General features: G+C 45.3%; 2 protein-coding genes and 1 non-coding gene across 5 annotated transcripts; 2 read left to right on the plus strand and 1 right to left on the minus strand.

The window, feature by feature from the left end:
• Positions 1-5147: 5147 nt before the first annotated feature.
• On the minus strand, positions 5148-5220 carry TRNAG-CCC (transfer RNA glycine (anticodon CCC)). The gene has a single exon. It is a non-coding gene; the product is annotated as a tRNA-Gly (tRNA).
• An 11354-nt stretch (positions 5221-16574) lies between these two features.
• AMMECR1L (AMMECR1 like) lies at positions 16575-34292 on the plus strand. Of its 3 annotated transcripts, XR_009700184.1 has the most exons (9): positions 16575-16876; positions 18397-18506; positions 25970-26414; positions 28467-28577; positions 28880-28994; positions 29665-29755; positions 31272-31368; positions 32434-32570; positions 33051-33135. XR_009700184.1 is itself a non-coding variant. In XM_061183010.1 (8 exons), exons 3-8 carry the CDS (start codon positions 26008-26010, stop codon positions 33160-33162), a joined length of 933 nt encoding a protein of 310 aa, XP_061038993.1. In that variant the 5' UTR covers positions 16575-16876; positions 18397-18506; positions 25970-26007; the 3' UTR covers positions 33163-34292. The 3 variants fall into 3 exon arrangements, 2 of the variants coding, with proteins under 2 accessions (XP_061038993.1, XP_061038992.1); XM_061183010.1 differs by lacking the exon at positions 32434-32570 and having other exon boundaries at positions 33051-34292; XM_061183009.1 differs by lacking the exons at positions 16575-16876; positions 18397-18506; positions 32434-32570 and having other exon boundaries at positions 25957-26414; positions 33051-34292.
• Positions 34293-39747: 5455 nt separating this feature from the next.
• On the plus strand, positions 39748-48659 carry POLR2D (RNA polymerase II subunit D). Its single transcript, XM_061199065.1, has 4 exons — positions 39748-39844; positions 41940-42120; positions 47012-47107; positions 48229-48659. The coding sequence occupies exons 1-4, from the start codon at positions 39772-39774 to the stop codon at positions 48305-48307; spliced, it is 429 nt and encodes a 142-aa protein (XP_061055048.1). The 5' UTR covers positions 39748-39771; the 3' UTR covers positions 48308-48659.
• The last annotated feature ends 22109 nt before the right edge of the window (positions 48660-70768 follow it).

Genomic DNA, 70768 nt, shown 5'->3' on the forward strand with positions numbered 1-70768 from the left:
CCTTATTTTAATAAAAATTAACATCAATTCCAGACATTTTATTAAACTTTGACGTGTTGATTTATAGTAGTAATACTTTATCCTTGTTAAGGGGGTAAAAACTTTCAATGCAGAATTGGCTAGCAGGTCCGGTGAGAGTGGGCCCCCGCCACTGCTGTGAGAAATCCACGTTGGTTCGTTTGTCCCCTCTGCTTTCGGGCAGAGTCACAGAAAGGAAAGAAAACAAGAGCCCGTTCACTTCTCCCCCTGCCCTTCCACATCTGCCTTTCTTCTCCAGGGGAACCACTGTTAACAGTTGTGTCTATGCCTCCTGTCTTTTTTTCCATAGAGTCACATGCAGATAGATAAACATGTACAGAGACACATCACAGCGATTTGACAGTGATGAAATGGGACCAAGTAGGTCGCTGGCTTTTTCCCTTCACAGTTTCTTAGAGAGTGATCTTTGCTGGTGTGGAGTTCCACCAGGCTCTTTTTCCCAACCACGTGGTTTTCCTTATATGAATGCACCACAGTGCACTCTGGACTCAGTTTCTCTAGTGATGAAATTAGGTGGTAAAAAATTCTTTTTTGCGTCGTAAACAATGCTGCACGACCTTGTATTCACGTTTTTGTGCACATGTGCGTGATACCTAGAAATGGAGTGGTGACAAAACGTAGTTCTCCAGAGGAAACTGCTAACAGTTGCCATACATCCTTCCATTTTTTTTTCCAATCTGTGGCATGCAAATATATATGCATACAGAGAAATACATGTATGTATAGAAATATATCACAGTGTCTGTAGGCTAATGAAAACAGGACTAAGGTTGGATTTTGGTAGGTGCTGCTGAGGTAGGAGATCGATGGGCCCCAGGCTGAGCGACTGCAACCCGTCTCCTGCTGACGCTTCAAGATAAGATACTAGCAGGAGCATTGGGCCCTGATTGAGTGGAAGACAAAGCGACCACATTTTCCTCATTCTCGCGGTCAAGGGGATTTCCCAGCCCGACACATGCACAGAGAATGTCCTCAGTCTCGGGAGGGACCAAAGGAGGGAGGAGCCACCAGCCCATAATATGTCCTGCCAACCCCTAGAAACCTTCGTGCTGGAATCCATCGTGGCTGAGAGGTGCGTGCACCTGCCAGGAAGGACCCTGAGTCAGGCCAAATATGGGCACACGCAAGATGATTGGCCAGAGACAACCAGGAAAGCTGCCCCCATGTAAGAGATCAAAGCACCCCTACTGCCTGCAACTCACCCCTGAGTTTGCCGGTGTGCTTTTCCACACATACTCAGACTATGATCTGTTTCACAATCTCTGTCTCTCTGCTGAATTCCTTCCTCAAAGAAGACAAGGACCGAGGCCCTTCTTCCAGCCACCTCCTCCCCCCCACCCCCCCCCCCCACCCCGCCGAGATCACCGCCAAGTCACTTTCCCACAGGGCTGCATCACCACTCCCCACCTGTCCACACTCCCTGACACTGGCAAGTGTCAGTAGTATTACATTGTACCAGTCGACGGTGGGAAGATATTCTAATTTACACTTCCCTAACTGCCAGGAGGATCAATCATTTTTACTTACGTTTATTAGCCATTTGCATTGTTTATGTTATTCATTGCCTATTCATATTATGGCCAATTTTTCTTTTGGGTTTTGTGTGTGTGTGTGTGTCTTTTTCTTATTGATTTGTGATTAGTCTATAATTGTGCCTTGATGTTACCATCTCATTTCAAGAAAAAACAAAACAAACAAAAGCTAAGCTCCTCATTTGCCCTCTTTTTTTACACTAAGTTCTCTTATGCCGGGGTATGAAACATTCATGCAAGTTAACATGGGCCTTGAAGTTAACCAAACAAGTCTTTTCCCCCAGAACATTCAGGAACATTTTTTCTGAATTTCCCATTTGCACAGCAGCAAGATGACACGTCTTCTGAGCACCTTTCTTTCCCCCTTTCTGCTCAGGTCACAGGTCCACAGGCCCCACTCCTTTGAAAGAGCAGGTCTGCAAAGACAGGATGCAGGCGCCCATGGGCAGCACTCAAATGACACTCCCTCCGCAGCACAATTGTCTGGCTCTTAGCCTTAGACACATCTACTCATTCTTTTTTTTTTTTTAATTTTTGGCTACGTTGAGTCTTCGTTGCTGCGCGCGGGCCTTCTCTAGTTGTGGTGACTGGGGCCTACTCATTGCGGTGGCTTCTCTTGTTGCGAGCATGGGCTCTAGACACGCGGGCTTCAGTAGTTACAGTACACGGGACCTAGAGTGCGCGGGCTCTGTAGTTGTGGTTCTCGGGCTCTAGAGTACAGGCTCAGTAGTTGTGGCGCACGAGCTTAGTTGCTCCTTGGCTTGTGGGATCTTTGGGCCAGGGATCAAACCCGTGTCCCCTGCATTGGTAGGCGGATTCTTAAGCACTATGCCACCAGGGAAGCCCCATCTACTCATTCTTTTTTTTATATATATATATAAATTTATTTATTTCTTTCTTTACTTATGGCTGCATTGGGTCTTCGTTGCTGCGCGTGGGCTTTCTCTAGTTGCAGCGAGCCGGGGCTACTCTTCGTTGTGGTGCGCGGGCTTCTCGTTGCGGTGGCTTCTCTTGTTGCAGAGCATGGGCTCTAGGCTCATGGGCTTCAGTAGTTGCGGCACATGGGCTCAGTAGTTGTGGCTTGCAGGCTCTAGAGCGCAGGCTCAGTAGTTGTGGCACACGGGCTTAGTTGCTCCGCGGCATGTGGGATCTTCCCAGACCAGGGCTCGAACCCGTGTCCCCTGCATTGGCAGGTGGATTCCCAACCACTGCACCACCAGAGAAGCCAATCCCATCTACTCATTCTTGATCTTTGATGTACAGATACTATGAGAGTATAATGTGGACCTCGTATACCTAGAACACGATGATGTATGGCCTTTTAGTCATTGCAGGGCCAAAGTGACATGGGAGAGCATAGGGGCTGTAGGAGATGAGACTCCTCCTCACCTTGGTGGTTAAGTAAATCCTGGAATTTGCTCTTACGGGAGTGATGTGTGGACATGTCTACCATCATGTGTCGCATAGCGGGGCCTGAGTAAGTGGTGGCAATTAACACTGTGCATGTTTTTCTTTTTTCCAAATGTTTATTTAGTTTTTGGCCGCAGCATGTGGCATGTGGGATCTTAGTTCCCCGACCAGGGATTGAACCCGTGCCCCTGCAGTGGAAGCACAGAGTCCTAACCACCGGACCGCCAGGGGAGTCCTAACCACTGGACCGCCAGGGAAGTCCTTGTGCGTGTTAATATACATATCATATTTCCACAGGCTTTAGTTGGATGACTTTACCTCCTAAGATTCACAGGATACCCAAGAGCCATTTTAATCTGCCCTGATGTAATTTCCTGCTGAGTTTCCTAAAATGTCCAGGCTGAGATGCAGGCCAGAGAGGCCAGGATTGGCTCTTGTTGGCAGTGAATAGACAGGAAAAGCTTCCATAAAACATAAAACTGCCATTAGCTTACATTTTCTAAGGTCACTGTGTTTGGCACGATGGTCTTGTCACAGCCATTACCAGCAATGAGCTTAATGCGTGGACGAAGCAGCTGCACCTGCAGATGATTTCCTTGAAGGTAGATTGTGAACAGCGTTTCTTGGAAAGCTTCACTTTCTAGAGCAACGTTGAAAGCTTCAGCCAATAAAAGCTTAGGGGTTCATGGCCATTGGAGAATCTGTATCTCAAGCTGCCTGCACGTCCATGGTGCAGACTGCAGTAGTGTGAGGGCTTTGCATGCAAGGTTTCCCAGTCATCATGTAACAGGGAAGAATCAGGGGCTTCCCTGGTGGCACAGTGGTTAAGAATCCGCCTGCCCAGGCAGGGGACATGAGTTCAAGCCCTGGTCCAGGAAGATCCCACATGCCGCGGAGCAACTAAGCCCGTGCACCACAACAACTACTGAGCCTGCGCTCTAGAGCCCGTGAGCCGCAACTACTGAGCCTGCGTGCCACAACTACTGAAGCCCGTGTGCCTAGAGCCTGTGTTCCGCAACAAGAGAAGCCACTGTAAGGAGAAGCCCGTGCACCACAACAAAGAGTAGCCCCCGCTCGCCACAACTAGAGAAAGCCTGTGCACAGCAGCAAAGACCCAACACAGCCAGATAAAATAAATAAATAAATAAATAAATAAATTTATTTTTTTAAAAAAAACATTGTATTCTATCACAAGTTAATCACTAAAGGGGTGTGGCCTAAAAGCTTAAATTATACATAATGGCCCATCTCTGGGAACCTTGCCTCCCAGGTAATGAGCGTTAATCTAAAATATCTTTATTTAGATATTAAATAAAGGAAACATCCCAACAAGGTCCACCTGTGAATGACTGCGGGAAAGAAGAAACACATCCCCTCTGGAGACTGACCAGAACCAGGAAATGTTTGACTTTACTCCCTCCCATTTTAGTATAAAACAAGCCTGAATTCTAACTTAGTCAAGATGGTTCTTTGGGACATGAGTCCATCATCTTCTTGGTCTGCTGGCTTTCCAAATAAAGTCACCATTCCCTGCCCCAATGACTTGAATCTCGATTTATTTTCCTGTTGTACAGCAAGCGTATGAGCTTGGACTTGATAACAATCACCGTCATGCTTACTGCTCACTGAGCGCAACTGTGTGTGCACAGGTAGAGTGCCAGGACAGGGCCTTTACGTATGTCATTTAACTGTGGCAACTCACCTGTTGGGCAGTTATCAATCAGAGGAGAAAGCTAAGGCTCAGAGAGGTCAAGTGACCTGCTTGGTAGGTGGAGGAGCTAAATGCAAACCACAAATCTGTGCACTTTGCTCTGTGAACATCCTACTCTTTGCCACGGACTGGTGATCCATTCCTCACCCACTTTGGTCATTTGCATATTCACCTGGCCTTTCATCTAAGGAGCAGAGCTGGCACATAAACTCTAACGAGTGTGTCCTGTGTGCTAAAAACTGTCAGGTGCCTTACATATGTGATCTCTTAATTCTCACAGTTCTAAGAGGATTTGAACTTTTTATTTGAAGAGTGTCAATTTTTAAAAATTATTTATTTTTTTATTTTGGCTGTGCCAGGTCTTAGTTGTGGCACATGGGACCTTTGGTGCGGCATGGGGGATCTTTAGTTGGGGCATGCGGACTTCTTAGTTGTGGCATGCGTGAGGGATTTAGTTCCCCGACCAGGGCTCGAACCTGGGCCCCCTGCATTGGGAGTACAGAGTCTTACCCACTGGACCACCAGGGAAGTCCCTGTCATTTGTTTTTAAACTGTATTTTTTTAATGAATTTATTTATTTTATTTATTTATTTTTGGCTGCACTGGGTCTTCGTTGCTGCACGTGGGCTTTCTCTAGTTGCAGCGAGAGGGCGCTACTCTTCGTTGCAGTGCTTGTGCTTCTCCTTGCGGTGGCTTCTCTTCTTGCGGAGCATGGGCTCTAGGCGCGCGGGCTTCAGTAGTTGTGGCACGTGGGCTCAGTAGTTGCGGCATGCAGGCTCTAGAGCGCAGGCTCAGTAGTTGTGGCACATGGGCTTAGTTGCTCCGCGGCACGCGGGATCTTCCCGGACCAAGGCTTGAACCCGTGTCCCCTCCCTGGGCAGGCGGATTCTTAACCACTGCGCCACCAGGGAAGTCCCTCATTTATTTTTTAAGTAGCAAGTCCATACAGAAAAGTACATAAATCCTAAGTAAACAGCCCAGTGGACTGTCACAAAATGAACACACCTGTGTGGTCACAGCTGATCAAGAAACAAAACAGTGTGTCTTCCCTTCCTCCCTCCTGCCCATCCACCCTCTCTCTGGTTAACACGTGTATCTCTATGAAGCTCACATGAGGATTTTTTAAAAATAAATTATTTATTTATTCATTTTTCACTGCATTGGGTCTTCATTGCTGCACATGGGTTTCCTCTAGTTGTGGCGAGCAGGGGCTACTCTTCGTTGTGCTGCATGGGCTTCTCATTGTGGTGGCTTCTCTTGTTGCAGAGCACGGGCTCTAGGCGTGTGGGCCCCAGCAGTTGTGGCACGTGGACTCAATAGTTGTGGCACATGGACTTAGTTGCTCCACGGCATGTGGGATCTTCCCGGACCAGGGCTCGAACCCGTGTCCCCTGCAATGGCAGGCGGATTCTTAACCACTGTGCCACCAGGGAAGCCCGATGACATTTTGTTTTCTTTGGCCATGCTGTGCGGCTTGCGGGATCTTAGTTCCCAACCAGGGACTGAACCCGGGTGCCCAGCAGCAGAAGCTCAGAGCCCTAACCACTGGACCTCCAGGGAATTCCCTCACATGAAGATTTTTGTGTCTGATTTGGAGAAGGTTGCAAATAACTAAAGAAACAGCATTTTTTTAAAATACAGGTTTTATATTCTATAAACTCAGAATGAAATTGATAAGCCAGGCCTCGCCTGTCACATGGGACTAAGTTCAAAGTGAAAGGCACAGATCATAATTTCAAATCAGAACCTTTGGTAAATGTCCTACAACTTTTTTTTCATAAATTAATTAATGTATTTGGCTGTGTGGGGTCTTAGTTGAGGCACACAGGATCTTTCGTTGTGACACGTGGGCTCCCTAGTTGTGGCACATGGGCTCTAGAGTGCACAGGCTCAGTAGTTGCGGTGCTCGGGCCTAGTTGTCCTGCGGCACGTGGGATCCCAGTTCCCAGACCAGGGATCAAACCCGCATCTCCCGCATTGGCAGGCGGATTCTCAACCACTGGACCACCAGAGAAGTCCCCTACAACTTTTACTAGAATATGCTGAATGTTCCACATTGCAAGGCATTTCAGCAATACTTATTTTAAATCAACATTTCTTCTACAGGTACCAAGCATCTGATATGTACTAGATACACGAGTAGGCCTGTCCACCCAGGCTCCTTCCCCACAGATGTCTCCTTTTGGAGCCAGAGAAAAGGCCACCTGTACCTGTGGTTCTGAAACCAACCCTCAGACACTCTCTGACACCAACTAGATGTCCAACAATTCAAGTCAATCCAGTTCTGACCCTAACTACCCAGGTTAGCGGCAGACCCCGCTGGTGTAAGAAGTCAGTTCCACAAGACCTAACCCAGCCCCCGTTCCAGATGCCAATTGCAGGTCCTGGGGGGCCACCCCTACTTCTGACAGACCAGCTACAGATCAGGGGTTCCCGCAGCCCCTCTTCAGTTTCAATACTCACTAGAATGACTCACAGAACTCAGGAAAACACTTTACTCATGTTTACTGGCTTATTATAAAGGATACATCTCAGTAACAGCCAAATGGAAGAGTTGCAGAGGGCAAGGCGTGGGAGACGGGATGCGGAGCTTCCACGAACAGATTTTGGAGGGGCACAAACATTCAGTCTATGGCACCTCTTCTATTGTAATTTATTTTTAAACATCACTTCCTTCACAATTATTTGAAAAGGTGTTTAGTTCAGATATCTTGAGGCAGTTCCTGCTTCCTGCCAAGGTTCCTGAAATATCTCACAAAAAGTGTCACTTTGTGATGAGAATTTGGGAGTAATTTTCTGCCAAAATTGTTGAAGTCTCTGGGTCCTAATGATAAAGTTGGCTAATACAGCTTGTTATAATACCGTAGTGTGAAATTTGGGACCAGTACGAAGTTTCCTGTAGGGGAGGTGGATTGATTTTGAGCTCAGAGGATTGGTGGGTTACTTGTGCCTTACCTGGGCCCCATCTCCTCAATGTCTCACTCTTCTTGCTAAAAATCAGGATCAGCTCAGGAATTCCCTGGTGGTCCAGAGGTTAGGACTCTGCGTTTTCACTGCCGAGGGCGCGGGTTCGATCCCTGGTCTGGGAATTAACATCCCGCAAGCCTCGCAGCGCGTCCAAAAAATAAACAAATAAAATTGAAAATTAAAAAAAAAAAATCAGGGGGCCGTTGCACCCTCCCGTGGACCTGTCCCAGGGAGGGTGCAATGGCCAGCCCCTCGCATAGACAGGAGCAATAACCAGGCCTCTGGAGCCTGCCGTTTCCTCGGCACCGGCTGAGAGAAGTGAAGGCTAACAAAGAAGGACCAGTTTCCTTGAAGCTGCTAAAACCACATTCGTGTCGCTTCTCCGGTGAAGTCTGGAGTGTGAGAAACTGTGGCCTCTCCTGGGTCAGCATCACCCCACATACACACCCCAGTCCTGGCTCTCGGGGACGGAGGAAGCATTACACCTTGCCTGTTTGTTACCCGTCTTTTAAGTCTTTACTCTTTAGAGCCAATCCTGGCTCCACTGATGGAACTGGAAATTTATTCCTTAATGAGACTGATACAAAACAGGGTCAGAAAATGGAGTGACAGCTCCTGCAAAAATCTTCTGATTTCTTTAGGCTCTTCCATTTTTGTGAGGATGGAAGATGGAGCTCAGGGGACGCACAATAATTCTTCCCTAACGTACTTTTCTTTCCTGCAGACTTGAGGATTTCAGCTACCCTCGCATTCAGGCAGAGGCATTTTTGTTGTCTCATGCCATGTGACCTGTTCCAGGGACACTTTATATTTTGCCTATTCTTTTAATAGAAGACGTCATTTATTGGCGCACATAAGTGATGAGTCTGGGAGCAGCTTTACCTCCAGGGATGGACTGTTTCAGAGGCTCAGATGATACAATCAGCCTGGTTTCTTCCCAGCTCCTCCAGGTCATGAGCTACAAGGTGGCAAGACCCCAGCCGGCAGTGCCAGGAGAAAGGCAAGCCGCCACTCTTGCTCGGCAACTGTCTTTGGCCTGAATTAGATCATGGCGTCAGGCCCGACCACTCACTGGGACGAGGAGGATGAGATGCCAGGCCTAGTTCCATCCTGACCTTGCAGTGAAGCTGGAAGCTGAGCCGGCCTGAAGGCTGGGCTGAAGCATGGTAAAGGTGTGCTCCTTGGGGTCTCAGAGCCCACGGCCCCCAGGTCCTGAGCCTCAAGCTCCCTCCGGGCAGGACTGGTCAGCCAGAGTTTGTTCATTTTTATGACTGAGCAGTATTCTAGATTTAGGCTAGTACAAATAAAGCTGCTATGACAATAGTAGAAGGGTTTTTGTGAGGACATAACTTTTTACATCTCTAGGATAAATGTCTACTGCTGCCAATTGTCAGATCATATGGTAAGTATATGTTTAGCTTTTAAGAAACTGCCGAACTATTTCCAAAGTGGTCGTACCATTTTACATTGCCATCCTCACCAGCATTTTGTATAAGCACTACTTTTTATTTCAGCTCTTCTGATAGGTGTGTAAGCACATCCCAGTGTGGGGACTTTGCTGGCGGTCCAGTGGTTAAGATGCTTCCACCGCAGGGGGCAAGGGTTAGATCCCTGTCTGGGGACTGAGATCCCACATGCCGTGGCTAGTGTGGTCTTAATTCGCCCAGTGGCCAGTGATATTGAACATCTTTTCATGTGCTTATTTTCCTTCCGTATATCCTCTTCAGTGAAAAGTTTATTCATACATTTTGCCCATTTCCTAATTGGAGTGTATGTTTTTTACAGTGAAGTTTTGAGAGTTCTTTATATATTCTAGGTATGAGTCCTTTATTGGATATGTGATCTGCAAATATTTTCTCCCATTCTGTAGCTTGTCTTTTTGTCCTCTTAGAGAGGGTTTTTCACGGAGAAAATGTTTCTATGAAACCAACTTATCATTGTTTTCTTTTATGGATGATGCTTCTGGTTTTCATGTCTGAGAACTGTTCACCAAGCCTTAGATCTTGAAGATTTTCTGCTGTTTGCTTCTTCTAAAAGTTTTAGCATTTTACACTTTGAAGTCTGTGATCCATTTTGAGTTCATATCAGGTAAAAAAGCCTTAATATCAGGTACAAGTTGCGATGTTAAGCCAAGATTCTTTTTTCTTTTTCTTTTCATATTTTTTGTTTTGTTTTGTTTGCCTAAGGATATCTAATTACTCCGGCACCATTTGTTGAAAAGACTCTCTTTTCCTCCACTGAACTGCTTTCTCACTTTTTTGTCAGAAGCCAGTTGGCCATACTGGATAACCAGTAGGCTATCTCTGCCTTCTCTATTCTGTAATCTATGTGTTGGTCCCTCAGCCAATACCACAGTCTCTCTTCTTTTTTTTCTTCCAGTTTTATTGACAAATAATGGACATACATCACTGTATTAGTTTAAGGTGTACTGCATGATGGTTTGATTTACATATATTGTGAAATGATGACCACAATAGGTTCAGCTAATATCCATCATCTCATATAGATACAATAAAAGAAAAGAAAAAAGAAAAAAAGTTCTCTTTGTGATGAGAACTCTTAGGACTTACTCTTAACAACGTTCCTTTATATCATACATACATATAGTGTTAACTATAGTCATCACGTTGTACATTATATCCCCAATACTATGTATCTTATAGTTGGAAGTTTGTGCTTTTTGACCACATTCTTCCAATTCCCCCTCCTCCCACACTCCTGCCTCTGGTAACCACAAGTCTGATCTATTTTTCTATGAGCTTTTTTGTTTGTTTGTTTGTTTTTAGAGTCCACATGTAGGGGAAAACTCAGTTCTGATAGGGGGGGTTTGAAGCCCTCTCTCTGAGTAGGCAAGAGATAGGAATATTTAGAGGAGATCTTGTATCTAAATCGGGCTGCTGGCAGAAGCTGCGCTATTGTTGTCCTGTCAAGGTGCGGAGTCAAAAATACGCCTGTGTTTAGAGGCTGGAAATACCATATTCACTCCAACCAACACGGAGAATAGGTGGGCCCGGGGTGTGCCCACTTGTGCACACGTCTGTCCTCTCCTGCCTCCCTGAGCAGAGATGCTCTGTTCCCCTCTCCATCCTTGGCCTCCTTTGCTGTTCTCCATGCATCCTCCTTCCTACAGCTTTGTGTAATTTGGAAGAAAAATAATCATGCATTGAGATGTCTGGGCTCTCTCTTTCTCTGGAGAAACATGTGCCAGGGTCCTGAGGCTCTAAAGCTTAGGAACTGTTTCTTCATCAGTTAAGATCCCTGCCCTGAGAAGTAAGAAAATATTTATGGCCTTTGAAATTCACTCACATATCCACTCTTTTGGATGGACACATTTGTGCCCAGTGCTGTAGCAATGTGGTACTTCATGCTTTGACATGTTCAACACACCAGCTGTGTGGCTTCAGCTGGAAAGGCTGCATGAATTCTGCTGGGCAGCGAGGGACAGGGGTCAGTGAGCAAGGGTTCGTGATGCTTTCAGGCATACTGAGCTGCTTTTACTCTGCCTTGGTGTGCACCCTCAGTGACTGAATGTTTTCTATCCCTCTGTGTCTGTTCAGTGATTTCTGTTCAACGTGGTTACTTCCGTTTTCCCTGAGCAAACCCCAAGCTAATTGCAATCTTCCTGAGCACGAATCAGTCTCTGGGCTTGTGGCTTCTCACCAGCTCCTTCCTTCTGGGTCCCCGTCTCCTACCTTTACTTTTGTATTGGTTAGATGTTAACTGTTTATTCAGTCTCATTTTCCCCCATCATGTCTGCACGTAAAGATCTCCTAACAGAACAGTGAAGGAAAAACAGATGGTAGTCTTCAATTGCTCTCATTTGTTTCCATCTCTGAGAAACACAAAGTAATTATATTAAGAGACTCCTTGTAACATTTGTAAGGCACTGACTTTTGGAATGTGTCCCACTGACCTCAGGGCGAAGAAGGGAAAGTATATCTGACCTCTGGCCCTTTCCTTCCCCTCCTGTGTACCTAAGCACTGCAGCTTTAGGAGCTAGAAGTTCAGGAAAGTCAGCAAGCCCTAAGATGCTAGACAGTTCAGGACGGTGCCAGCTTTCAGCATTATTGGGATCAGGCCCCAAACGTCTAAGGTTTCAACACAAACCTGAAGGAACTGCTACGGGCATATTCTCAGAAAAACCAGAGGGCAGTCTTATTTTGGTGGAAACTTGAAGCGATGGCTGTACTATTATTTACCTACCATTGCTTAGGCCAAGCCTGCCTTTCTCTATTCTGTTCTGCGATGATAGGACTGGAGTCTATAAACTACATTTCCCAGACGCCCTTGCCATCTGATTTCTTTTCAGGTTCTGCCAATGGGAGGCGCTGGTGGGAGACCGGAAGGTGGCAGGGGAGATGAGCATCCCTTCTCATCTTCAGCTACTGTCAAAGGCCCGAGCACCAGCTGCAAACGTCTCTCATCCAGCACCAGCTGGTGGTGGCCCATCCCTTTGGTTTGAAACACCTATAGCATTTCAAAGGAAAGTTTCTATTTCCTGGATCTTAACTGATAGGATACTCATTACCAGGATTAGGGGTTACTTCCCACCTCCTGGAGCACATGTGAGTTTCTGATGCATCTGAGGTACTTGTCACTTCCTGCTCCTCAGCCTGTGCAGCAAGATGTCATGAATGTAACGGATCAGTGTGGTGTTCTGCGGAATGTCAGGAAGATTAAGTTCTCTGCTGGCATGATGATGACAGTGAGAAGGAGAGGTGACATAACCCCGAGGCTAGACAAGTGAAGATGTATTGCTGACTTACCTCCTTCCCGACTGGGTCCTGATGGATACAATAGCCATTTTTAGGATTTGCCATTTGAGGATGAACTACACGGAGGTTGCCAAAAAAAAAAAAAAAAAAAAAACCCCAGGAGATTTTGTAAAAAATCTCAGAACGCTAGACTTGGAGAAGGGGACAAGATTGTTTTAAAATAATGTGGAGAGACAAATTCTGGCATATTCATTCAATATGTATTGAATGGCATAGTAGTCTATGCAGCAAAGAAAAATAGTGAACTATAGCTGCAGAGAACCAAAGTGATGAATTCCTAGCACATAATGTTGAGCAAAAGAAACTAGACACAAAAGAATCCATCCTGTACGAGGCCATTTCTCTGACATTCAGGAGCAAGCAAAACTATTCCATGATGGTAGCAGTCAGAATAATGGTTATCTTTTGAAGGGAGATTAATACCTGGGTGGAGGCTCATGGAAGCATTCTGGGCTGCTGGAAATTTCTACATCTTAATTTGTATGGCGGTTACACATATGTATACTAATGCAAGAATTCGCCGAGCTGTACACTTAAGAGTCGTGCATTCTACATGTGTATCTCTCAATAAAAACCAGTACAAAATTCTCAGTACAGACTAGACATTAAAAGTATTTATAAGATAAATGGATGTGTGACTTGACCTTTCCAACTTGGTTTCATTTATTCCACCAATAATGCTAGTAGAAGCTTAGAAACTTTTTGATGAATTGTGTACCCAAGTGACATACAAAGTCTAAAAACACATCTTCTCAGAGTAATATGGTTTAACTCTACCACAAACAAAATACTGAGTCTTATCAGTTTATTTAAACTACACATTTCTGAAATACTCACGTAGACATTTGTATATACAGATAAAGATTTATTTTAATCAGGTAAGTATTCATCATCTCTTTTAAGTGTCCAAACGGACTTATCCTGTGGAGGATACACAGGAGACAGGCACTTTTGTGGAGGCCAGAGCACAGAGGCAGACTTTGTATCTCCTACCAAGACCAGACTCGTGTCAGTCTGGAAAATGGGACAAATGAAATCTATAACACCTATCAATATATCCTGTGAAATCTAATTTCATTGCCACAGGCTGGTAAATGCCCTTGGTGCATGAATGCATTGCCCATCCAAGGTGCACATCCAAAAGAATGTATATGTTTGGTGTGCAGGCTTATTTCATGCTTATTCAACACCTTACTAATGAGGCTCACAGTTATGCAGCATTTTTTGACATGCTAACCTTATCATAGCTTTATATGTATAAACTTATTTAAATCTCATAACGACTCTGAGTTAGGGACTGCTACAATCCCCATTTTACTGACATACGAACTTGCCCTCGGGTCACAGGTATTCATGGCAGGGCTGGAATTTGAACCATGCAGTCTGATTCCATTCTCTCTCTTTTTTTTTTTTAATAAGTTTATTTATTTATTTATTTTTGGCTGCATTGGGTCTTCGTTGTTGCATCTTCGTTGCTGCACGTGGGCTTTCTCTAGTTGTGGCGAGCGGGGGCTACTCTTCGTTGTGGTGCGTGGGCTTCTCATTGCAGTGGCTTCTCTTGTTGCAGAGCTCGGGCTCTAGGCACGCAGGCTTCAGTAGTTGTGGCACACAGGCTCAGTAGTTGTGGCGCACGGGCTTAGTTGCTCCGCGGCATGTGGGCTCTTCCTGGACCAGGGCTCGAACCCGTGTCCCCTGCATTGGCAGGCGGATTCTTAACCACTGCGCCACCAGGGAAGCCCTTCCATTACCATATATTCTTAAGCATTCAAGGTAAGAAATGATGGAAAGCTATGCTTCAGGGAGGCAGATGATTTGTTTTGGGGTATCTTGATAGAGTGGCACAGCTATATCACAGCAGATTGGGGTGACATTTCAGGACCATGCAGAGCGCTTGAGCCACTTAGCTTTCCTGCAGTTCCCCTTTCCCAGTTGTATTATTTTCCCACTGCTTGCTGTCTTTCTTCTTCACTTAATCATTCAGGCTACACATAATTATTGTATGTCTACTATGTACCAGGCTTCTGTATTATGTGCAGAAAATGAGAAAATAAGACCCAGCCCCTTCCATATTTATGGCATAAATTGCCCTCATTTCTTTCTCTTGTTCCTAAGTTCACTCTGTCTATTTTTTGCACCAGTTCACTGTTGCTTGCTGATGTGAGGTGACCCCAAAGTGACTTTTTAAAGTCCTGACCCTTTGCCTTTTGGCGTCAGTAAACAACAGCAGCAGTGTCTGGGTCCTACTTCTCAGTAAAATGTCGTTTCACAGCTCAAGGCAAGGTTTGTTTTTGTTTTGAGAGTGTTTCAAATCCAACTTGGTGCCATCATTTACCTCCTGGCAGCCTGATAACCAGGGAGCAATAACTCCCTTATCTGTGGGCTGTTTAATGACAACATAGTACCACCCTGGGAGCAATAGCCTAAGGCCCTTTTCCAGATGCCATGTTTTAAGACTTTCAGCTGGAAAGACCTTCACTACGTGAAATTTATTCTGATTATTTAAAGTCAGGATTTGGTCTTCTAATTCAGAAACAAACATGAACTCTGGCTTGCTGCCTCCTGCATTTCTGGCTCTAGGCCATGTGATCATCTAATTTGTAGTTTTTGAGGCCGGCAGAGGTTAGAAACTGGCCAATGTGGGCCTCAACAGCAGATAAGCTCATCAAGACTGTGACAGGAATTATGAAGACTGCTATAGATGGCTTTAAAAAAAATTGACCTCCTGTTCTGGAAGGCATCATTGTCTCTTTCTTCCACTGCTGTGCTTTGCCAGGTTCTCTATGAGTCCCAGGTCCAAGAGGCACCAAGCACTCTCGGTGTTTGCTGCCTACAGGTAATTATGCTAAAAGTTTTGTAGTAGTAGATCTTATTATGCTTTAGTACATTATGCATTCCAGAGCAGCAGAATTTAGTACATTATGCATTCCATTAGTACATTATGCTGGAAAGCTTCACTGTTAGATATGATTTGCATTTTTTACTAGGTACTTTTCTTTGCTCCTTGAAGACAAACACGTTAAGGATTCCTTTGTGCATAAACAAAACTGTGGGGTTGCGTGTGTGTTCTTAACAAGACTGGCAATACTTTAAAATAGGGCATGCCTTTACTGCAGGGCCTAAACGGTTTGTTTGGAGTGGTTAGGGTGAGGGAGCAGGGCAGAAATAAAAGACTTTTAGGGCAAATCCATCTGTAATTAAAATAAAAACGCTAAGTCGTCAAATCAAATAGCAAGTATTTGAAAGTAAAATGATTTACTCCTAATTTTTAAAAACTGGGTTTTTTTTGTAGTGCTCTGTTTGAGGCTCTTGCTCTGCTATAGTGCTGAGAAATGTGTTTAGTCGACCTATTGAATTAAGCCTGTACTGTGGGTAATTCCACCTGAGTCGTCTCCAGGCTGGGGACGCACGGGGTCAAGTCAGAGACGTGGGCTCCTGGCACCACCCGTCCACGAGGAGGCTGGCCTGGAGGCCGAGCCTGGAACACCTCCCCGCGGGCCGGGCCGGAGCCAGTGGGTCAGCTGCATTTAAAGCTGGTCCGAGCTGCGCCTTCCTGGCTGCTTTCGAAGGCTGCGGCCCGGTCGGGGGAAGCGACGCGAGCGTGGGCGCTCGGGAAGAAAAGCCGTGAGCAGGTGAGTGTTGGGTCCTAGCGCGGGAGAGGGCGGAGCAGCGAGGCCGGGACACCCGGCTGGCGTCCCCAGCCGGCACCTGGGCCGCGTCGCGGACAATGCCGCCCTGCCGGCCGCACTACAACTCCCGGCGCGCTCTGCGCTCGCTCGCAGAAGCCAAGGCGGTCCGGCGTGCACTGCGCCGGCCGGCCTGACAGCTGGGCGCTCCGCTCGGCCCGCTCAGCGACCTGGGGGTGGGGTGGGGGGGAAAACCAGCCGGCCGGCCTCCTCTCGGTGCCTCACTGCCCGCCCCTCTTTATTCCAACTGCCGAGGACTCGGCCCGAAGACTGGGAAGCAGCCTCCTAAATACAATCCCGTAGAGTCGGCGCCAGCCAATAAAGTGCGCCGAGTCAGGCCACGTGACAGTAGCGGGGTGGTGCTCCGGTGGCTCCCTAATCTCTATGGTTTTGGCGACTCGCTAGAGGGCGTGTGGACCACTGGAGGACTCCCTACATTCTTCCTCCATTACCTCACTGCCTCCGGTGGCTGCTGGGATACCGGAAGACTCGGGTCCCGGCTCGGCTCAGTCCTCCAGCTGCCCCGGGGAATACCTTTAGCAGTTCTTTCCTACCGCTATCGCTGCCCCGCGGCTTCCTCCTCCGCCCGCCCCCCGCCGGCCTTCTTGGCCCCGCCCCGTCCGCGCCGCGCGTCTGGCCCGCCCGCGGCCCGCTTCTCTCGGGAGCCCCCACCCAGGTGCATGGCTCCATGAAGCAGGAGGAGGAGGCAGAGCGCGAGAGGTCCCGTCTGCCCCGGCTGCGTCTGGGCCAGGAGGAAAGGTGGGAAACTCGGTCCGCGCCGCTCCCTCCTCCCCCGTGCCCGCCGGGCCGGCCTCCCTCCAGCTGCCGCCGTGCGCGCCGGGCCTCCTCACCCCGGAGCGACCGGAGGGGCCGGGGAGCGGGTCCCCCCGGGTTCGGGGAGAGGGTCCCGGGACAGCGTTGGGGGGAGCTCCCGGGCGGCGGTGAAAGAAGGCGGCAGGCGGGGCCTGCGGGCCGCGTGTGCCCGCCGGGAGCAGGGGGGGTCAGGAGGCGTGCTGGGGAGGGGGGTGGGCGGGCGCCCCTGCCTCCGGGCCGCTAGGCGAGGCCGGGCGAGGCTCCAGCTCCTTTCTGCACTCCCTCCAGGAAGCAGTCTCGGGTCGTGTAAAGTTTGGTGGTCTCCGGCGCCGCCTGGCGGCCCTCGCCCCCAGTCCCACCGCCCCCTCCCCCGCCCGACGTCTGGATTCCACCCCCGCGGCTCGGCCCTCGCTGCCCTACCAGTCGCTGGGTCGTCCCACCACTACTCCCGGCGCCCCGCGCTCTCCTTCCACCCCCTTTTCCTTACCATTCACCTTTCTCTCTGCCTGTTTGGTCCCTCCCCGCTCTGGCCTCTCCTCTCCCCCCTGTATCTCGCTCTTTCCTTGCTGAACTCTCTTTTCACACGCATGCTTTCGCCTCTTCTTCTTCTCTTTCTTCCCAACCCCACCCTCATTCTGTCCTTCCTTATCCACCCAGAGCCCCCGTCTCCATCATCCCTCCACCTGACACTCTTGTGGGTTTTATGCCTCCCTCCTTCCCAGGCTGTGAGCTTTGCCCTTCATTCCTCGCCCTCCTGCATCCCCTGTCCTGATCTGAACTCCTCACTTTGCCACACTCCCTCACCCTTATCCCTCTGGGCCTATCCTCTTTCACTGCCCTCTCCTAGGATAGAGTGGGTGGGGCCTGGAGGCTCCTGTTTACATCTTTGGGAATAACTCACATCTCTACTTCTGGGGGGGGTGGGGAGAGTTGGTAAAGAAATTACGAAGAGATTTACGCCAGCCGAAGAGTACGATGGGTGACTCTTACCTACAGTTATCATCTCCACCTGGGATAACAAGATGGCCTGGCCTCAGGACCCTGGCATGCTGTCCAGTAATCCTTCAGCACCATCTTTGCAGAGGATTTGGGAATCTGTTTGTATTCTGAAACCAGTGGAGAACGTTGAAATGGTGTATCTTGGCCTGAGAACAAGTTTTGGTCTAAATTAGTGGTGGAGGAAGTTTTAATGTGTGTTTTATGTTCAGATTCAATAAAACCTTTGATCCTCCTCGTTCTCCCTTCTTGGTGACGGCACCAGGGATGAGGTGATTTTGTGCATGGGGCTGCCCTTGCTGCCTTGTATTTAGATTTTGAAATGTTTTGAATTAAAGAAAGCCTGTTCCTTCACTTTTTTTTTTTCTTTCTAGAAATTGCTCTGTTGAGTTGTAGTTTTTCAGAAACCATCTTTTACCTCGGCACTGCCTTGATTTTGTTCATTCACTGCACCTGCATTTCCATCTTAGGTACAGGAAGAAGGAATGGAATCGGAAGGAAGAAAATTCATTTCAGAGACAAAATAGCTCCCCTCCTCTGTTATAGCTGTTCCCCTGGCAATACAAACTTTCTGCTTTCAGTGAGTATTACCTTGGACATACTTAGACTAGAATTTTGTTGCTTTTGCTCCCTTTTTTCGTTTTAGGCCTGTGCTAGGACTTTAGGATGTAGGTTTACTTTGTTCACTTCTGTTATTCTGCTTCCATGAGGGTGTCCTAAAGCTGATGAACCCTTCCACTTGCTCTCTTTATATGTAAAGACAAGGTTATTTTCCATAATCCCATTAGAGTGACCTAGATGGTGGTGTAGTATTACACTTACCCTTTGTGTACATAAGGTCCACCTCCCACCCCTTCCCAAATTATGCATTTTTTAAAGACAAAGATCATAACTTGTAGGTTAATGCAGTTCCTGTCAAGGTCAGTTATTGGGTGTCTTCCACATGGGTATAATCTTCAGAGATTTTTGGAACATTTTGCCCTGAATCTGCTAGGGTGATACTGTTTTCTTAAAAATAATTAAAAGTCTACACGTAAACCAAGTTCTGGAAAAATTTTTATTACTGCTGCGTTCCCCTCACGTTTGTTAATAATGGTATGCAAACACTTGTAAGAGAGTTTTCCAGAGTGCTTCGCATCTTACTGGAGGCTCACAGCCACTCTGTGAGGAAAGCAGAGGACAAATATTTTCATTTTACAAATGAAAGAACCGAGGCCCAGAAGGATCTGGCACCCTGCCATAGCTCACATAGTAAAGGGAGGGGATCTAAAAAGAAAACAAAGCATTTGACTCCTTGTACTCAATGTTTTTCCTTAAGCTAAGTTGACATGAAGGTGTATGGTATTGTGTATTTTTCTAAATCTGTAAATTTTAAAAGCAATTGTATAGGTAGATTCGTTTTTCTCAGGGAAAATGTTCACACAGCAAATGTTTTGGATGTGTATGTGTGTATGATGGGCTTTCGTGTAGAAATGATTATTTGAAATGATGACCAGAATGTTTGCGGGTCTTGCATCTGACTGTTTCTTGGAATAGTTCCATAATAAGTAGGCCAGAATTATAGCTCAGGTGCCGTTTCACTGCTCAAATAATTATTAAATTGAATTTCAGTTCAACTCTGTGTCACAAAGGAAGCAGCAGCCTGTTCCCTTCTGCGTAAAGCTTGGTTTGAATAGACATCCGGACAGTAAATAATAACAGAAGAAAATGCAGAGACCCCTTTTTTCTTTGCTTTTTGCCTACCTTCCAAATCTATTTCCTTTGTTATAAGGTCATGCCCCCGCATAGGCTGTTCTGAGGCTTCAAAAGGTGACTATATTTTTTTTCCACCTCCAGGCTTTTCTAGATGTTTTAATCTGGTTATTGTTGGAAATCTAACTACTTTGACTCAGTAGTTCTGTTAGTACTCAATATATATCAAGATTTCTGTAATAACAGCATATTTAGCAAATTTAGTTTCTTTTTGGTGTATGGCTGCAAGCTTAAAAGAGGACCCTTGTAGAACAGAACTGTGCACAACTCTCAGCCCAATATTCCTTATATTTTTTGGCATCTCACAATGAAAAAAACAGTGGATGACTTATTAGAAGCACGGCTCTCCAAAGAGGAAAAGCATCAAGGTCATTAGAGTAATAACCCCATGTTAATAGTATGATCTTTTAATGTATTTACAAAACAGAAGTAGAGTCACGGATGTAGAATAAAAACTTATGGTTACCAGGGGAGAAGGGGGGGAGGGATAAATTGGGAGATAGGGATGGACATATACCCACTACTATATGTAAAACAGATAACTAGTAAGAACCTACTGTATAGCACAGGGAAGTCTACTCAATACTCTGTAATGACCTATATGGGAAAAGAATCTAAAAAAAAAAAAAAGAGTGGATATATGTATATGTATAACTGATTCACTTTGCTCTACATCTGAAACTAACATGATATTGTAAATCAACTATACTCCAATAAAAATTTTTAAAAAATAATATCTTTGAGCCTACATGGTAGTTCTTAATAGAATTTTATTATGAGGACATTTATCCCTCTAGAAACTGTAAGAACTCAGACCTATGTTATTTATATAACCAACCCTACTTTTATCGGTAAAGGTAGTCCTAATATTAGTAGTAGCAGATGCTTTAATAAATAGTAGTTCTGTGCCAGAGAACTGCTAGATGCTTTTCATGTCTTAGTGAATTGCTCACAACTAACCCTCTGTGGTAGCAGGAGCCCAGGTCCACAGAGACGTGACAGCCTGCCTGAGTTTGTACCTGGTAAGTCAGATTTGGGATTTGAGCCTAGACAGTAACCCCAAAGCCTGGGCTGTGTCCTCTGAAGATGGGAGCTGCTCTGGGAAGGCACCAGCTTGTTGATTTCAGTGGACTTAGGAGCCTTGGAAGGGACCCCCAGCAAGGGAGGAAGGCCCTCCTGCCCAGCCAGCCACGTCTGTCAGGGTGTCCTCACGTCCTCCCCTCAGTACTGGTCTCCACACCTTGTTTATGTTTATAACATCAGCAATTTATGAGACATCATTTGTATTAACTCCTTTTTTTAAAATTTTTATTGGAGTATAGTTGTGTATTAACCCCTGAAATCGTAAATTGCCCTCCAGACAAATAATGCTCCCTTGGGTAGCTCTTAAAGCGCCCCATCTTTCAAAAAGAAAAGAAAATTCTTTTCAAGTGCAGTTTAGAAACTAGGTGTGTCCTTTGGAAGGAAAGCCTTGAGCAACCTACGGTTAACAGCACCCGCGGCCAAGTCTAGGACTGACCAGTTACTGTGTTTTAGCCAAGAAGACAGCTACCACCATAAACCAAACCAAGAAGTTAATGTAGGGGATATTTGACGTGTTTTTTAGAATGAATTGTCCACGTTGGCTCTCCGTCTTGCTATGAATTAAACCATTCCTTGGTTTGGGCTGAGTAGAGTTGACGTTGTGTTTTGCTTTTTTTTTGTTTTTGTTTTTGTTTTGTTTTTGGCCGCACCGCGAGGCTTGCAGGATCTTAGGACCCCAGCCAGGGATCGAACCCAGGCCCCAGCAGTGATAGCGCCGGGTCCTAACCACTGGACCGCCAGGGAATTCCCTGAGTTGACATTGTTGATAATAATAGATACTTGTATTTTGGTCACTTTCAGCTTCTGACACACTCAACAATCAGCACCTTACAGTGAAACAAGAGTATCTAAAGGTCAGGTTGTGCCATAAAGATTCTTTTTATTAGAAAGGCTAGCTTAAATGGAATCGCTGGGGGATCTGTAGGTAAGATTGTTGGTATGTGCACCCTGTGCAAGGCACGTGTTAGGTGTTGCGAAAGAAAACACGCAAATGCGGCTTGGCCTCTGAGACTAAAGGTGCTGGTGAGTTCATTGCTGGCTGGAATTTAAGTGGCTTTGTAGGCCACTCGGCCCAGATCAACAATGCCCTGCTCAGCTTTCCAACAGAGGGGGCCGGAGAGGTGCCTTTGCTGTGCACCCTCGTGAAGGCCAGGACCCCTTGAGTACTGCGTGTCAGGTAAAGGGTGTGGTGGCTTTTTCAACACTGAGAGCAACTTTACTTCATTTGACACTTGCTAGGTTAGGCGGTCTTAAGAGGTAAAACAGTGATTCCTGTTATTTCCTCCAGCTTTTTGTGGAAGTATGGGTATTGTCTCCATCTGGTGGAAATCCAGTTTTAACTAGTTCTTTCTCATTGTTCGTTCTGAAGTGGACAGACAGTAGGAAAATGACATCACTACCGTTGGCCCTTAAAGTGGCCCTTGAGTTTAGCTTTGAAAGAGTAACCAACTGAAGGCTCCGAAGGGTCTTAGTGATATATGTGTTTACAGAGCAAGGGTTTTTGCCTGATTCCAATTACTTCAGATGAACCAGCTTGACGGGAGTAACATTTATTTACTCCTACTATGATCAGTATACCATTGCTGGTAGTTTTTATGAGGTTTGGGGGAAGAGTGAGAACAGATGCACACAGTCCTAGAAGAGGTAGAATATGCCATTGGGGTATTTGTTTTTAGCTGGTCGGACAGCAGGTTAGTCTGTTGTATTGAAATGCTATTATTCTGAGGGATCTCACACTGTGCCCTCAGAAGCCGAGCGGTTGGAGAAATGAATGTGTCTTTGGTCATTGTAGGACAGTCCCGGGAGCCGAGCCTGGGACACTTAGTTGTGGTGAGATGCCCACTTTGTTGGAGTGGGGTTAGAAGAGTCTCACTTTAAAGAGAAACTTGATGAAATTGATAGGTTGAGGTTGATATGGTAAGTGAAAGTACTCACTACCAGCACCTTCACAGTCTTTCCTGTTATTCACTTAACATTTGCTTGACGCTGACAGATAGGTAAAATATTGGCCCCTTTAAAAACAAACCTTAAAAATTCAGTAGGAGGTGGGGAGATGGAGTAAGTAGGCTGCAGATGAAATAAGATTGGCCCTTTGTTGAAAATTGTTAAAGCTGGGTATTGGGTTCATTACACTAATTTACTTTGTATATGTTTGAAATTTTCTATAGATTTAAATTTATGGAACAAATTTTTAAAGAAATGCCTTCTAATATATTTTTGAGGCAGAAAGTCTCTAACTCTGCCTTTGGTCACTAATTGAGAGTATCGGTTGAATTGTTTGCTTAGTGGCCTCAAGAGAAAGCTCTGGCCTAGGGAACCACAAGATATGGGTGGGTTCTACTGATTACAAATCATATTTGGGGGGGGGGATTGTTAAATGTATTCTCTTGGTGTCGGTTGTGATCATGACCCACTGCAGATCGGTGGTTGTACGTGATGTGTAGGCAGAACCTGCCTGGGCTCGAGCTCACCTGCCTTGGTTCGAAAATCCCTTCTATTGCTCTGTTGTGGGATGTTTCACAGTCAGGTAGCTGATAGCACCTGCAGAGAAACACCTGAGTTGCCACTATCTCATGACATTTCGCCCTTCCTTCAGATGTGCTTTGGTGTAAGGAAAATGAGGAAAGATTTCTTTTTTTAACCTATTTTATCCCTCCTCTTTGCCTCTTTGAATTTTGGGACTCTCTAGAGGCAGAGCCTCAGGGCCCTGTTGGTGCTGTTAAAACTCTAGCTCTCGAGAGATGGTCCCTCTGCTTCATTCAACACGTGTCCTAAATCCCTTGCACACAGTTATGCACAAGGTGGAAAGTCAGGTAAGAGCTCAGAGGCCAGTGCCATCCCTTGTGGAGTCAAGGGACAATGGCAGGGGTACTGACGATTGTCAGGGGGATGGTGGAGATACTGGCTTTGGGCTTAGGTTTTGGTTTTTTTTTTCCCTGCTCCATTTTTGTTGGCAAGATTTTGCAAGCTATTCTTTTAGTTTTTAGTATACCCTTGATTCTTTTTTTTTTTTTTTTTTTTTTAAATCATGCCCTTAGGAAAGGGACTGAATCCAATGGATATTATTGGCAGGCCTCATTCTTCTTTGTGGCTTGGTGGGAAGACCCAGGCTTCGGAGTCTTACAGATGGATTGTGGTCCAAATCCTGACTCTGCCACTTAGCGGCAGCCTGGCTTCGGGCAGATTATCTTGCTTGTTAAACCTAAGTATCCTCCTTTGTAAAATGACGGTAATGTTGTCCTCCTTGCTGAGTGGTTTTGAGGATTCAGTGAAATCCTGTTTAAAGAGCACCTGTTCGATGCTCTAAGCCCTGAGTGCCCAGCGAAGTCCTGGCCTTCCGGGAGTTTCCATCCTGGTGGGAGCAGATGATAAGCCCAGATGATAAGAGCAGCTGACTTTATGCCAGACGCTGTATGGAAGCAGCTGACACACATTAAACTCAGTTCTCCCAACAGCCCCATGAGGCACGTGCTCTTGTTATTCCCAGTTTGAGGGAACTGAGGCAGAGAGAGGTTAATCCTGGAGGAATCAGGATTTGAGCCCAGGCCATTTGGCTCTGGAGGCGGCATTTTTAACCGAGATCTTCTGCTCCCTTTCTTAACAGTCCGAACGAGGCAGTGATATCCGTGCTCAGAAACAGTCTAGTCGTTGGAGACAGTCTAGTCGTTGGAGGTTTTACTGCATCAAGTGCATGAGGCTTTCTCGAAAAGAAGCCCCTGTTTCAGGCCAGACATTGAAGCAGGCAAGCTGTTATTCCTCTGCTAGAGACAACTTTCATCTTCCGAAGAACTGTCTTAGATACAAAAATGTGTGTTTGTTAGGGATCAGCATATATCAAGAACATAAGCGATATTTGTGAAATTTTTGTATCTCATTCAACCTAAAGTGGCAGGTTGTTTTTGTAGAAATTACGGCATTGCAAACGGGTACGTGCATATCTGATTGGATGTAAAAGGTTGTAGAATTTACAATCAAAATACTATACAGTAGAGCAGTGCCTAAAAGGCAATTGTGTGCTACGTGTTCAAACCACAGGGAAAATTTTGGGTAGGAATTATATATATTTTTTGAGTGGGAGGGCTACAGCTAACAGGTAATGACTTGAGGAAAAACAAAGTGTACTTTTCTCAAGTCAGCAGAATTTTACAAACTTTGGTATTATCGACATTGAAATAACTAGGCTCTCTTTGCCTGAGCCTGCTGATTACAGACACAGACAGCAGAAAGGATCTTGGTCATGTTATAGCTATATATCTTTACCTTAGGCTTTTTAAGAAAAAGAATTTAGTGGAAAGAGATTCCTTCCTCTCCTTAATCAGTTGGGGCTCTTCGGTTTCCTGGGCCATCTGATGCCACATTTTGTTAAGCTGATGGCTTTGCATCTGTCTGCCTTGCTACGACAGGGCAGAAATGGCTACCTCACAAAAGGGCTGTGAAGCTTGGGTCATTTGTGTGAAGAAAGGTTTCTGCTAGGTTGTAGCTTTTTTTGAATGGGGTCTTGACAGGACAGACGTGTAGAACTTGGAGTGAGTTCAGAGGAGAGCCAAAGAAAATGAGTGAGGCTGTGCAGGACAGCTGTGAGGACGGAAAGGTGGGAGGGGAGCCCGGCGTCAGAAAGCGCGCTCTCGTCAGAGCAGCTGCTGCCTTTCATCTTCACAGAGGTCCGGGGCTAAAATTACACAGATAAACTGAGGTTAGTGATGAGGAAACTGCGGAAGGGATGTGGTTAACAAGGAGAAGCATGGAAGTTCCTCTGGGTTCTTTAAAAATAGGGTGGTTCACTTTGGAGCCTCTAAAAAGGTAGAGAGAGCATCCTGATGAGGAGCCTGGCAGGTCAAGTGCAGCCTTGCAGTCGGCCTGGAAACGTCCCCATTCAGCTGCACGCTGGCTGCCACCCCACCCTTCTTTCTGCCCAGGGAGTCCGGGGCAAGAGGGAGCTGCCTGTGGCCTGCCTCCGTCCGTGGTGACGATAACCTTCATGGAAAATGGAAAATAGCTCCCCCTGAGGAAGGGGTTAGGCGCCTTCGGTCTGGAACTCAGGGTCTCTTCTAGCCCACTGGTCTGCCACCCTTTGCGACCAATGTGACCTGGGCAGGAAAGAATTTGATGGCTCCTACCCTCTGCATGGAGACCCTTTCTCTTTGAATTTTGTGTTCTCCTTGCAGCTAACCATTTGAGTTAATGCTTGCATGTTCTCTTCTGGGTTAGGGTTCCGCAGCATTCCAGACCTCAAGCACCGGTTCAGGATGGGAAAAAGACGCTGCGTCCCCCCACTGGAGCCCAAGCTGGCAGCAGGCTGTTGTGGGGTTAAGAAGCCTAAGCTGTCTGCAGGTGGGACGCACGGTCACGGGAGCCAGTCCACAGCCGTCCCCGGCTCCAGTGCGGGGCCTCTTCAGAACCACCAGCATGTGGACGGCGGCAATGGTCGCGAGAACGTGTCGGACTTGACTCTGGGACCTGGAAACCCTCCCATCACACGGATGAACCCCGCATCGGGAGCGCTGAGCCCTCTCCCCCGGCCCAATGGAACTGCCAACGTCACCAAGAACCTGGTGGTGACCGCAGAGATGTGCTGCTACTGCTTCGACGTCCTCTACTGTCACCTGTACGGCTTCCCACAGCCGCGCCTCCCTAGGTTCACCAATGACCCCTAGTGAGTAAAGCGGCCGTGCATCGGGGGCGGTGAGGAAGGCGTGAAGCCTCTGTCGGGGGCATTCTCTTGAGAGAGTCTGCTACTTACAAAAAGCTTAACGTGATCTGGGCAAAGCTTGATGGGGATAGGATGCTGAGAAATGTGCAGCCAACGTCTGGAATGCTCACTGGGCTCAGTAGTGGAAGGGTACTAGGCTGTGCTTGCAGGACTGGTTGGCTTGTCAAAGTAATGTTCCGGGAATCAGGAGGGTTTCGTTCTTGGTCTTCTGTTGGTTCAAATGGCAGTGGGTAGGTCATCTACCCTCTCACGTGGAGAAGTCACACCATCACACCATTGTGGACCCGAGCACCGTTGAAGCCCAAGTGACCTGCCAGTGTCTGGGTGCCAGGTGGGAGACTAGGAGCTCATTTAGTGGGAGCTGAGATGCTCCTCACAGGGGTCCCCTCACTTGGTTCACTGTCAGTCCCATGGGGCTGCTGGCACCCCACCAGGAATGTCAGAATTTGCTTTACTGTTTTTAGTTCACGACTCTCTTATTTGTCCCAGGTCCCCTCGAGGTGTCAATGACTTTAATAAGGAATATGTGTAAAGGGGAAAGTCAAGTGAAGATGCTCATGCCAATGCTTTCTTTCTCAATTGGAAGCAGCTTTGAGGTGGCTTTAAAGAGCACTGCTGCTTTTTTATTTTTATTTTTTTAGGAGATGCTTTTAGAGCATTCACTGACTGATCATCATTCCTCGACTGTTAATGCCATACTGAGGCGGTGCATAGCCCCACTGGGCAGGGAATGGAGGAGTATGAAGAAAAAGTCCTTGCTCTCGGAAGACTTGAGTTGGCAGATCACACACAGAAGCTAAATAGTGTTCACACACCGTCTGGGCAGAGGTGGAGAGGAAGTTACTCCTGTGATTGTGTCAGAGGAGAAGAAATGCAGAGAAAAATGTGCTCACTCTTTAGGGAAGTATTGCCGTGCGATACCGTGAACAGAAAAATCCTGACTGAGTCGGTGGAGAGTCTAAGCCTTGATCTGAGTGGGATCAGATGTGTCCCTTGCAGGAGAGGGACATGGGTTTGGAAGAGTAGGTGGTGGCCGCAGCATTGTTGGGTGTAGAGACAGTGGAATTCTTGAAGGGTTTTTGAGCAGGTTTTGGAACATTAACTTTGGCTGGTGGTGTTCAAGTGTTTTACTGGAAGGAAAAGATGGGTAGGTGGGAGATCCTGCTTTGTAATAATGATCAAAGTTAGATAACTTAAAACATTTAAGTTGCTTTTGAGAAGTGTTATTAACTCAAGAATCAAAGAGGTAAGGGCATAGGAATATGGAGGAATTTCAGGAAGAGGGGACAGCCCTGTAACCTCTGCCTAAACCATCTGTCAGCGTCGATCGGATGTAGCCTAATGCAGCATGACTTGGGCCTAGAAAGTGGTTAACTTCTGCTAAGAATAAGCTTTTTATTTTATCTTAGCGGCGCCACTTGGCTTGTGGGATCCTCGTTTCCCCAGCAGGGATCGAACCCGAGCCCTCGGCAGTGAAAGCGCCGAGTCCTGACCCCTGGACTGCCGGGGAAGTCCCCAAGAATAAGCTTTCTTGAGGAGACTTTTTCTTTTTTTCTGGAATTTACGAGCAGGAGAGGCAGAAGTAATGATGGGCACGATGCGGGGTTGAGCGGAGAAGGTGTGCAGGCCCCGTGTGTCTTCGTGAAGGTGGAACTGGGAGCGTAGACACATGAAAAGAGAGTAAACAAGAGGAGAAAGACATGGAGAACTAGAAGAAGAAAGAAAGAGTTGAGTCCCGGGCAGAGGAAGAAGAAAACGGCACGTCCACGTGGTGCTAGAGTGGAGTGAGGCTGTGAGCAGGGGCCTTTCTTCTCGTGCCTCGCGGCGATTTCCTCTCCATTTACGCCCTGGGGCCGCGCGGCTCCGAGAGGGCAGAGAGGGCAGAGCCCGTCAGACAGCCCGTGTCAGAACACCATCTTTGAGGGGAAGAACAGACGAACAGGGCTAGAGCCGAGGTTTTCTTCTTCCCTGACTGACGTGTGCTTGCTCTTTCAGCCCGCTCTTTGTGACGTGGAAGACAGGGCGGGACAAGCGGCTTCGTGGCTGCATTGGGACCTTCTCAGCCATGAATCTTCATTCAGGACTCAGGGAATACACGCTAACCAGGTAATGGCGACCGCACGTAAGACTGGTAGATTACTGGCCAAAGTGGAAAAGGACTGCCTGCCTCTTCTGAGTGGTGAGGTCCGAGCGTTCTCTTTCGGATAAGCAGGAAGGGTAGGGCGCTCCTCTGGAGAGCCACTTACCAGTCCGAGTGCGGGCAGTCAGCGGCATCAGGTTGTTCTCAGCATGTGCGGGCTGATGGATAGTGGATGTTCTCTGCGGCGCTCAAGAGCCGTCAGCGTCCGGCACGTGATGTCGGCTCCCGGCTCCGGAGCAGCCTCACTTATGTTTTCTGTCCTCTCCAGTGCACTTAAGGACAGCCGGTTCCCCCCCCTGACCCGAGAGGAGCTGCCTAAACTTTTCTGCTCTGTCTCCCTCCTTACTAACTTTGAGGATGCCAGTGATTACCTGGACTGGGAGGTGAGAACAGCCGCATTTGGAACTCTGCATCTCTCGTTGCATTTGGGTTCGGGTTAGTACATGGTAATGTATCTCCTTCATTGAGCGAGGGTATGAGAATGTGAAAGCTGAGTTTGGAAGGAATTGTAGGCAACTTGGGTGACAGAAGAGGTGCTACGGTATTAGAAGTAAGAAGAAATGGGAAGCCTTTCTTCTCCCGTTCTTCCCAGTCTACTCTGTTCCACATCCTTTTCCCATGTCTAATAAGAAATAGGAATGGGGATAAAGGAGAACATTCCTGATTCTTCGTGGTAAGCCCTTGAATAAAAGTTGTTATCCGGAGCCATGTGTGAAGAGTCAGGAACCCATATCAAAACCCTGTGGCATGTTCTTTGAATGGAGTAGATTAAAGGTGGAATATTCAAGATCTTTGGATGAACTGCTGAGAGAATTTATTTCTGTAGCCTCCGTACTCTCAGAGAGGTGGCTGCACGTAGACTCTCACTTTCCCTAAAGCAGCAGTTTCTTTGGCTTCCATGCTTGAGAGAGAGAGTAAGTCATGAAAGGCAAGAGCCTCCCCTTTTCTCAGCCCTGGGTCAAGCTGGTCAGGGGGCAGTGTCGATTTATATGAGGATAATTGAAGTTCCGCTAGAGTGAGTAAATGCCATTTACTGGTTGTGTGTTTTTGTAGGTTGGGGTCCATGGGATTCGAATTGAATTCATCAATGAAAAAGGCGTCAAACGTACAGCCACATATTTACCTGAGGTTGCAAAGGAACAAGGTGAGTTGGAGACATGGAATTTCCGTGAATGATACTGTTCACAGTGTTGCCAAGTAACGGGCAGGAGAGTGGAGTGTGCTGCCTTGCAGCCTAACTGTAACTGAGAATGAGTGCCTTTCTTCCTCTCCCCGTATCTATCAAGTTCTGAAAGAATGAGAGACTCCCCAAAAGATGTAGGAGCTGGGAAGAGAAGAGGGGTAAAGACTTCCTGTGCCCAGCTGCTCGTTTCACGTACTTTCAGTGAGTAGTAGTATTTCTTGGCCCCCAAAACTGCAGTGGTTAATTGTAGGAAAATTCCAGCAATCAACTTGGTCATATTATGGAGTTCATTGTAAAGGTAGGTTGCCCGTATTAGTGGGTTTTGACCTTTTGGTCGTGAGTTACTACACAGTGTTATAATTGGAAGAATGCAGAACATAATCTCTCCTGTTTTTTTAAAGAACTCAGTAGGTACTTAGTTCTTACAGTGGGACATGAAAGGTAGGAAGTGGGTTGGGCAGGTTTTCTCTTTCAAAGCATAGTTAGAAGAATACCTTAAAACGCTGCTTGTGCAGTCTGGTGTATGACCCAGTTTTCTTTCTTTCTTTCTTGGAGCTGGTCTGTTTTTTGAAAATAATATGTATTTGTTAGGTGTGAACCTGGAATAGAGAAGAATATCCTGTTCAGTATATCAGTGAACTAATTATGTGGAGAGGGCTTGCCTTGTTGGTTCCCATCGTGGTTGTGTTTAAACTTTTTCAAAATCAGTGAGGATATGGCATAAAAAGGAGGAAGCCTTTTAACCACTTCATTGAGATCATAAATCTGGCATTTCTGTCCAAGGAGGCACACCAGGAGTTATTTCCTAATAGTGAGATGTGATGATAATATAGGTAAATAATCAAGCACTTTTGCCATTTGAAAACTGGTTGGGAAAATTTAAAAAATCAAGGCACCTACTGCAATAATTTAGGGGGTTCTCTTTGGTTTTCAATTTGATATATTTGGTTATATCTGTTGAAAATGTTTCAAGAACAACACAGCAGTAGATGTGTGAACACCTTCCCATCCTTCCTAAAGGAATAGTTTCCTTCCTGCTGTCAAGTCTCTGTAGTAGAAAACGACTCCTAGAAATCATCGAAACGAAGGACGGTCAAACGAAGGAATACAAGCGCAGAGTATGAATTCTCTCTTCTCCCAGAACAGCCCTGGTTACAGCACTAGGCCAACAGGCTGGTCTACGCTGGGACCATGTTTGTTCCTAGATAGTTATACTGGGATCATGTCTGACAGGAAAGACTCAGAAGCAGTGGGCCTGGGGACAGCCGTTAGTGACGTGTGTTGGGCGTCATCTCACATCTCGGATTCTGCTTGGACTGCCAGTGGGGCAGACGGGGCTCCAGGGGCGTGGGGCAGTGCCCAGGCTTGCTCTGCTCGCAGCAGACCTGGCTCCTTCTGTCCTGTCACTGTGGTGTTAGAGCACAGCCCATTCTTGTGTCACCGTGCGCTGACCTCAGTGTGCCTGCCTTCTCCTCAGACTGGGATCAGATCCAGACGATAGACTCCTTGCTCAGGAAAGGTGGCTTTAAGGCTCCAATTACCAGTGAATTCAGAAAAACCATCAAACTCACCAGGTAAGCCACTGTCTTATTTTCCTTGTCATTTTAATTCAGTTGGGGTTGGATGGAGGATACTTTTGACAGACAGGGGAAGAGAAAAATTTTCTCTGTTAATGTCTCTAAACCAAAGAAGTATGGGTGAGGTTGAAGCTCCGAGGAAGCAGTGGCAGCAAAGGCAGAGGCTCCCCAGCATCCTGGGCGTGTCCACGGCTAAGCTGCTAGCACAGTGGGAGCAGAGTAGCCGCTGAGCAGGTCGTGGGTGTGTTTGTCAGACCCACTTGCTGGGAGGCTGAGCGGGAAGGCTGAAGGCAGGAGAAAAAGCTCTCAGTACAGAAGTCCAGGGTCAGTTGAAGTCATCACATGTAGTCAGGTGGCCTGTTGATGGAATAGTTCCAAGGAAACGCCTCTGCCTGTTTGGGGCTAATACTTCTATGGGGAGGCTGCCTAGTGTAGGAAAATACGCATGGGCTGGACTCTGAATCCCAGCTCCACCACTTGCTAGCTGTGTGACCTGGGCCAGTTTTTCCACCTCTCTGAGCAGAAAAAACAAATTTCCTGTCCGTAAGAGGTGAATGATAATGCCTTGGGGTTGTTTCAGGGTGTGGTAAGGTCACGTATGCAGCAGATCTAGTCCAGGGCCAGGCCACATTGTAGGTGGTCGGTAGATGTCAGTCCTCTCCCCATCCCTACTGAAGTCGGAAACACTGAAAGGTTTAGCTTCTGTGGGGTTTCTGTGGACCTCTGTCGGCCTGTTCATCTGTAAAATGCTGAATAATCAATATCGTAACCTCACAGGTCTATTTGGAAGATAACCCCGTGTCTTTGAAATGCTTTGGATTCCAAAAAAAAGAAAAATCTTCAAATACAAAGCATTATTATTATCATTATTATTATAATTTATTTGAACAGCCATTTCCCTGTCAAAATTCAGGAATAATCACCTTGCAGTGGAGGAGTGATTACAGTGGGAAAGAGATGGCTCTGGGTAAGGATTGTCACACCCAGCTCCTGTGGTCTGTAGTAGGCTCCATAGGTTTGTAACACCCCATGCTTCGCATCCTGACTCATGGCTCTTTCCAGAGCAAGGCCAAAGTGCTATGAATTCTGTTCTGATGACCCTGTGATATGATATGGCATATTCATCTGGAAAGTGAGACCCATCCTCTATAGCCCCAGGATCTTTTAACCTGCTTCGTCAGAATTTGACCCAGAATTAGGTATCTGTGCCCCTTTTAGTTTATAAATAACTTGTTTGTTGCTTTTCTGCAAGTTGAGGTTGCACTTCTGTCAAATTTATCACATTTTAACCTGAAAGTAGATATGCATTGTACACTGGGCATTGGTGCAGCCATCTTCCAGTCTGCTACCCATGTAATTTGACCTTGAAATTCTTCATCCAGACCCTAGTAGCAGATGGCTTAAGAGCAGCCTGGTGATAAGCATATGAAGTGATTAAAGGTGGGATGTGCAGAAAACAGATTCTCAGGGGTGAATTGTGATTGTGCTTTTTCATCTTGTTCATTTGTAATAACAACACTGTTTTCTTGTGCTGTCTTTCATTTTCTGTAAGTAAGATTGCTCTCGGTCTTCCGTTTTATTCTTTCAAACTGTGGAATAAGCTTTTGGTTTTCTCTGCTGCGTGACTGCAGAATGAAGTGTTTGGGGTTCCTGAGACCCTTTCCTGTCTCCTTACACAGGTACCGAAGTGAGAAGGTGACAGTCAGCTATGCAGAATATATTGCTTCTCGACAGCACTGTTTCCAGAATGGCGCTCTCCATGCCCCGCCCCTCTACAATCATTACTCCTGACACGCGGCTGCATGACCAGTCCCACCCCCCCGTGGCCACCAGTGGCTATGACATCATCGGAGCAGATGCCTCCTCCTCCTGGTCCAGTTACTTTTATTACTGCACCATTTTATGATGCTAGCTTCCGTTGCCAAGTCTGCCTCCAGCCGACTGAGGGGGGCGGGGTTACATCGAATGAAACAGAACTTGAGGGGCCCAAGCCTTATCTCAGCCTTTCCTCAGTATGGGGTTCCGTTGGATTGGGGCTCCTCCATGACTAGTGAGAATTCCGTGTGGGTTCAGAAGACCTTGGCTGCAGGTGCCGCTGGCGATTTGCTGCCTGTGTGTTGGCCACTCAGTGGAAGCTGGAATTGATGGTCCATGAAGGCTTAGCCCACACACACCCCTGCAGCCTCCCCAGAGCAAGTAGGTGTATTCCCCTGGCAGTCTGGGCAACGGAGACCAGCAAGAAACGTTTTTAGGTTGTTTTAAATTCCTTTTTTTAAACTTCCAGTGTATTGCATACCACGAGTTGATCTCAACCTCCATGCTTCGTAAGTGGACGCCATGTTAGGGTCGAACGTGGGCACCATGAGTCCTTTGCGGCTCCTGGACAGAGACCCACCTCAAGATCGGAAGCCCTTTGGATGGCGCTGCAGATCTCATTGCTCAGTTAGCCTCAAAGGTTTTAACTCTCATCCCACTCTCAGTTGGATTTTCTGGCACTCCTCCTGCATTGAGTCTCCTGGTACTGAACAGGGCGCTGTGGTGCAGCCTGCAGGGGAATGGACCGGCATGCCCGCGGGAGGTCCTGACGGCATCGCTGCGAGCAGTGTCGAGGGAGAGGCCTCTTCCTTACCACCCGGCTACCTCACTCCTCTACTGGTGGCAGTGCCTATAGCGGGATCTAGGTTCTCAGAGGGCAGAGGTGTTCACACAAGCACTTGGGTTGGGCTCTAGAAGGGCACGTCGGCATAGGAGAGAATCCAGGGTCTCTAAGCTGTTTTTCTGTTCAGGCAAACATCCTGAGAGACCTGTAAGCAGAGGAGTTCCTTTTTCTGGTTTGCCTGTAGAAGTGGGAAAACTGTTGCTCTTCCAGTCCTTACAGGACTTTAGAACAAAGCTGTGTCATTAAACAAGGTGAATCTTTATCTTGCCTAACATGCCGGGAATCTTCACCCCACCATGGCAGAGTTCCAAATAGCTCATTTTATTCTAGGTCATTCATACTTTTCATGTGGCATATTTCCCTTTCTCGTTGTTGCTGATTCCAAATACCTGTCAGCAAGTTTCTCCTCCCTCTTGCCTATTCTTCACTCATGTGGTGGCAAAGTTCATAGAAGTTGGGGACTTGCAAGACGCTTTGAAAACATGGTCACAGAAGCACTGCTGAAATGATTCACAGGAAGAGGTGGCCAGTTGGAAGAAAGGACCCTATGGGTGATACACTGGTTTTCAACAACGTGTTTAGAGAACTCTTGACGCGGATTGGGTGTCAACCCAGTGAACACAATGTTTTGATTTAATTTATTTTTAATGTTTATGTGGTAGTGGTGTGGCTTTCCAAAATGGGCAGATGTTCAAGTCAAAGGGTCTTTGGAGTTTTCTTCTGCCAGGAACGGGGGAGGGGGAGCAGGGGCACAGTCTAAGGAACGACACACGTGCTCTTCTAGGCGTGGCTGTCTCGTTTCTTGAAGAGACGGGTGAGGGTGAGCAGGTGAGGTCGGCACCGTCCTCTGCTGTGGGCGAGGGTGTGGAACGGGCAAGGGGAGCGCCGGCTGACATCCGGATGCGCGGGCTGGGCTCCTGCACGCCGCCGCCTTCCCTCGCGGTGTTCGTGAAAACAGGCTTCCGAAGAGGAAGGGATTGTTTCGTGATTTCCTGCTGCTGAGAATAATAAATGTCTTGTTGCAAATAAATGTGACGGCAGTTACTCTTAGGTGCCATGGATCGATGTCAGGGTGGTCAGCAGCTCTGGACTAAACCGCCCACCTCCAATTTGTACAACAGTATTGATACATAGGGCTACACTCATTCCTGTTCAAGTCTTCTATGTTGAAAGTTGTGTTTAATTTCTAAAGTTTAAAAAAAGCAAAAAAAAATGGTGCTAAACTTTCACCCCTGAGCACGCTCAGTGAGACTGGTCATGCAAGCATCTTCAGTGCCATGCTCTTTCAAGCCTATTTTTTCTCGTAGAAATGTTGCCCTGTTTGTCTTCCCCAACGTCTAGTATGTTTTTTATTTTATTGAGGGTGGGGTAGGATACCTGCCATTTAAGAAAATGAACAGAAAATTTAAAAACCCAGGAAATGGGGGGGGAAAAAATCAGTGCACAAGAATCGGGCTCCTGAAGCCCAGCACCACACTGACGAGGGCTCCGTGGGCTCTCTTCACTTTCTGGAGTGAAGAAGCCCGACTCCCTGCACATTCCCTCACGCCCCCATCCACGTCCAGCAGTGGAGATGCTCGAGGTCCTCTTGCCTTGGCGAGGGGACTCGGGAGTCGACCGAGGAAAACTTTGGCCCCGTGAGGCATGGCACTCTCAGTGTCTGTCCCGAATGGGGCCTAGTCAGGAAGTGGTCTGGAAGTACACGGTCAAGGTCACCTCCTGAAGATGTGTGGCAGGTGGCTCTCAGGAAAAATACCAAGTCTGGATCATCCACGTGGCAGCTTTGCGTAGGGAGATGACAGCTCCGAACTGGAACTGACCTGCCTTCCACGTGCTTGACCACAGCAGTGATGAGGGCGGCCAGTCACGGAGTGGGAGTGGTGGGTTTAAAGAGAAGGGAAGGTTTTCTGCTCGGTGTTTCCTTTGTCCCTGGGCTGCTCAAGCTGAACAGTAACCACTGCTCTCAAGGAACCAGCCCACCTTGGCTGCTTTGGTTCGGAGTTCGTTTCCTCCCTAGCTGTGAGTGCCTTTTGGTCTGGAAGGTTGGCTTGTCTCATAATACCCACAGCTAGGACATTCTCTCTGTAATTTCGAATTGTCCTTGTTCTCCATTAACTAAAAGAGAATGTCTGCTCACCAGAGTTCGTCGGTGTTGGATTGTTTCCACTGTGAGGTTCTTAAACTTTTTCGCTTCATGATATTAAAGCAACTCATGTTAGAGACCCTTTCAACATGAAAGGTTTGTAGTTGCGACATTACATATATTTTATTGTTTATAATAAATATCATCTGTACAAAAGTCCTGGGTGTTAATTTTAATATTTGCACAAGATCTGTTTTCCATGACATGTTAACACCTAAAATTTCACTAACTGTTAATGTTATTTTCTATTGAGATTCTGGAGCCTAGGGAGCTATTTGTTCTTTTTGTTTATTTTCATTCTTACTTCCCTGAAGCAAGAGACTTTGTATGGCCTTCAGTGCAAAGACTTTAGACCAATTCTTTGTATTACACTTGGTTGCCTCTTGGCTATATAACTTCTGAGTGCAAATCATTGAACTCTTTAACAAAGTATTGTAGAGAATAAATCATAATGGGTAAAAATTGTTCTTTGTCTTGCCTCTTTTTTTTTGAATAGTAGTAATAGTCATTTTATTGTTATTATTTTAGTCATTTTATTTTTATTTTTTTAAATTTTATTTATTTATTTATTTATTTATTTTGGCTGCGTTGGGTTGCTGCGTGAGGGCTTTTCTCTAGTTGCGGCACGTGGGCTTCTCATTGCGGTGGCTTCTCCCGTTGTGGAGCACAGGCTCCAGGAGCGTGGGCCTCAGCACTTGTGGCACACGGGCTCCAGAGCGCAGGCTCAGTAGTTGTGGCGCACGGGCTTAGTTGCTCCGCGGCACGTGGGATCCCCCCGGACCAGGGCTGGAACCCGTGTCCCCTGCATTGGCAGGCAGACTCCCAACCACTGTGCCACCAGGGAAGCCCCTAGTCATTTTATTTTTAAAGACAGCCAACCAGATCATATTTATTCAGCCTGCATGTTTTTGTGTGGTGTTCAGGATACCCAATAACCTTGCACTTTTATTTTTTGTGGTTGGTAGTAACGCCACTGGTTTATTAGAGCCAACTTTTCTGAACTAAGGTTTGTGAACCCTTTAAAATTTGGATTTTTCTAGAAAGAAGGTTCACAGTTCTCATTAGGTTCTCCAGTGAAACTGACCTTGCCCAGAAAGCTACAACCTGAACTCGGGGGTGGGGGGGATGCTCAAATTTAAGATGTCATTTGGTGAGGTTAATTAACCCAAACAAAGACCCTGGGACGTTGGTGTGGTCTGACCTAAAGGTAAATGTTTCTTGCTTTTGGATGGCCCAGAAAGGATGAGGCGTGTTTGGAGAGAATGGCAAGGAATAATTTTTCAAACCTTACAAACATTCATATGCTGATATTGTTAGTCTTTGGTTTAAATTTTTATTTGCAAGGATGTAAAATTTTTTTTTAACATACCCAGTTCTGAAGCCCTTACAACTTGGCCACAGGTATACGCTGTCAGGGTTAGATGATAATTTTGGAAATAGATCACAGCAACTGGTTAAACACAGACTTTGGTAATAACTCTGGGGTGTGTGAGAGGAATTCTGTTCCTTCAAGAGCAATTATAGTTCTAGAGATACGTATTCCGTATTTGCAGTTAAACAGCATGGAATTCCATATTGTTTGTTTTTGGTGGTGGTAAAATATATATAACACAAAATTTGCCATTTTAAACTCATTCTGTTGTCTGAAACGTGAACTAAGCCATGTGGTCAGATATCGGTGGTTCTTGTGAGACTGAGGGTGGAGGAAGTGCTCTAACGCTGCTTCCAGATCAATCTAGGGTCTGTGACCTTGGCTTGAATATCTGCCTTTGAAAGGCACTCGCTGGGCTGGTTGAAGAACTTGACCCTGAGCCAATACAGTACAAAGAACCATAGTAGCTCTTGAGGAGCATAATGACCTCTTCCTCTGTATCCTTCCATATCCCTCATACCCCTTCCCACCTTCTGTCTTTTATGATGGAAAATAAGTCCAGATCTTGCATCAGCTACTCTTAGTGAGCTCCTTTTGGGGACAGCTCTAGGACTGATTCATCTTTTTAACCTCAGGGCTTTGCACTTAAGTATTTATGATGGTTTTCCTGAATGAAAATGTGGACAAACCAACCTATGAAACATCACTATGTATTATTTGTTATTCTCCTTTCTTCTCTCTTCACCTGTTGACTTCTCTCCTGCTGTGTGTGTTGGGTATCCGGCTAGCCCTGGGGGCAGCCCATGGTAAGTCCAGTAAGTAGTAGTTGCTCTGTAAAGCCCTGTTGGATGGACAGATGAGAGAAAGAGGCCTACGCTGAGTTCAGGACCATTTCCCACACCCAGCTGCTGCATGTCCCCAGACTCCTCGGGACATCGGTCCACAGCTGTAATGAACTGTGTGGGAAAGCCCTTCAAGGCGGTAGTAAGCTCTAACGATACTATATAACCTGCCATTAATTCACCGGATACATTTCTTCTGGAAATACAGATACAAGGCAAATTAACTTTGTGAAAATTATATCTATAAATCAAAGGAATACAGGTACATATTCTCATCTGGTAATATCCTCATTCATTTTCTGTTAACAGAGCTCACATGATACCTAAACGTGGCTCACTCCTGAGCCAAGCAGTGCACTGTGGTTATTTCCTTCATTGTACAGCCATCTGTTTTCTCTCAAGCTGGAAACTTTTTCATTTGCTTACTTATCTTTTTTAAAATTAATTAATTAATTTATTTATTTTTGGCTGCATTGGGTCTTCGTTGCTGCCGGCGGGCTTCTCGCTGCGGTGGCTTCTCTTCTTGCGGAGCACGGGTTCTAGGCACGCAGGCTTCAGTAGTTGAGGCACGCGGGCTCAGTAGTTGTGGCTCATGGCCTCTAGAGGGCAGGCTCAGTAGTTGTGGCGCACGGGCTTAGTTGCTCCGCGGCATGTGGGATCTTCCCGGACCAAGGATCCCAGGGATTGAACCCGTGTGCCCTGCATTGTCAGGCGGATTCTTAACCACTGCGCCACCAGGAAAGCCCCTGCTTACTTTTCTAAGTATCATCCAAATGTTCCAACAGGCCTCTCAATATCACTATCCACATGTTGAGAAGTATTGGAAAAAATCCACTACAAATCAAACATTTTAAATGCTTAAGGCATTGTAAGAAATTACATTGTATGTTTTCGGAGTCACCTACCCAGCTTCCCATCAACGACAGTTCCTTGGGTCGGTCAGCGCGTTCCTGCATCTCATCTAATCCTTCCCTACGCCCTGGGAAGCAGGTATCCTCATCCACACTTCACCGGTGAGTTAGCTGAGGCTCAGAAAGGCCAAGTGACCAGTCCCTACCACGCGCGGCGAAGGGCGTACTGGAGAAGAGAAGGACGGTTTCTCCGGAAGCGGCCAGCGCAAGACGCTCCTCGGCACTCCGGGAACCCCCGCGACCCCGCGGCTCTGGCCCGTCACCGCTTCCTTAAGGGAAGCTCAAGGCCGCTGCAAGTCCCTCGGCCCCGCCCGCCCCGTCGGGGTCCCGCCCACCCACCGAGGCCCGCCCACCCACCGAGGCCCGCCCATCCCCAATGGAGCCCCGCCCCGTCTCCAAGACCACGCCCCTTCCGTGGCCGCGGCTCAGCGCTTCCGCTTCCGGCGGTGTGGGCTGCGTTGCGCGGCAAGAAGATGGCGGCCGGTGGCAGTGATCCGCGGGCTGGCGACGTAGAGGAGGACGCCTCACAGCTCATCTTTCCCAAAGGTGCGGCCTGGGTCTGCCGGACTGCCCCCGTGGTCCTGCGTGGTCGCCGCAGGCCTGGGCAGGCGCGGCGAAGGGCAGGGAGGAGGGGGATGCGGGCCGGCAGGGCAAGGTGCCGCGGGAGCCGGCCAGCCGGAGTCCACGCCTGCAGCCCTGGAGCCGTCGGCGCCCAACTCCACACCGCCCCTGGGCGGCCTCTTGCTCCTGTTTAAGTAGTTTGTTTTATCCGATAAGCTGCGAAGTGCTGGAGGGTTGTGTCAAAGACAAAGCCGGCACTAAAGGGGAAAGGACAGATTTTAATCAGTAATATACTATTGCAATAGGAAAGAGAGTCAAGCGTGGACTCATCTCAACTTCGATCTGTAGAGGTGACTGGGCATTTTAAAGGGAGAATGAAGGAATAAGGAGGGGAGTGAGCGGGGCCTCAGTAGGGTCGGGGAAGTGAAGTTAGGAAAAGCGGGAAGCGGAGGGTTGGTCCATTTGAAACCCCTTTGGATTTGTTAACTGGCCGTTAACTCCTACCCTCCCACACCCCTCGCTCTGGGCTGGGAGACAGGGGCCCTGTCTTCAGGTGTTGGCTGAAACAAACAGTAAGTTATTTTGGCAGCCTTCAGTTTTCATAAACAGCCACTGTAAAGAGCTAGAGTCATCCCAGGGATGCGGCCTGGAGCTATTAGAAATCTTGTTGGTGTTTTAGTGTTTTTAATGCATTTATTTTATTTTTATTTATTTTTGGCTGCGTTGGGTCTTCGTTGCTGCATGTGGGCTTTCTCTAGCTGTGGCGAGCGGGGGCTGCTCTTCGTTGCGGTGCGCGGGCTTCTCATTGCGGTGGCTTCTCGTTGCGGAGCACGGGCTCTAGGCGCGCGGGCTTCAGTAGTTGTGGCACGTGGGCTCAAGAGCTGTGGCACACGGGCTTAGCTACTCTGCGGCATGTGGGATCTTCCCAGACCAGGGATCGAACCCTTGTCCCCTGCATTGGCAGGCGGATTCTTAACCACTGAGCCACCAGGGAAGCCCTCGTCAAGTTTCTGTGGACCAAAGTTGAGTCCTTGGCAAGAAGAGGGCGCACAGGAAGGAGACTGGAATTTGGTCAGGGAGAGAATCTGTGTCAGATGGCTGGGAGTAAAGCACATTTTGCTATCAGAGAACTTCCTCTTTGCAGTGTGATGTGCTTAATTTGTAATTTAAAAACCCAAAATAAGTAGAAAGCTTAAGATTTTAAAGTATCATATCTTACAGGTACTGGAAAACACAAAGTAAGTGGGGGAAACCTTAACAGTACCCTCCTTTTAAAAAAAATTACTATATCCACAGTAAAACGTGAAATTCCACACCTTTTCACCCAGAGGAAACGACTGTAAATAGTTTAGTGCTTATGCTTCCACACTGTGCTCCTTTATAAATATATACTTATACACTTTATTCTTTGCAAAAATAGAATTATGCTATAGAAGTCATACAGCTTTTTAAAAATTTGATGAGACATTGTGTAGAACTGTTCTATTCTTTCAAAGGGCTAGGTAGTACTTAATGGTTGTACCATAATACTATTTATCTGTTGATAGACATATAGGTTGCTTCTAGTATTGTATTTTATAGACTCAAGGTGAAATACTTCCTTTCATAGGATAGCTTCATGGAAGTTTTGGGCATAATGGAAATATATGTTTGTTTTCTTTTTTATGGTGTAATAACTAAGAGGGAGATGGTTTTCTTAATTTCATGATAAATTAAACCAGTTTTTCATATTTAGTTTTTGTCTAGGTACTTTTTATTCAGGTTTTTGTTTGTTTGTTTTTTAAATACTGTACAGTTAGAAATTCCCTGGCAGTCCAGTGGTTAGGACTCGGCGCTCTCACTGCCGGGGTCCCCGAGTTCAATCCCTGGTCGGGGAACTAAGATCCCACAAGCCACGCGGCATGGCAAAAAAAAAAAAAAAAAAAAAACACCTGAAAAGTACTGTACAGTTGTGGGATATGAAGCCTCTGGATTTCTGCAGGGACAGAGACTTGCTGATAGTCTCAAAGGCAAAAGGAGCGTTTAGAAGCTGACTTTTGGAGGAATATTTTCAGCTGACATTTATGCTTCTCACAAATAGAGTTTGAAACAGCTGAGACACTTCTAAATTCAGAAGTTCATATGCTTCTGGAGCATCGAAAGCAACAAAATGAGAGTGCAGAGGATGAACAGGAACTTTCTGAGGTCTTCATGAAAACTTTAAACTACACAGCCCGTTTCAGTCGTTTCAAAAACAGAGAGACCATTGCCAGTGTACGTAGGTGAGTGCTGAAAGAAAGTTTTATTAATCCAAACTATTAGACATCTGCACGTAGAATGCTGTCACCACCTCCCTGCTCCTCCCCACCACCCCATGGGCATCATCTGTACGATTAATGTAAGTAAAATAATGTCTTTGTCAAAATTTTGAAATAGCTTATATGGTCAAAATCTTCCTTGGCCACCTTTTGCTGTACCCCAAATCCCAGTTACCTCCCTGCAGAGTGACTACTGTCAGAAGTTTGTTGTTAGCCCTCCAGAGCTTGTTCCATACATTGGCATACACACCATAAACACACAGCATTGTTTTATTTTGCTTTTTTTCTTTTTTTTAATAAAGTGGGCTTATTTATTTATTATTTCCCTGATATGTCCTAGAGATCTTGCTATGTTAATAAATATAAATCAGGAGCATTCTTTCTGGATCTTTGCTTTACCATTCAAAAGGTGACCGGCTTTTAGCATTTTTTCCTAAGGCATTGCTTCTCAAATTGGTTGGATGTGCTCTGGGAAACAGTGAGGTGCTGCGGTACATAGGAGGCCCCAGGGAAAACAAGAGCTGTTTTAGCATTTCTTTGATTTCTTCGAAGATGAACATTATCTCATGTGAATTAGATAATCATTTGAAGTTCTGATATAATTTGAGCCACTAGAGAAGTCCATTTTTATAAACTGGGTGTCATCAGTGTTACTTGGTGGTATGGTTTAAAACATTTCTGCGTTAAAGCAAACAGATACCAGTATATTGTGAAGTAAAACAAATAATATATATGAACTCTTTTTTTCTAATACTTTAGTTGTATTTATTTATTTTTATTATTATTTATTTTGGCCGCACCACGCGGCATGCGAGATATTAGTTTCCCGACCAGGGATCGATCGAACCCGTGCCCATTGGGAGCTCGGAGTCTTAACCATTGGACCACCAGGGAAGTCCCTGAATTCTTGAAATAAATCATGAGACTTAAATCCTTGCAGTTGCAGAAAGTCATTTGTGCCTATGCCCCCGAGTTGGTTGTGGGTACTTGTTTGCTCTACTCTGGTGAAATATTTGAGAAGTACTGTCCTAAGGAAAAGCAAGTGGACAAAAAGATGCATATGTGCAAATATTCTTCAGAGAGCTGTTAATAATAGTCACAGTTTAGAAAAAACTAAATATTCAACAGTAATTAAATAAATTGTGCTAAATCCATTTGATGGACTATATTGTCACTGAAAATTATGATAGAAAATGAAATTGAACGATGTTCACATAATTTAGGTGTGCAGAAAATGAAGTGATAAAGCTGTATATGAAGTATAGCCTGTTCTGAAAAGTGTGGGTATATGCATGGGGAAAAGATTACATACAAAACTGCAAAGTGTTGAACCAAAAAGATGACTTGAACAAATGAAGGTGGACTTAAACATTCACGAATAAGAGGTCTTAATACTGTAAAAATGTCATTTCTCCTCAAATCAATGTATACATTTAGTGCCATCCTAAATCCTCAAGGTAATTGATATATATTCTCAAATATGCTCGGAACTTTGTAAGTAGGATTTTGGATGACAGTGCACTCATTGTTATACCACCTTGAACATCTGTAATTTGTTTTGTGGCTGTTACTGTTATTCCACTGATAAAGCATAATTTGCCATATAATTCAATTAAGATGAGGTGGTAGTAGATCATCATAAATAAACGTACAGTGGCTGAGGCAGGGCCCCCATCACCTGCATCCTACCAGTGAGCAGCACAGGCTACCTAAGTGCGCCAAGAAAAATACATCCTCTGCTGTGAAAAATAAATAATAATAAGTTAATTAACGAATGCCCCCCCCCCAAGATCTTAAATTTGTAAGAATGGTCAGAAAAACTTTTTTTTTTTTAAATAAATATATTTATTTATTTTCGACTGTTGGGTCTTTGTTGCCGTGCGCGGGCTTTCTCTAGTCGTGGCAAGAGAGGGCTACTCTTCGTTGCGGTGCGCGAGCTTCTCATTGGGGTGGCTTCTCTTGTTGCCACGTGTGGGCTCTTGGCGCGTGGGCTGAGTAGTTGTGGCTCTTGGGCTCTAGGCACGCGGGCTCAGTAGTTGTGGCACACGGGCTCAGTAGTTATGGCTCACGGGCGTAGTTGCTCCATGGCATGTGGGATCCTCCCGGACCAGGGCTTGAACCCATGTCCCCTGCATTGGCAGGCGGATTCTTAACCACTGCGCCACCAGGGAAGCCCCAGAAAAAATTTAAAAAGAAAAAGGAAGGGGAGTTTGCCCTACAAGCTGTTAAAATACATTAAAAAATGACAGTAATGAAAATAGTGACACTTTGGCATGAGAATAGATAGATGATTGGAGCAGAATAGAAAATTCAGGAACAGATACAAATCCAAATCTATTATGTTTTATATGAGTCCAGTATATGGGAAAGATGGCACTGTAAGTTACTGGGAAAATATTTTTAAATGAAGTTGTAACTCTGTATACCTTATACCAAAATAATTTCTGAAGGAATTAAGGATTTAAATGTAAACTATGATGCATAGAAGTGCTCTGTGATAACTTGAGTGAATATACAGTTTTGGGTGGTTAGCAGGACTTTAAATGAGGGGAAACTTGATGGACTATAGCTGACTATAAGCTTTGCAAGGCGAGGACTGGATCATATTCATCGTTATGGGCACTAAATAATCTTTAGTTGAGTAAGTAAATGAATTTACATAAATGTCTTTAAATAAAGTGCCATAAATAAAATCTAAGTATGAATAAACTGGGAAAAGGATTGATATCCTTAATGTTAAGAGCTCTAACAAGTAATTAAGAGATGACACCCAGTTTATAAAAATGGATTTATTAGTCTCTAATGACTTGATTTATATCAGAACTTCAAATGACTATCTAATTCAAATGAAATAATGTTCGTCTTCAAGGAAATCAAAGAAATGCTAAAATAGCTAAGTAGGTTTAAAAAGAATGGGAAACCTGGGACTTCCCTGGTGGTCCAGTGTTAAAGAATCCGCCTTCCAATGCAGGGGACGCGGGTTCGACCCCTAGTCAGGGAACTAAGATCCCACATGCCACGGGGCAGCTAAGCCCGCGCGGCACAACTACTGAGCCTGCACGCCGCAACTGCTGAGCCCATGTGCCTCAACTAGAGAGAAGCCCGCGTGCTGCAAACTACAGAGCCCATGTGCCCTGGAGCCTGCGCGCCACAACTAGAGAGAGAAAAACCAGCATGCCACAGCTAGAGAGAAGCCCACATGCTGCAACGGAGAGCCCACGTGCCACAACGAAAGACGCTGCCACGAAGATCCTGCGTGCTGCAACGAAGACCTGACGCGGCCAAAAAAAAAAAAAGAACGGGAAACCTAGTGTAAGAAGTAGGGGAAACAGGCCCCATCTTTTATTGCTGGTGGAAGTGTAGTGTATATTGGTAAAGCCCTTTTAGGGCACTGTCTCTCAGAAGGAAGCCATCCAGTTATATCGTATCCTTTGACTGAATAATTCTGCTTCCAGGAATTTATCTTTAAAGCACACAGTAATCAATCAAGTGCACAAAGAAGTATACATTTACAATGATGTTTAGAATGCATTATTTTAAATGATGAATAATTGGAAACAACAGAAATGTTCAACAGCAGGAAATTTGATATATAAATTTATGGCACAGCCTTTCAGTGCAATGCCATGTTCAAGGTAAAGTTATGTGTGTACTAATATGGAAAACAGCTTCTGTATTATTGAGTGAAAAAAGGCCAGTTACAGAATAACATTTGTTATAATTCCTTTCGGGGTTTTGTTTTGTTTTGTTTGTTTATTTGTTTTTAATTATGTAAAGGGGGGGTGGACTCTGCACAAAAATGTTAGCACTGGTTATTTCTGGGTAGAATTTCAGGTTATTTTCCCATGTTGGGGTTTTGTGGGGGGTTTTTTGGTATTTTTTATAAATGAGCAGGTGTTCATTTTACAACAAATCCCTCCATATAATACATACACTACATTATGAACCTCTGCCTGTGTAACTAAGTTTACAGTATTTTCTTTACAAAATGAAAATAGCTTTATTAGGTGACGAAAAGTTACAAAACAGAATGAGTGAGTTTGTATTCTAAAACATAGAAAGCCATTTGGAATGGTATACTAAGATGGTAACATTGATTTTGTTGAGGTAGTGACTTTCATTTTTCTGTCTTTATTTTCTCAATTTTGTACAATAACTAATAGGCTTGTAATCGAGTGGTAAGGACAGAAAATGTTTGTTTCTGAACAGATAATTAAGGTCCTCTCTGAAACCGGATTTACCGTGGACGACCTCTGTTTTCAGAAGTCGATGTGTGAGAATCCAGGATATGATTTGTATTGATGTTCTTTTTTACAGTTTGAACTAGAAGTACATTTAAAGTAAGAGGCAGTTTATACATAGATTTGTACAGAGTAAGACATGCTTGTATTTGTTTATTTTTTAGATACATTTAAAAGGGAATTTTCTCCAAGTCAAAATGCCTGGTAGATTGGGGACATCTGACACCATGTGTTTGACATAAAATTAATAACAAAGGAAGCAAAGAACAGTGGTAGGAAGAGCAGAGAGCAACAGAATAAACTCTTGGGAGAAAGGTCGTGTAGTCCTCGAGGCGGATAGCAGTTTCTCAGAAGTTACCATCGCAAGCATTCTCTGCAGTGGTGTGCTCGCCTTGCTTTCACTGTCTCTGCCTGATTTCGTTGCAGCTTCCTGTTCTCCAGCAAGAGGAACAGGAAGTGATTTGAGAGTGGGATTTTGCAGCAAACCTAACCATACTGGGAAGATTGCAAGTGCTTTATTTTTTCTCTTCCTTGCCAGCTACATCTGATGCCCTTTTCCTGTTCATCCTTGTTTGATTCTGTTTGTTTGTCTTGATTTTCTTCCCTGTGACCAGCTTGCTGCTCCAGAAGAAGCTTCATAAGTTTGAGTTGGCCTGTTTAGCCAACCTTTGTCCAGAGACTGCTGAGGAGTCCAAGGCTCTGATCCCAAGGTTAGGACTGGTCGTGAAAAGCTCTATGTGTATTGGATAAATTGTTACAAGTAGAATTACTGTGTCTAAAAGCGGTGTGCATTTAAAATCTAGGTAGATATCACCAACGTTGAATGAGTGCCTTTGTAATGAGATTGGTGGTTTTATAGCACACCGATGGTTGGCAAAAATGTGAAACAGCTGAAACTCTGGTACACTGATGATAGGGGTGCCAATTAGTACGGTCACTTTGGAGAGCAGTCTGGCTACATCCAGTAAAGCTAAAGATGAATATACCCCATGACCCCAAAATTCATTCCTGGGTACGTGTCCTAAAAGCAACGCATACATAGTTTAAAAGAAGACATGTATTCCAGTGTTTATTGCTGCATTGTTGGTGATATCAGAAACTGGACAACAATGAAGACTGGAGAAATAAATCATTGTATGAGCATACAGTGTTTATTATGTAGCAGTGAAAAACTAGTGAACTAGGACGACGTGGAGTAATGCCAACAGGCGCCCCATTGAACTTTGTGTGAAAGAATTGCAGGATACATACAGTACAATGCCATTTCTTACAGTTTAAAGCCAGCACTGCACATTGCTTGTCGACACGTTTACATGTATTATAGTAAATATTCATATACAAGTACAGGTAGGGATGATGAATACCAAATTTAGGATAATGGTTACTTCTGGGGAAGGAAGAAAGGGAATTAGAATAGGGGAGCACACACAGAGCCATCGATTTGTGTCTGTCATATTTATTAAAGAATCCAGGAGGGAGGGACTTCCCTGGCGGTCCAGTGGTTAGGACTCCGAGCTTCCACTGCAGGGAGCCCGGGTTCAATCCCTGGTCGGGGAACTAAGATCTTGCAGGCCACACGGTGTGGCAAAAAAAAAAGGGAATCAAGTGGGGATAACTGTTAAAATTAGCTTATTTTCTATACCTTTTATATGTTTGAAGTACTTCATAATGTTTTTTAAAGGAAAGAAATGAGTTGAAATGTAAAGGTGTCAGCGTTTAGGGGTAAGTGGGGAGGTGGGCCAGTGGAGCTCCGAGATTAGCACGCACGAAAGAAGAGGGTGGGGAACAGTCAGGCGCTGCAGCCTCACTGCTTTTGGTTTTCTCCTCGTAGCCTGGAGGGGCGGTTTGAAGATGAGGAGCTGCAGCAGATTCTTGATGACATCCAGACCAAGCGCAGCTTTCAGTATTGATCTCCAGGCGTCCCTGCTGCTGGGGGAGCCACGTCACATCCCCGGCGCGGCACCGCTGGCCCAGGATCCAGGGCTGACTTGCACAGAAAATCTGTTGCAGGAGACACCTGGGCTTCCTTTGGATAGAGCAACCCAGTGCTTGGTCTTGGTTTAGGTTGCTGTTTCAGGCTCGACTGTGGGACGCTGATGACCAGCGTGACCTTGGCGAGGCCTTGCCGTGGCTGCCTGCGCTTGCCTCTGGGGAGGGTGAGGTGGGGCGACGCGCATCTCAGCCACACTGCTGGCTGCCGCACGTCACGGTCTTTGGCCCTGGTGTTATTTTTGATTCCTAATATTTCATGTTTTAATTTCAGTGTGTTCGTAGTTTTTTTTTTTTTTTTTTAATTAATTAATTTATTTATTTTTGGCTGTGTTGGGTCTTCATTTCTGTGCGAGGGCTTTCTCTAGTTGTGGTGAGCGGGGGCCACTCTTCATCACGGTGCGCGGGCCTCTCACTATAGCGGCCTCTCTTGTTGCGGAGCATAGGCTCCAGACGCGCAGGCTCAGTAGTTGTGGCTCACGGGCCCAGTTGCTCCGCGGCATGTGGGATCTTCCCAAACGAGGGCTCGAACCCGTGTCCCCTGCATTGGCAGGCAGATTCTCAACCACTGCGCCACCAGGGAAGCCCTGTTCGTAGTTTTCGAAGCTATACTAGAACATGTAAAAGTGATATGGGAAACAGTCTCACCTAAATGCAAAAGGAGCAATTACACGAGACCTGTATCATTGTTGAGATTCTTAAAGAGAGGATGATAGTGCCTTGGCGTCATTGTGCTTAACCCAGGAGACATGGAAGAGGCTGCCGCGAAGAGTAGTTACACATGAGGGTTACTGCTGAGCGCTGTGGGGCACATCGCCGTGAGATGGACAAGTTCTGTGCCTTTCTTCTTGGATTGCTGCGCAGCATAGATTTGGAGCAAGTGGTCTTTAAGCACTTACTTTGTCACTCCCAAATTCAGATTTTTCCTTCCTGGGCCAGGTGTGAAGGAGTGAGCACTTCACAGTGTTCTCATATGGGGCATCGGGTCCAAACCTCTGGCCTCCTGCTTAGCAGCAGGTGTTCTGCAATGGAGGAGACGTGGAAGGAGGGAGCCTGCCACTTCCCGAGCCACTACAGTGGCGTCACTCCATCTGAGGCTAGTTGCGGAGAAAACACTTTAATTGCTAGACACTGTGGCTCTGAATTTTCTGAAGGGAAATATGCCTGTTTTCTTCACAGTTTGGGGATTTTTCTTTGAGGCGCTTGTTGGCTCCAAGTGAATTCATGGTCCAGAGAAGAGACTGGGGAAAGAACAAAGTTGGCTTTAAAAGTCAAGGTCGTTTTATGTCAGCTGCTGACTAAGGCAAAAATAAAATTTCTTTAATAAAGTCTTTCAGTTTCTGAAATGACATGGTTTCTGAGTCCCCAATATTCTTGATCATTATTTGAAGGAAATGTCATTCATACCTCAATTAAAGAAGTATTTGAGGAAATAATCTTTTCATCCTTGGGCAACTTTACTTCTTTGAGACTCAGTGTTCGCAACTGTAAAATGTGGATAATAGTTTCTATTCCACAGATGTTGAAGATTGAATGAGAAAATTATTAAAAAGAGCCTATTGGTGTCTGACGTACACTATGCCCCAGTAAATGTTAGCTGTTATTAGTCAGCTTGCTTTGTAGAAATTAGTGCAAGGGGGACTTCCCTGGCGGTCCAGTAGTTAGGACTCTGCGCCTTCACTGCCGAGGACCCTGGTTCGATTCCTGGTCGAGGAACTAAGATCCCACAAGCCATGTGGCACAGCCCAAAAAAAAAGAAAAAAAAGAAATTAGTGCAAGGAATTGGTAGCATACCCACTGGTACTGGTATAAGACTATGAAAATAAACCCAACTGCCTACTCAAAGTCTGCAGAATTATCTTTTAAGAGAGTCAGTTCCATGGTTGGCACCAGGCAGTGGAACAAAAAGAACAGGCCTGGACGCAGACCCGAGCTGTAATCCAGGCCGCGTGTGCTGGGTGGCAGGAGCAGGGCGGTGCTACCATCTCCACGGGGTGCCCACCTGTGAGCCACCTGGGAGTAGTAAACTGTGTAAAGTGCCTGGCATATAGATAGGCACTAATAAATGGCAGGTAGTAAGGCAACTAGAAGCAGTTTAAAACAACTCACACCGGGGGATTACACGTAAAAGCAGCCTCATGCCATGTTACAGACTCAAAGCCTGGTCTCTGCCTTCTGCTGGTCAGGGTTCTCTCTAGTCCTGGACAGCAGCTCGCTGCGCAGTGAACAGGAGGCCCTGCAAAACCTTTAATCATCTGTGAAACATCGTGAGACTCACTGCACTGCTTGCAAAAGCAGAATTCAAAACCAAGATGTCATGTTGTCCAAGCCTCACTTCACCAGAAAGCTAAATTAACCAGAAAAGCTTTTCTGAAAGCTCTCGTCATCTTGGTTTTATAAAAATGTATTAAACTTGAGTCTTGAAAAACAGCATTACTGGATGGGGCTGGAGCATAAGCCATTCTTATTAAAAATTATTGTTTTAAGCTTATTTCTAAAACCATTGAAGCCTACACAAAGACTTCTGTGCGAATAATCATTGCAGCATTATTCATAATAGCCGAAAGCGGGAAACAATTCCCATGTCCACCAGTTAGTGATTTGATCAACAAAGTCTGATACAGCCATACAGTGGAATACTTTTTAGCAATAAAAAGGAATGAACTAAAAAAACAAAAACCCGAAGCATTGAAGCCCACAGGATATGCCAGTGGGGTGACATTTTTTCAATTTTTTATTGTGAAAAGTTTTAAGCACAGAAAAGCCGAAAGATTAGTGCATTGATCATACCTATGTTTTTCACCTGCATTTAACAGATAATGTTTGTCATATTTGCTTTATTATATTTTTCTAGGAAGCGTGTGAAAGCACACAGCATGACACTTAATTGAAAATTTAAGCATGCATTTTAAAAATACACTTTCCTCTGTTAAGTACAACTGTTGCACTTAGGAATATTGACAAGAATTTCCTGATAACTTAATATTCAGTTCAAACTTCTCCTGAGGAGGGTTCTGGGCCAGTAGTCAGTCCCAGTGTTAGTATAATTTAGTATATAAAATCAATCGTCATTAAGGATCTAAACTGACACTCACGAGAAATATTGAAGAAATACATGTGGCTACTGCCCTCAAGTTGCTGGACGAAAATACCCGTTTGCAACCCCTGGGTGAAAAGCGGGCCTAGACAGAGTTCAGGCCCTAAACAGTGATCGGTAATGTATCTGCCTGTGGCTCTCCGTGCCCGTTCCTTCAGCAGCAGCAGGAGGGCAGTTTGGGACTAAACAGGCAGAAAGTGTGAGTGGTGACAGCAGGGTGAAGGCAGGTCTGTTTACTGGAATCACGTTCAAACTTGGGTTCTGTGTGCCTCGCTCCCATTGCGTGGCTCCCAGGGGGTGCTGAGTAGTGAGTGTTGAGTAAATACACTGCCCCCGTTTGCCGAAGGTCGACTCGGAGTGCAGGGAGAACGAGAATGTACCTGAAATAATACAGTTGGAGGAGAGGGCTAACTTCAGTAGACAGCAACACAGAAAGATTTGGTCACATAGGCTAGTTTCCATTCAGTCAACTTTCTAGCTGTCTCAATTGGGATAGAGGCATTTACAGAACTGGCTGTGCTTGAGCCTTCTTTGCAAGCAGCTTTTATTTATGCATGCATGCATGCTTCGCCGGGTCTTAGTTACAGCATGTGGACTCTTCGTTGCAGCTTGCGGGATCTAGTTCCCTGACCAGGGATCGAACCCAAGCCCCCTGCACTGGGAGTCTTAACCACCGGACCACCAGGGAAGTCCCATGAACCTTAAATTTTATTTAAGTTTTAAATTTAAAAATTTAGATAGTCACATGTAGCTAGTGGCTACTGTAGTGGACAACACAGCTCTTAGCTCCCAACACAAATGTCCTGCAAACCACTGAGAGCATTACAGCAAGATTGACAGTGCCCACAGGAGCAGCAGTGATAATGGCGAACATTAATCCAAATTGGGTCCCCAGAGTTCGGAAGTCTAAAGACGTATATCACTTTCTATGCATCACGGAGTCCAATTTTTGTGTATAATACAAATTCTCTTTTTAAAAATCTGCCTCTTTAGTACTCATGCTCATGGACAAAATTATGAAGGCTGTTTTAAGGAAACATTTGGGAATAGTGAAAAGATGAATGCCTCATCTTGTGGTGAGAACCTCTTTCCTAATTAATTCTGCCTTTTCAGTAGGCTGATAACTTGTACGTTGAATTTAAAAAACAAAACTCCACGGTTTATTACCTTTTAAGGCTTCTGATATTTATATTTTGTAATTCTACTAATAAATATGGTCCAGGCACAGGATACTCCCGGATTCACAGACTGATGTCCTTTTAAATTCAGACTAACCTCTATCTCCTGAGCCATATCAACACCAGCCTGTGGCTGCATGTATCCTAAATACATTCCCCTTGTTAATAGGGAACTTAACAGTTCTCCATATTCAAAGGCAATTGAAATTAGAAGATATTTGACAAGCAATACTTTCTAAACTTAATGATAGAAGAAATAAAAAAGATGAGAGACTTGATTACATAAAAATTTTAAATTGTGTAAAATCACTAAAAAGGCAGTTGAGAGACAATTTATAGCAGAGAAGACGAGCAAAGGGTGAAGATGTTTATAAAGAGCTTTTAAAAATAAAATTTAAAATCTTAGGACCCCAATTTCAAAAAGGACAAAGCATACAGACACAAGTTACATCCAATTACCAAACTAATGGGGAAATGTTCACCCTAATTAGTTTTCAAAGGTATCTAAAATGAGGTGATGTTTTTCTCATTAAAATTGTACAAAAGGGGTTTCCCTGGTGGCGCAGTGGTTAAGAATCCGCCTGCCAGTGCAGGGGACACGGGTTCGAGCCCTGGTCCGGGAAGATCCCACATGCCGCGGAGCAGCTAAGCCCGTGTGCCACAACTACTGAGCCTACGCTCTAGAGCCCGCGAGCCACAACTACTGAGCCTGCGAGCCACAATTACTGAATCCCGTGCTCCGCAACAAGAGAAGCCACCACTCACCGCAACTAGAGAAAGCCTGTGTGCAGCAACAAAGACCCAATGCAGCCAAAAATAAATAAATAAAATACATTTATAAGAAAAAAAATGTACCAAAGAATGCCCTCTATTTACATGTAGTGAGCAACTTCTTTGTGTCAGTTGCTATTCTGTACACATGAGGATACAGAGACAAAGAATGCCAGCTTTCAGAGTGCTGCCTCAGTGGGACAAATAAAAACATACTTCGTGTTTAAAGTCTTTACACTCCTGAGTAATACAAGGACCACAAAATCAGGACTTCCCTGGTGGCGCAGTGGTTAAGAATCCGCCTGCCGATGCAGGGAACATGAGTTCGCTCCCTGGTCCGGGAATATCCCACATGCCGCGGAGCAACTAAGCCCATGTGCCAGAACTACTGAGCCTGTGCTCTAGAGCCCACGAGCCACAACTACTGAGCCCGGGTGCTGCAACTACTGAAGGCTGAGCACCTAGAGCTCATGCTCCGCAACAAGAGAAGCCACCGCAATGAGGAGCCACGCACCGCAACGAAGAGCAGCCCCCGCTCGCCGCAACTAGAGAAAGCCCGCACACAGGAACAAAGACCCAACGCAGCCAAAATAAAAATAAATAAAAATTTAAAAATAAAGGACCAACAAAATCACCCCTGAGCACGCACTCCCACCTCTCTTTATGCTGTTTTTTTTTTTTTGTCCAGGACTTTAGTTTGACTCTGTTTTTAATTACCCCCAACACACACACACACACACACACACACACACACACAATTTTTACAGTCAATGCAGAGATTTATCCATATTTTTACCAACTTATTTGCTATTGCATCTATGCATGTCCCCTTCCTCCTGGGTTCAGTTTTCTTTTTCACAAAGATGCTCCTTTGGTAGTTCTTTGAATAAGAGTACGAGAGTAAACATTCTCAGCCTTTCTTTGGCCAAATATGTCCTTCACCCTGATTTTGAGTAGTAGTTGTAGAATTCCATATTCTACATAGACATTAACTTTCCAGAGTACTTTGAGGATGCTATTTGTTGCTGGTAAGATTTCTGACAGTCTTAACGTTCCTTTGTAAATAATCTGTTGTTTCTAATTGCTTTCATGATTTCCTTCTGTTTTTGTGTTTTATAATTTCACTGCAAGGTGTCTAGGAATGGATTCAGTTTTATTTACTCTCTTTGGGAATTGTGTTGTTTCTGCCTGTGGATTCATGTCCTCTGTGATTTGGGGCAGTTCTTAGTTGTTGCCACTTTAACTGCACCTTCTTTTCCATGCTCCCTCCTCTCTCCCTCTTGATTTTTTTTTTTTTTTTTTTTTTTTTTTTGGCTGTGCCGTGCAGCTTTTGGGATCTTGGTTCCTCAACCAGGGATCCAACCCTGGGGCACTGGACCGCCAGGGAATTACCCACAGAGGTTTTTTTTAACAGCTTTTTTGAAGTATAATTTACATACCATTAAAGTTCACTCATTTAAAGTTTACAAATTAATGGTCTTTAGTATATTCACAGAACTGTGAAGCCATCACAACAGTCTAAGTGTAGAACATTCCATCATTTCAAAGAGAAACTTGTACCATTATGAGTCACTTCCCCTCCCCTATTCCTACCCTCCCCAGCCCTGTCCACTGATTCTTATTTGACTATAGTTTTCTATTTCATGTATTTCAACTCGGGTCCAAATCAGTGTGTTCTTTTTTCCGTAGTGTCTTGTTCTTTCATCATGGTTTCTATTTCTTCTTTCATAACTTAAGACATATTTAATTTATATTCTCTTTCAGACTGGTTATCTCAAGTTCTCGTTCTCCATTTGTTTTGTAATTATTTTGATCTTTAATGGGGATTGCTTTTACTATGGAAATGTGCCTGCGTTTGTTTGTAGGAGTGTTTCTAACAGAGGGGTCTGCACTTCTCCCAGGCCTGTAGTATCAATAGCCTGGGAATATTTCTTCCAATAATTTCTCAGCTTAGGGATTCCTACAACATGGAACGTGTAGTGTAAATCTGAATTCAAACCCATATGTGGCACAGGTTTCAGGTTTTGATTCCTCACATGAGACTTTTTTTTTAACCTGGAGCCATGAATAATGACAAACATCCTTGTCTTCCTGGGCCTCTGGGCAGAACCTGTCTTACTGAAGCGACAGCCTTTCAAGTTCCTGGCTTTATGGAGGGGGCCCAGCCCACTGGAGGCTAACCTGAAGCCTCTAGCTAATCAGACCTCATGCCACCTCTCTGACCCCAGCCAAGGTTGCTGTCACGTCACTTGGAACGTCACTCTGGCTTTCAGTTCCCAATTTTTGTTTTAATTAATTAATTTATTTATTTTTGGTTGCGTTGGGTCTTTGTTGCTGTGTGCGTGGGCTTTCTCTAGTTGTGGCGAGCGGGGGCTACTCTTCATTGTAGTGCGTGGGCTTCTCATTGTGGTGGCTTCTCTTGTTGTGGAGCACGGGCTCTAGGCGCACGCGCTTCAGTAGTTGTGGCACGTAGGCTCAGTAGTTGTGGCTTGTGGGCTCTAGAGTGCAGGCTCAGTAGTTGTGGCGCACGGGCTTAGTTGCTCCGAGGCATGTGGGATCTTCCTGGACCAGGGCTCGAACCCGTGTCCCCTGCATTGGCAGGCGGATTCTTAACCACTGTGCCACCAGGGAAGTCCCCTCCCAATTTTTTTCTTACCCCTGGAGATTTCCCTTGCTTTCCTGGAAGCTCACTTGTACCTTTTTTTTTTTTTTTGGTAGTGGTGGTGATGACAGGCATATTCCATCCAGACAGCAGGCAGGCATGTGAACACAGACATGACATAATTTAATATCCCACCTGTCCTTCCACAGTTCAGCCACAGCGAACTTCTCGAGGGTCCAGAAACCAACCAGCGTTGCGTCTCTTGAGCGGCACGTGCTGCTCCCTCTGTTTAGAACGTCCTTCCCCTCTGGTCCACTTGACAGATGGTGTCTTGTCCTTCCACAGTCGGCTTAGCCTTCCTCTCCTCTACCGAAACTCCCTTACACTCCCTGCACATTTAGCTGCTTATGTTTCACTTGATCTCAGCTACATTCCACGTGGCCTTCGTTAGTTGGGTAAATATACACTGAACATCTATTAGCTCTCAGACACTGTTCCAGGCTCCAAGGATACAGAGATGAGCAAGGCTAACGAGATCCTTTCAGGAAGCTCCCAGTCTAGTAAGGGGAGGTGATGAAGTAAACAAGATCATTTCCAGTAGTGATGAACGCATGAAGAAAAGGAAACGGGTAACAACTGACTGACCGGGATGACGACTTCAGGTTGGTTGGTCAGAGGCTTCTCTAAGGGGCCTGAAAGGTAAGTGAGACACAGCCCTGTGAGAACGTGTGGGGAAGAGAGACTACAAAGCGGAACGGCCCTGAGGTGGGGAGGGGCTCGGGAGAAACGGAAAATGGGGTACGCCCCGGCAGGGGCGGCGCGTGGCTGTATAGAGCAGGGGGAGGAGGCTGCATGAAGGGGAACAGCTGTGGAGAGGGAGCTGGCGGGGTATGGGGGGCGTCAAGACAGGCTTTTTCTGAGGTGGAAGATACTTGTGCATGTTTGTCTGTTGATGGGAAGGACCCAGGGGCTGAGATTGGCTCCCTGGATGGAGCACTCAGGAGCGAAGCCCACGAGGAAGAGAGAGGAAACGGTCCCGGTGGCTAAGCCACGAGGGGTGGGTAGGCGCAGAGATGGTTCACCTGCTTTAATAAGAAAGAAGGCGGACTTCCCTGGTGGCGCAGTGGTTAAGAACTCGCCTGCCAATGCAGGGCACATGGGTTCGAGCCCTGGTCCAGGAAGTTCCCACATGCCGCAGAGCAACTAAGCCCGTGCGCCACAACTACTGAGCCCGTGCGCCACAACTACTGAGCCTGCGTGCCACAACTACTGAAGCCTGTGCGCCTAGAGCATGTGCTCCACAACAAGAGAAGCCACCGCAACGAGAAGCCCGCACACCGCAACGAAGAGTAGCCCCTGCTCGCCGCAATTAGGGGCATGCAGCAACGAAGACCCAACGCAGCCAAAAATAAATAAATAAATTTATAAAAAAAAAAAAAAGAAAGAAAGAAGGCAGAGCACGGGGACCCAGAGGGCAGCCCTGTAGGCTCCTAGACTTGGTTCTGCCAAGACAAGTGTCTCTGGGTTCCTTTCAATACAGGTGTCACTGTGACTAGCGGGCCTCACTCTGCTTTATCCACAGTGTGTGTTCGTGTCAGCACGTATCCATGTCTCCAAGCTTTATACGGAACATTTCATGAACTTGACAGTGCTAGTGCAATGAACAGGTCATTTACCAGAGAGGGAGGTTTGAGAGAAGACAAGTTATGAAATAGTCATTTTGGAGATTGGCAGGTTGAAGAACCAGGGGGATGAATGTAGTCAGTCGTCTTGAAAGCCCTAAGGCTGTCCATGCAAAGCTACTACAAGTGCTAGAAACCCAACAAAAGTATAAAAAGGGGGACTTCTTAATAGGGTAATGGCTTCATTGAAATGAAATTGAACTTCCAAGCCTCAGGAAGAGCAGGAACACAGATGCCATGAGTCTCCTCTTGGTCTCTGCTTGTTTTCTTTTTTTTTTTTTTTTTTTAATATTTATTTATTTGGCTGCGCCGGGTCTTAGCTGCAGCATGCGAACACTCAGTTTCGTCATGTGGGATCTAGTTCTCTGACCAGGGATCAAACTTGGGCCCCTGCATTGGGAGTGTGAAGTCTTAGCCACTGGACCACCAGGGAAGTCCCTCTGCTTTTTTTTTTTTTTTTTAAATATAAACTTATTTATTTTTGGCTGCGTTGGGTCTTCGTTGCTGTGCGCAGGCTTTCTCTAGTTGCAGCGAGCGGGGGCTACGCTTCATTGCGGTGCACGGGCTTCTCATTGCGGTGGCCTCTCTTGTTGCGGAGCACGGGCTCTAGGCATGCAGGCTTCAGTAGTTGTGACACATGGGCTCAGTAGTTGTGGCTCGCGGGCTCTAGAGTGCAGGCTCAGTAGTTGTGGTGCATGGGCTTACTTGTTCCGCGGCATGTGGGATCATCCCCAGCCAGGGCTTGAACCCATGTCCCCTGCATTGGCAGGCGGATTCTTAACCCCTGCACCACCAGGGAAGTCCCCCTCTGCTTGTTTCTTTATATCAACTCTGCTCTCTTGTTCCTGCCTACCTTCTTCCATATAGCAAAGAACAGGCTTCTAACTGCTCATGGGTTTCATTATCTTGACCTTCTGCCACCCAAGAGGGGTTGGGATCAGGCTCTGTTTGGACCCAGATTCAGAAATCCCAGGGAAGGGCTTTGAATAACCCGGTTTGTGTCTGGTGCCCACCCTGGAGGTGGTCATGGAGACAGGAATCTATAAAAACACTGCAGGAGCTTCCCTGGTGGCGCAGTGGTTAAGAATCCACCTGCAAATGCAGGGGACACAGGTTTCATCCCTGGTCGGGGATGATCCCACATGCTGCGGAGCAACTGAGCCCGTGCGCCACAACTACTGAGCCTGCGCTCGAGAACCTGGGAGCCACAACTACTGAAGCCTGCGTGTGCACCTAGAGCCTGTGCTCCGCAGCAAGACAAGCCACCACAGTGAGAAGCCCTCGCACCACAACGAAGAGTAGCCCCCGCTCGCCGCAACTAGAGAAAGCCCGCGAGCAGCAACGAAGACCCAACGCAGCCAAAAATAAATTGGTAAATAAATAAATTTATTTAAAAAAAAAAACAACATTGCAGCTCCGCAAGGAACTACATGGTGGCAGGGGGCAGGCAGGTGGAGGTGGTATTCACAGATGAGGGGAGACATTCCTGGCCGGTTATATAAACAAAAGCATCCCCCCAAACTGATCAAGTGCCAGAAAATGTTCATACCCTGACCTGTGACTCCATTTCTGAAAATTATCTTGTATACCAAATATCTCGGGCACCGTCAGGAGGGAGGGCGGGCGGCACTAGTGGGCGTGGGCCCGGAGGGCAGAAGTCAGCGCTGGAGACGGGCTCTTAATGGTGGAGAGAGGAAATTGAGTCCAGCAGGGAATTCTGCAGCTGTAGTGGGAGGATGCCGGTACTTAAAGGCTTCTAGTGGGGACACTGAGGCCCGACTGGTGAAGTCACTTGCCAAGGTCCGACAGCTAGCTCCAGGGAGCAGCGTGAAGGCCAGGGGGCCAATGGTCGCAGGGACTATCGCCACTTCCGAGTGGATCCAGTTCTTTAAAGAAGCCGGCTTTCCCCCGGGACCTGCTGTCAATTACGCTGTGATGTTTGTGGATCATAGGATCCAGAAGAGCATGCTGCTGCATCTCAACAAGGAAATCATGAATGAGCTGGGTGTGACTGTGGTGGGCGACATCATTGCCATCCTCAAGCGTGCCAAGGTGGTGCACGGCCAGGATGTGTGCAAAGCTGCCACTGAGCCGGTGCCCCGCAGTCCCAGCTCGTCCCAGGCGAGATTCGCTGAGGTGCCTCTAGTGATGCTTTTCCATTATAGGTTATTACAAGATACTGAGAATAGTTCGCTGTGCTATACAGTGGGTCCTTGTTGGTTATCTACTCCACGTATGGTGGTGTGTATGTTTTAATCCCAAGCTCCTAATTTATCCCCTCCCCCCTTTCCCCTTTGGTGGCCATGGGTTTGTTTTCTATGTCAGTGGGTCTGTTTCTGTTTTGTGAATGGGTTCATTTGTATCATTTTTTTGGATTCCACATATAAGTGACGTCATGTTTGTCTTTCTCTGTCTGGCTTGCTTCACTTAGTGTGATAATCTCTAGGTCCATCCATGTTGCTGAAAATACAGACTTTTATTTCTCCAAAAAGAAAACAAAACAAAACAAATATCTTGAGCACAGAAAAAGCTCTCCATCCAGAGCTGATTCTCACTCTTTTTCCAGTAGAGAAAAGGCAGAGTGTGTTATGGTCACTTGTTCATGGACTATTACTCACCTATTAAACAGGTGAGCTTTTTTCAGGAGCTAAATGGTTTATGACCAAAATATTCTGATTTGGATGGAGCTTGAGGGCATTATGCTAAGTGAAATAAGTCAGACAGAGAAAGACAAATACCGCATGATCTCAGTTATATGTGGAATCTAAAAAAAACCAAACTCATAGAAACAGAACAGATGGGTGGTTGCCACAGGTGGGGGGTTGGGAGTGGGGGAAATGGGTGAAGTTGGGCAAAAGATACAAACTTCCAGTTATAAGTCCTGGGTATATAATGTACAGCATGGTGACTACAGTTAACAACACTGTAATATACATTGGAAAGTTGCTAAGAGAGTAGATCTTAAAAGTTCTCACCACTGGCAAAAATATTGTAACTATGTAAGGTGACAGATGTTAACTAAACTTATTGCGGTGATCATTTTGTAATATACACATATATCAGATCATATTATACACCATAAACTAGTACAATGTTTTGTGTCAATTACATCTCAATAAAACTTAAAAATCTTTTTGAGCGACCTCCCTGGAGGTCCAGTGGTTAAGACTCCGTGCTTCCACTACAGGGGGCACGGGTTGGACCCCTGGTCGGTGAACTAAGATCCCACATGCCACACGGCGCGGCCAAAAAAAAAAAAAACTTTTTGATTTGATTTAAAGTAAAAATTAGATACTTGAGTAAACAGACACAAAAGAGGTAAACATTTATACTTCCTTACGGGACATTGGAGAACTGAACTTGCCTTCTCACCCAGGTCAGTGTACTTCAGCGTGGACAGGGAAGTGCCAAATGCCCACCTCTCCTTCCCTGTGTGGACATGCGAACCCAGGATGCGCAGGCCTGCTGACTCCTGCTGACCCCTGGATAGAGTGGGGCAACCGGCCTCAGCTACACTCAGGGCTCCCAAAAAGGCTTCAGCATGGTTCCAAAGCTGCCCCTTCTGGGGCCAGCCTGACACACGCTTCCGTTTTACTGCAAATTCACAGCTGCGGAAACCACAGCTCTTCACCTCACAGCTTTCAACATCTCTATTTGCATTTCAGTATCAGATGAAGAGGCTGGCCGTTGTATATGCCTCTGTGAAGTAGAAAAATCATTATCAATATGTCCTGTTTTTGGTGGAAAAAAATGGGCTAGTTTTAATAATAATAACAATAGCTTGCCTTCCTATATAAGACTGCACAGAGGCAGCTTTGGGTAAAACTGTTTGTTTTTTAAAATATTTATCTATTTATTTGGTTGCACCGGGTCTCAGTTGTGGCAGGCGGACTCCTTAGTTGTGGCTCGCAGGCTCCTTAGGTGTGGCATGTGAACTCTTAGTTGCGGCATGCATGTGGGATCTGGTTCCCCGACCAGGGATCTAACCCGGGTCCCCTGCACTGGGAGCGCCGGGTCAGCCCCTGGACCGCCAGGGACGGCGCCTGGTGACACTGTTACTATTTTCAGCGTCTGCTCAGAGCGCACTTTCTCAGGAACTTGCTTCTGCCGGCTTCTAATTTTCAATAAGCGGGTGGTTTAAAAATATTTAACTAAAAGGAGTTTTTTCTAATAATAAAAATATTTTTAAAAAACATATACACACTACTATGTATAAAATAGATAACTACTATATATAAAATAGATAACTAGAACACACTACTACATATAAAATAGGTAACTATATATAAAATAGATAACTAGAACACACTACTACATATAAAATAGGTAACTATATATAAAATAGATAATAAGGACCTACTGTAGAGCACAGGGAACTCTACTCAATACTCTGTAATGGCCTATATGGGAAAAGAATCTAAGAAAAAAAAAAAGAGTGGATATATGTATATGTATAACTGATTCACTTTGCTGTACACCTGAAACTAACACAACATTGCAAATCAACTGTACTCCAATAAAAATTTTTTAAAAATATATATTTAAGGGGCTTCCCTGGTGGCGCAGTGGTGAAGAATCCGCCTGCCAATGCAGGGGACACGGGTTTGAGCCCTGGTCCGGGAAGATCCCACATGCCGCAGAGCAACTAAGCCCATGCGCCACAACTACTGAGCCCACGTGCCATAGCTACTGAAGCCCACTCGCCTAGAGCCCGTGCTCTGCAACAAGAGAAGCCACCGCAATGAGAAGCCCGCGCACTGCAGCGAAGAGTAGCCCCCCCGCTCACCACAACTAGAGAAAGCCCGTGCACAGCAACGAAGACCCCACGCAGCCAAAAATTAAAAAAAAAAAATAAATTTATTAAAAAAAAAAAAAATATATATATATATATATACACATATTTAACAACCTAGAGGCCTATGGCCTGGGTGTTGTCAGGCAGTAACCGTCTAATTGCCAGATCATGATGAGGTCCTGGGGGGATGGGGGTGGTTGGACGTTCCTTATGGAAGTATTTCAGTATTTTAGAAACTGGTATGACCCTGGGGTAACCTCAGCTGAATCTCTCTCTCTTTCTGTTTCTGTCTCACACACACCTACTCACAGAGGTCTTGTAACTCCCAGGTTTATTTGCATTCAAAATAGAGAAGGAGCGAGGCAGACTGCCCTTGAGTACAGGTGTTTGCGGCTAGACGCTAAGTGTTTTATAGATCTTATCGAAACTTCAACACAACCCTTGGGGAATTTTTAAAAACACTCCGCGACAGGCCCTTATACTCTAATGCTCACCAATGCTCTTATAACCTTCTCAATATCTGATCATTCATTTATTTAACACATTTTATTGAGCACCCACCAAATACACTGGGATTCAAAAAGGAGAGCCAGATGAGAAGGTTCCAGCTCTCTTGGAGTCTACATTCTAGTGGGGAGAGACAGATGAGAAAAGCAGTGAAGTCTACAGCTCTCTTGGAGTCTACATTCCAGCTCTCTTGGAGTCTACATTCTAGTGGGGAGAGACAGATGAGAAAAGCAGCGAAGCAGATTAGCCTGCAAACATGTGCTAGATTAGATATGGTGCTTGGGGTTGGCCTCTTTGAGGAGATGCTATTTGAGCTGCCAAGGATGGGGAAGTCTAGGAGGAAAAGGAGTTCCGGATCAGGAGAGAGGATGCAAAGTGGAAAGGCACGGGGACGGGGACAGGGGTGTGGGTACACAGAAAACAAGCTGGAGCTTCAACAATTAGGGGAGGGGCTTCCGTGGTGGTGCAGTGGTTGAGAGTCTGCCTGCCAATGCAGGGGACACGGGTTCGAGCCCTGGTCCAGGAAGATCTCACATGCCGCGGAGCAACTAAGCCCGTGCGCCACAACTACTGAGCCCGCGTGCCACAACTACTGAAGCCTGGGCACAGAGAGCCCATGCTCTGCAACAAGAGAAGCCACTGCAATGAGAAGCCCACGCACCGCAACGAAGAGCAGCCCTCGCTCACTGCAACCAGAGAAAGCCCGCACACAGCAACAAAGACCCAATGCAGCCATAAATAAATAAATAAATTTTTAAAAAAGAACTGTGTATTTAAACGAATTATATGCATTGTCTTCTTTGGTCTTTAATTCAGGCACTTTAGTTAGTTCTGTTTCTGATTTGTTATTGTTGCTGGGTTGAGCAGACTTGCTATCTCGGCCTCTCAAAAGTAGGGAGAACTCTGCATTATCCAGAAGAATCTCTAGAAAGAGTCTACTTTAATCCAGTTGGAGGTGATATATGGAGCTGTGTTCAGATGTATAAAGAACGTACAACAATGGCAGTTGCAGCATTAGTTGTATTAGCAAAAGATTAAAAGTAACCTAAGTGCCATCAGTGGAGGACTCATAAAATAAATGATTGTTCATTCATACAACAGAAAACTGAGAAGCCGAGACTAAGGATATGTCTATCCTTAGTCTATGTGAAATGAAAAGTGCCAAGACATATAGCCACAAGAGAAGCAAGATAAGGAACATTTGTATAATATCCTTCTTGTGTAGGAAAAAAAGTACATTTATATAATACTTTCATATATGTGAGACAGGAGGGAAGGGGGCAGGGCACAACCCTTAAAAGAAGGATATAGGGACTTCCCTGGTGGTCCAGTGGTTAGGACTCCACACTTCCACTGCAGGGGGCACGGGTTCAATCCCTGGTTGGGGAACTAAGATCCCGTATGCCGCACGGTGTAGCCAAAAATATAAATAAATAAATAAAATAAAAAAATAAAAGGACATAGCCATTGCTGATACGACAAAAACTGGTTAGAACTAACTAGGCCCAAGATGGCAGAAGATTTGACTTCCAGTGGACCTTGAGCCTCATTATACTCTCATTGTAATATATTAGTTAAATGATACACCAACAGGTGCCATGGCAGTTCCAAGGCTGACCATAAAAGGCCAAAAAGTGGGCGGTGGCCCAATTTCTGGAATTCCCACCCCTTCCCTGAAACAGTTGGAATAAACCTCCCACTCATTAGTCTGAAATTACCCAGCCTATAAAAACTCACCACCACATATTTCGGGGCTGCTCTGGCCTTTTGAGACGGGCTGCACTCTCTCTGTGGAGTGTGCTTCTCCCAGGGCCACTCTTCACCTTTTGAGATGACCCACACTCTGTATATAGAGTGTGTATCTCCCTAAATAAACCTGCTTTCCCACTTAGTTCTTAGGGCAGAGCTCCCTTGCCTTCCCGCTTGTAAGCTTCACAAGCGAGCATCCTGTATTAATAAATCTACTTCTTGCTTATGGCTTTGCCTCTCGCTGAATTCTTTCTGCCTTGAGACATAAAGAGCCTGAGCTTCATTAAGTCGTGAGACCAGGTGTGGGGTTTCAGCTGGGAGGCTGGGGGTTCAAGTCCCCTCCTAAGCCAGAGATTGTGGGTTCAAGTACCATCTGAGGTGTGCGGTTTCATCTTTGGAAAGACACATAAGAAACTGTGTGTGGCTGCCTCCAGAGATTTGACCAGGGAGAAAGTGATTACCTTTTCACTGTTGTCCCTTTTGTAACTTGAATTTTGTGCCATTTGCATGTATTACCTATTCCCCCCAAATTAATAAGGCAATTTGTCCAACCTTTTATTAAAGAAAGTTTCAAATATACACAAAAACAGAATAGCATCATGAGCTCTTATTTACCTAACACCTAAGCCAATTTCTGTCATCTAGCTCCCTCTTCCCTCCCGTTCCCCCTTAAGGACATTCAGTCATTTTATAAATTGAGTCTTTACAAGAATAGAAATGCAGCTCTAGAAGCAATTCAAAGCCTACCTATCCTTTTAACCAAACCTCCCCTATTCACCTCAAAAGGCTTGTAGGTATTGTAAAATTCTGGATTTAGGAAATAAAAGTCCTTCTTGGAGGAACTTACATTCCTTCTCTGTACCTTTGAGATGTAAAGGTTCTATCTGGTTTGCTCTAGGAACTGAGGGCCATGTCTTTGAAATGCAAACTTCAGGGAGGTAATTCTTACTGTAAGGAAAGAACAAAAAATGGGAAAATTTTATTTGGAAACTAGGCAAATGAAAAATCTTAAGTATCTTCTCCACAATCATTAGTAAAAAATTTAAGTCATCTGAATATGTAACCTTAACTTATTCCATCTACCAGAGACACAGTTTGGATCCAACTATTCTTTTATAAACTAGTGAGTTTTGCATTGTCATTCCTATCTCATGGCTAAATTTTTTAAACTATAAGATCTCTGTTTCTGTCTGTATGTTTATGTATGTCTGTATATGTTATATATGTATGATGTTTTTCTACCTTCTAATGCAAACACTAAAGTTAATTGGTAAAGAGCTCCATTTAATTAGCTTAAAAACAAACAAACCTCATGTAAATCAAATATACACTCAGAAATACAAAAACTAATCCAGATGGGCTTTTTTTCAAGTTCACGCGATCCAGGTGTCGACAAAAAAATTAATCAGTCAATGTAAGAAAGAAATGGAAAATTTTATTGGAGCCATATTGAGGATTATAACTCAGGACTAGCATCTCAGAAAGCTCTGAGAACTGTCCTGCCCATTAGAAACCAAAGCACAGTTATATAAGTTTTTTGAGACAGAGGGCTGTACTTTAAATGACATTTTTTTTTTTTAATAAATTTATTTATTTATTTATTTATGGCTGCATTGGGTCTTCGTTGTTGGCTCTTAGTTGCTGTGCGTGGGCTTTCTCTAGTTGCGGCGATCGGCGGCTACTCTTCGTTGCGTTGTGCAGGCTTCTCACTGTGGTGGCTTCTCTTGTTGCGGAGCACGGGCTCTAGGCGTGCGGGCTTCAGAAGTTGTGGCACGCGGGCTCAGTAGTTGTGGCTCACGGGCTCTAGAGCACAGGCTCAGAAGTTGTGGTGCACGGGCTTAGTTGCTCCACGGCATGTGGGACCTTCCCGGACCAGGGATCGAACCTGTGTCCCCTGCATTGGCAGGCAGACTCCCAACCACTGCGCCACCAGGGAAGCCCCCTAAATGACATATTATTAATAGCTTACACAATCCAGATCTAAGCGTCATCATGGCCCATTACAAGATCAAGGAGTGTTATCTTTTAAGGAGTTGTCTTGTTGATGCTAGGAGAATGTTCTTTATGGTTAAGCAGGTATTCCTGCCAATGGGGAGGTCTGGTCGATGCACAATGCAGGTACACAATGCACAACAGTGGGGAGAGAGGAGGCCAAAAGGCAGAGAAAATATTTATGGTTAAATCTTTCTTGTCTTGCCGTAAAATATGAATTTTATTTCACATAGGATAAATCTTTAATAAATAAAAGTTATGTTTGTTGGTTTAATTAAAACAGGCATATCCTTAAGAGTTATCGGCATTAAATATAATACTTTCTTTCTACCTAGGTTTACCAAAAGTTAAATAAGCTCATGTTATTTATGTTACAGAATTTGTCAGTAAGAAAGATAACTTAAGGGACTTCCCTGGTGGTCCAGTGGCTAAGGCTCCCCGCTCCCAATGCAGGGGACCCAGGTTCGAGCCCCGGTCAGGGAACTAGATCCCACATGCTGCAACTAAGTGTCCACATGCCGCAACTAAAAGATCCCACGTGCCACAACAAAGATCCCAAGTGCGGCAATGAAGATCCAGCGAGCTGCAACTAAGACCCAGCGCAACCAAATAAATAAATAAATATTTTTTAAAAAAGAAAGATAACTTAAGATGATAGTTAGCTGTTTAATGTCTTATGACAGTTTCATGAATAATCTAAACATAATTGTTAAGAACAAGTGGATTAAATAGATGTAGGTAGAAGTTTATAAATGAATTTTGCAACAATAATTGTGCTTTATGATATGCATACTTAAAAATAGTTTCCAAAAAGTTTTTGATTACTTGAAACCTTAAAGTTATACTGAGATAAGTTAAATGATGGATTTCATTGAATATCTAGATTATTTTCTTTTTTTTTTGGCCGCACCACACGACATGTGGGATCTTAGTTACCCGACCAGGGGTCGAACCTGCACCCCCTGCAGTGCAAGTGTGGAGTCTTAACCACTGGACTGCCAGGGAAGTCCCAAGATCATTTTCAAATAACATAAAATACTGAAACATTAATTACTGAACATAGGTTTATTCACTTTTGTCTTCATATTACAGAAGAACTAATGATATTTGGGTTTATCATTGAGCATGTTTTGTGCGACACTGGAGAATTTACTATGAGGAAGAATATAGTTCTAGAAATTATGACATGTATTCATAAACTAGCCAGTAACAGTTCACAATGTTTACTTCTTAATTGTCACTAGAAATAAAGGCTTTTAAGGGCAAAAATATTCTAATATATGTAGTTAAAACTACTAGAAATAACAAAGGAAACATCTCTGTGTGCAAGATGAAAGCAGAATGTATTGGTAAGAAAAGGTATTAGGAATGGAGATGCATCTTTGCTAAGGGAAAAGAAACTAAGTTTGTTCTTAAGTAAGGCTGATTATTACAGAATGGGAAAGAGGAGAATAAAGGAGAAACCATGGACATAGAAATTTGGGAGAGAAATTTGGGAGGAGAGAGAGAGAGAGAATCACGTCATCTGCGAATAAAGCACTTTTATTCTTCCTTTCCTTCATCTGAGAATGTCTCCACTTCCCCTACATTCCTGAAGGATATTTCACTGGATTAGGATTCTGGGTTGACCATTCTTTTCTTTTAGTAGTACTTAACAAATGGTGTGACACTTTCTTCTGGTTTCCATAATTTTTGATGAGACATTCACTGTCCCTCTAATTGTTTTCCCCCATAGGTAACGTGTAATTTCTCTTTCCAGAATATTTTCTCTGTCATTAGTTCTCAGAAATTTGACTATGATGTGTCTTGGTGTGGGTTTCTTTGGATTTGTTCAGCTTGAACTTCACTGAACTTTTTGGATCTACAGGTTTGTGTCTTTTTAAATATGGGAACTTTTCAGCCATTATTATTATTATATTAGTACTTTTTCAGCCCTGCCTTCTTTCTTTTCCCCTTCCTAGACTCTGATGGTGTGAACATTAAATCTTGTTACAGTCCCACAGGTCCCTGAGGCTCTGTTCATTTTTGTTTAGTCTCCTTTCTGTTATTCTGATTGGATAATTTCTATTGCTCTGTCTTCAAGTTCATTGACATATTCTTCTGTCCCCTTTATCCTGCTCTTGAGCCCATCCATTAATTTTTTTCATTATTATATTTTTTAGTTCTAAAATCTCCATTTGGTTCTTCATTATATCTTCTCTTTCTTTGCTGAGACTTTTTTTTTTTTCATTTGTTTCAAGCATGTTGTTTTTTATTGTTGTCATTTAGAAATTAAAAAAAAAATTTTTTTTCCTTTTTGGCTGTGCCTCCAGGCTTGCAGGACATTAGTTCCCCAACCAGGGATTGAACCTCAGCAGTTACTGCGTGGAGTCCTAACCACTGGAACACCAGGGAATTCCCTAAAATTTTATAATTTGGTTTATTCATAAGTAATAGAAAAAACTTTGCTATCTGTAATGTACATATGTGGCAAAGTTTATCTGGCCCAAGTGTTTCTCCATCAAATTGATTTTCTAGTATCTTTATTTTATGACATATTCTGCCCATTAAATTCAAAATAGCTGTGAGAGTGGTCCAAAGTCTGCTTTCTTTTCACCATATGTGCCAGTATGTACATTACTAGTGATTTGAAAGCGATGGGCATGTGTGCATCTGTTGCTGTGAAAGAATTAACACTGCAGGTAACTGGATTCGGCTATACAAAGAAGGAAGAAACTCCTTAGAAAATGCCTCAGTCTCTAGAATATAATGTCAAGCACAGTCTTAATTGCTCTTTTGAACATTTTTATGATGGCTGATGTAAAATCTTGTCAGCTAATTCAACACCCCTGTCATATCAGGGATGGCATCTATTTTTTGGGGGGAGGGACGCACCCTGTAGCATGCGGAACTTCCCTGACCAGGGATTGAACCCGCGGCCCCTGCAGTGGACGTGTGGAGTCTTAACCACTGGGCCACCAGGGAAGTCTGGGGATGGCATCTATTGATTGTCATTGTTCAGTCCATTTGAGATCTTCCTGGTTCTTGGTGTGATGAGTAATTATGTGCTGAAACCCGGACATTTTGAGTATTATGTAATGAAACTCCAGATCTTATTTAAATGTTCTGTTTTAGCTGGATTTTCTGACCCTGATCAAGGAGAAAAGGGTCCTGCCTCATTACTGCCAGCGGGTGTGGACACCAGGTTTCCCACTTGGCCTCCATTAACCCCCAAATGCCAAGGTTCTCCTTACTGCTGGCCAGTGTGGAAGGGGTGGGTGGGGTTCCAGCTACCCATTAGGGCTCCAGTGATAGGGATGTGTTTGAGTATCTCCATGTGTGATCACTCCATGGGTGTTCCCCATATGACCTCCATTGACACCAAGGGTAGAGAGAGTGGCCTCATTGCCACCCTGTGGTGGTGAAAGCCTCCTCTGACACCACCCTAGTGGGAAGAGGGTGGCCCATCTTTTTACTGCTGGGTGGGGGTAGAAATCCGGGCTCTCTCCAAACTCTACTGACATCAGGGAATGGAGGGCTTCCTCATTTCCTGGCAGTGATGAAAGTTCTGAGTCCCTACTCAGCCTTCTCTGACGCAACGACCAACTGCCTCCCCACCAGAAGGGGTTTGGGGGCGCCCCATTACAGCCTGACCATTGTGGAAGCTGAGACTCTCCACTTGGTCTTTATTGATGTGGGTGGGTATCTTATTTGAACAAATTATTATTTCTACTTTGTGCCTGACTCAGTTGCCCTCAATCTGGGAAACGAGTGAGAATAAGAATAGTCGGCTAGCTTTTAAAATGTGGTCAGGCATTCTCATTGTCTCACAACAATGAGGGGAAGTACGAAGGGAAAAAACAGGGCTTGCAATGCAGATTAAGGCTTCTATCAATCTGTATTGGTAGAACTAATAACATGTCCTGGCATGCCTGAAGAGGATCGTAGCCATGAAAATGAGCTTTGGAATCAGATAGCATTGGGTGCAAATTCTTGCTCTTCTACTAATTAGCTGTGTGATCCTGGGTAA

Source organism: Eubalaena glacialis, chromosome 1 (assembly GCF_028564815.1).
Source record: "Eubalaena glacialis isolate mEubGla1 chromosome 1, mEubGla1.1.hap2.+ XY, whole genome shotgun sequence".
Lineage (NCBI taxonomy): Eukaryota > Metazoa > Chordata > Mammalia > Artiodactyla > Balaenidae > Eubalaena > Eubalaena glacialis.

Bases quoted from the DNA above. Each gene is read 5' to 3' on its own strand.
- AMMECR1L (XM_061183010.1), top strand. From the start codon at position 26,008: ATGGGAAAAAGACGCTGCGTCCCCCCACTGGAGCCCAAGCTGGCAGCA. The intron at 26,415-28,466 runs GTGAGTAAAGCG...TTGCTCTTTCAG, and splicing joins AGGTTCACCAATGACCCCTA to CCCGCTCTTTGTGACGTGGA. The intron at 29,756-31,271 runs GTGAGTTGGAGA...CCTTCTCCTCAG, and splicing joins TGAGGTTGCAAAGGAACAAG to ACTGGGATCAGATCCAGACG.
- POLR2D (XM_061199065.1), top strand. From the start codon at position 39,772: ATGGCGGCCGGTGGCAGTGATCCGCGGGCTGGCGACGTAGAGGAGGAC. The intron at 39,845-41,939 runs GTGCGGCCTGGG...TCTCACAAATAG, and splicing joins ACAGCTCATCTTTCCCAAAG to AGTTTGAAACAGCTGAGACA. The intron at 42,121-47,011 runs GTGAGTGCTGAA...CCCTGTGACCAG, and splicing joins ACCATTGCCAGTGTACGTAG to CTTGCTGCTCCAGAAGAAGC.